The sequence below is a fragment of the Rutidosis leptorrhynchoides genome, chromosome 11 (genome assembly GCF_046630445.1).
Source record: "Rutidosis leptorrhynchoides isolate AG116_Rl617_1_P2 chromosome 11, CSIRO_AGI_Rlap_v1, whole genome shotgun sequence".
NCBI classification, from domain to species: Eukaryota; Viridiplantae; Streptophyta; class Magnoliopsida; order Asterales; family Asteraceae; genus Rutidosis; species Rutidosis leptorrhynchoides.
In genome coordinates, this window is record NC_092343.1 from 334522555 (window position 1) to 334594643 (window position 72089).

General features: G+C 33.1%; 2 protein-coding genes and 1 pseudogene across 2 annotated transcripts; 2 read left to right on the top strand and 1 right to left on the bottom strand.

Moving 5' to 3' along the window:
• The first annotated feature begins 27052 nt into the window (after window positions 1-27052).
• LOC139875790 (uncharacterized) lies at window positions 27053-29287 on the top strand. The gene is made up of 5 exons (XM_071863086.1): window positions 27053-27106; window positions 27969-28127; window positions 28200-28556; window positions 28623-28821; window positions 28950-29287. Exons 1-5 carry the CDS (start codon window positions 27053-27055, stop codon window positions 29285-29287), a joined length of 1107 nt encoding a protein of 368 aa, XP_071719187.1.
• Window positions 29288-35448: 6161 nt separating this feature from the next.
• LOC139875791 (protein SOSEKI 3-like) lies at window positions 35449-37878 on the top strand. The gene is made up of 5 exons (XM_071863087.1): window positions 35449-35569; window positions 35685-35754; window positions 36082-36212; window positions 36799-37706; window positions 37810-37878. The coding sequence occupies exons 1-5, from the start codon at window positions 35449-35451 to the stop codon at window positions 37876-37878; spliced, it is 1299 nt and encodes a 432-aa protein (XP_071719188.1).
• Window positions 37879-37980: 102 nt separating this feature from the next.
• On the bottom strand, window positions 37981-42069 carry LOC139875792 (E3 ubiquitin-protein ligase RZFP34-like; annotated as a pseudogene).
• Window positions 42070-72089: the final 30020 nt, after the last annotated feature.

Below are 72089 nucleotides of genomic sequence, written 5' to 3' on the forward strand. Positions count from 1 at the left end.
AAGGAGGGAAGACGGGTTTCGGTGTAGGAATATAGTTTCTACCTATATGTTGGCAATGCGCTATGATCTGGTTCTGATGAACTTGCCAATCTTCAAATGCTCTCTGTCTAGCATTTTCGTATTCCTGAGAAGCTATAAACCTATGCATTTCTTGCATCTCATTCCCCCCTCCTACATTACCTTGTTCCTGGTTTCTCTCCACCTGTGGATGTCTACCATGGTATCGTACTGCGGCGTTATTTCGCCTCTTCAAAACTTTCGCACCATGGTATACATTTAAACCTATAGTGTCGCGGGGTTCCGGCTCTTCTAGTAATAATCCCCCCCGACTTATATCCACACCGAGATATTCACCAATCAAAGTAATAAAAATACCACCTCCTATTATGCTATGTGGACGCATCCCCCGAACCATAGCTGATAAATAATAACCCACACAATATGGTATACTTACAGCGCTTTGTGGGTCTCGAATACACATATGGTAAAACAAATCTTGTTCATTTACTTTTTCTTTGTTCTTACCCCTTTGTGTAATCGAATTAGCTAAAAACCTATGTATCACTCTTAATTCGGCTCTATCTATATCCAAATAAGAGTAGTTTTCCCCTTTGAAACGGTGATGGCTTGTCATTTGACTCCACACACCGTGTGTATCAAAATTTTCATCTATCTTTCTACCGTTTAGTATCAATCCTCTACAATCGGCAGATGCTAACTCCTCAGGCGTATATATACGTAAAGCCTGAGCCATGTCCAGTAAAGACATGTGGCGCATCGAACCGCCTAACAAAAATCTAATAAAAGAACGATCGGTTAAACTAGCTACCCGATCATTCAACTCTATACTACATAACAACTCTTCACACCATACTTTATATACAGGTCTGCGTATGGTGAATAAACATATCCAGTCATTAAAAGAAGAATTACCATACCTCTGTACTAGTAATTCCCTAATTGGCCCGGCCAATTCTACAGCTTCTAAGGGTCCCCATTCTATGACCCTCGGTACCTCAACAACCTTGGAATGAAGAGTATGCAAACCCCATTGATATTTTGGATAATCTATCCAAAGTCTGTCAAATCTCAGGTTCGGGTGCAACTCTTCCAAATGCATATCGGAAAAGGTCATGACTGGATGAGGTACATCCTGCTTGTAGTAGTTATCTACCTCCTGTTGTTCCAAATTCTCGGCAGGAGCATTGCGGGCTTGGGATGAAGATTCACCCCTTTCATTCTGCAAAACACATCAAACACAAATTTTGTGCATCCAAATATGCATTAGTGTCAGCAAAATCATCAATCAAAATAATTACAATGACATTATCAATTTATATCAAACTTAAGCTTATTTTCACATTTTTATCAAATCTACACTTTTTCAAATAAGCATATACGAAAATGTTCGCCAAGTTCATAAGCATTCAACTCAAATAACATGTCAAAATAATCATTACTAGCAATTAAACAAGTCTCAAATGGCATTATCTTTCAAAAATCAAGTTCATGAATTTTAGACTTTGAAAAAGTCCACTTTAATTCTCAAAATCATGTTTAGGCTCAAAGTTTGGATCATTTAACTACCTAGACATGTTACACTACTCAATTTAGCAACAATTCATGACAAAAATCGGCCATAACCTGTTTATATCAAAAAGCCCCAAATTGCTCAAGAACACAAACCCTAGATTATTCAAAATTTGAAGTTTAAGGCTTCTAATCATGTTAAACAGCATCAATCTAGGTTATACAAGCATAATACATAAACAATTTAAGCTTAATTACACTAAAAAGCATCAAAATCAAATTGGGGAAAAAATAGCTCAAGAACACCTAATTTCGAATTAATGGTGTTTAGGTGTAGAAATTTACCGTTTTTCTTGAGTAATTCTTAGATAGCATCCTTCTCAACATGATTTTAGCAAAAAATTTGGTGATTAACGGTTAAAAATTGGGATTTTTTGGGGTGATTTTCGGGTTTTTTCGGGTGCAGTTTCGCAGTATTTTTCTGTGTTTTTGTTTGTGGGAGTGAACTGATCGTGCAGTTCTTTATATTTTTTTTTCTGATTTTTGATCCCTCCGCGAGTCGCGGAGGTTAACTCCGCGAGTCGCGGAGTTTACTCTTTTTTTTTTTTTTTTTTTTTTTTTTTTATAATCTTTAACTTCTTAAAACAATTTAGTAATTAATTTTTAAAATTTTGTTTCCCTTGTTATTTAGGATGAGGTCGTTTCGGATCGATGTCCTAGTCCGTCCCTCGACAAAATTTTAAAATTTGTCTTTTTGTAGCGATTGTTTTAAAAGCTAAGATTTTTGGGTTTTTTCAATGTTTTTGGCATACTCTAATTCAGTAAGATTAAAAATAATGATAATAAAAGTTCTCGTCCCTCCCTCTGGTAAAGCAATTTCGGTTCAAAGACCTAGTCTTCAACTTACGACGAATTTTAAAAATCATATTTTTAACTTAATGAGATAAAGTAAATTTTTGTTTTTAAATTCACACAACTTAAATATAAAATTCAAATTTAAAAATTCACACCAAACTTAAAATTTTGAAATGCATAAAATTAAAAATTCATATTTTAAAAATTAAAAGTTCACACCAAACTTAATTTAAAAATTCAAATTATAAATTCATACCAAACTTATATTAATTTTTCAAATATTTTCAATTTTAAATATATTGTTTTTACAAAATTTACAATATTAATTTAAGATTTAAATATTAATTTTAAAAATATGGTAAAAATAAAATTAAAAATCTTTTTGTCTTTTTATCCCACTTTAATCAATCAAATATTATCAAAAATATGCGCCCCTCTTTTCGGTAAAGTAATTTCGGTTCCAAGACCTAATTTAACTCATGACGAATTTTTGAAATATTTTGGGTTGATTGATTAAAGATATTTATACCTTAAGAATAAACGTTAAATTTCGCAGTGATGTAATAAATTTTTGAATGATATCAATAATTTCGGTCGCCAAACCTAATTTTATTCAATACCAATTTAATACTTTTTAGCGAACAAATTAGCGTTTATTATCAAAAGGTTAAAAATAAAAATAAAATAAAAACTGTACAGACATACCTGTGAAATAGATTTCTTAGTTATATGATCTATTATATTCATAAGATAGTCGGTTTAATTGATTTTCCATGGCTGCATAGGCGTAACCTCGAGCATTCATTGTCTTTTCTTCTAAACATATGAACGGTCCGTCTCTGCATAAAGTAACAAATTCGGTATTTGAATAGGTTTGATTATTTGAACATTTACCTCCATGTGACCATTTTCCGCATTTGTGACATCTTTCTAGGTGTCGTGCTCTTCTTTTCGCTGCGGATTTTGATTTTCCTTTACCAAATTGTAACTTATTATCTTCGCATCTGGATCCTTTTCTAACTCCGTCCATTCTTTCTCTGATTACTGATACTAATTCGCTCGGTAGTATGTCATTATTTCTTTTAGTGATCAAAGCGTGTAGCATTAGACCATGGTTTAGTTCACAGGCAGTCTTCATATCGTAAAAACCTAAAAAAAATAAAAATTCAGAATGGGGGGAGAAGACTAGTTCTTTAGGGTCTGCTAGGGAAAGACCATACGTGTTCCATTTCCGAGAACTACACGAAAACAGACAATCTAACTCTAACAGAAATACATATTATCCTTTAAAGACTTGATTCTCCCCACACTTAGTTAGCTGTGGTGTCGAAATTGTGATTAACTTCGTTGTCGACTTCCATCGGACCATGTATGTAATGTTTAACTCTGTGACCATTAACTTTAAATTCAATCCCATTTGAATTTATCAATTCTATCGTTCCGTATGGGAAAACTCTTTTGACTATGAATGGTCCAGACCATCTTGATTTCAATTTTCCAGGAAATAGCTTGAATCGTGAATTGAAAAGAAGAACTCTGTCTCCTTCTTTAAATTCTTTTGAACTTCTGATTCTTTTATCATGCCATTTCTTCGTTCTTTCTTTATAGATTAACGAATTTTCGTATGCTTCATGTCTTAATTCTTCTAATTCATTTAGTTGACTTAATCGTAGACGTCCGGCTTCATGTAAATCAAGATTACATGTCTTCAAAGCCCAAAATGCTTTGTGTTCAATTTCTACTGGAAGATGACATGCTTTTCCATAAACAAGTCTAAAAGGTGTGGTTCCAATTGGAGTTTTGTAGGCTGTTCTAAAAGCCCAGAGTGCATCCTCCAATTTAATGGACCATTCCTTCGGATTTGATCCTACGGTTTTCTCTAGAATACGTTTTAAAGCTCGGTTGGTATTTTCAACTTGTCCACTTGTTTGTGGATGATATGCGGTGGAGATTTTATGAGTTACTCCATATCTTTTAAGAACTTTCTCAAGTTGATTATTACAGAAATGAGTACCCCGATCACTTATTAAAGCTTTCGGTGTTCCAAACCTTGCAAAAAGACGTTTTAAAAAGTTGACTACAACTCGTGCATCGTTAGTTGGGAGAGCTTGTGCTTCCGCCCATTTAGATACATAATCAATGGCTACGAGTATATATAGATTATTATGAGATTTTGGAAATGGACCCATAAAGTCAATACCCCAAATGTCAAATACTTCACATACTTGGATGACATTTTGTGGCATTTCATCACGTTGACTTATTTTTCCGGTCCTTTGACATGCATCACAGGATTTGCAAAGAAGGTGTGCGTCTTTGTAAATTGTAGGCCAATAGAATCCAGCTTCATAAACTTTTCTTGCTGTTAGTTGAGGCCCATAATGCCCTCCTGTTGGTCCTGTGTGACAATGGTTTAATATTTTACTAGCTTCATCTCCAAATACACATCGGCGTATTATTCCATCGGGACAACTTTTAAACAGATGTGGATCTTCCCAGAAATAGTGTTTTATATCACTGAAAAATTTCTTTCGTCTTTGGTACGATAATCCTTTTTCAAGGAATCCACAAACTAAGTAGTTTGCATAGTCTGCAAACCATGGGATTTCTTTATAATCTATCTTCAATAGATATTCATCAGGAAAGTTGTCTTGTATGGCCGATTCATTTAGAACTTCTAATTCGGGATTTTCAAGACGAGAAAGATGATCAGCGGCGAGATTTTCTGCTCCTCTTTTATCTCGGATTTCAATATCAAGCTCTTGTAAGAGTAAGATCCAACGGATTAATCTTGGTTTAGCATCTTGTTTTGAAAATAGGTATCTAAGAGCAGAATGGTCGGTATAGACCACCGTTTTTGCTAGAACGAGATATGATCGAAATTTGTCAAAAGCAAAGACAATAGCAAGGAGTTCTTTTTCAGTAGTTGTATAGTTCGTTTGTGCTCCTTGTAATGTCTTACTAGCATAATATATAGGTTGAAATCGTTTTTCAATCCTTTGTCCTAAAACGGCTCCCATTGCAAAATCACTTGCATCGCACATTAGTTCAAATGGTAGATTCCAATTTGGTGTTATCATGATCGGTGCATTAGTGAGTTTCTCTTTAAGAATATTAAAAGATTTGATACACTCATCTAAAAAGATGAATGGCGCATCCTTTTCTAGGAGTTTATTCATAGGAGTGGCAATTTTAGAAAAATCTTTTATGAAACGTCGGTAAAAACCGGCATGCCCTAGAAAACTCCTAACTCCTCTAACATTTGTGGGATGTGGAAGTTTAGCAATTACATCTACTTTAGCTCTATCCACTTCAATTCCTTCTTTTGAAATTTTATGTCCAAGAACGATGCCTTCTTTAACCATGAAATGGCATTTCTCCCAATTAAGTACTAGATTTGATTTTTCGCATCTAATTAGCATTCGTTCCAGATTAACTAGACATGATTTAAATGTATCACCGAAGACTGAAAAGTCATCCATGAAAACTTCCATGCATTCTTCTATCATGTCATGAAAAATCGCCATCATACACCTTTGAAAGGTTGCAGGGGCGTTACAAAGTCCAAATGGCATGCGTTTGTAAGCAAAAGTACCATAAGGGCACGTGAATGTGGTTTTCTCTTGATCTTCGGGTGCTATTGGAATTTGAAAATATCCGGAAAATCCATCTAGAAAACAATAGTAACTATTTCCGGCTAATCTTTCCAACATTTGATCTATGAAAGGTAAGGGAAAGTGATCTTTTCTGGTGGCGTCATTTAATTTTCTATAATCAATACATACACGCCATCCTGTTACAGTCCTAGTAGGAATAAGCTCATTTTTCTCATTTGTAATGACAGTCATGCCACCCTTCTTAGGCACGCATTGAACTGGGCTTACCCATGGACTATCAGAGATTGGATAAATTAAACCTGCATCTAGCAGTTTAATAATCTCTTTCTTAACTACATCTTGCATATTAGGATTTAGTCTTCGTTGGCGTTGCACATATGTTTTATGACCTTCTTCCATAAGGATTTTATGTGTGCAATACGAAGGACTTATTCCTTTAATATCATTAATCTTCCATGCAATGGCTGGTTTATGAGCTTTCAACACAGAAATGAGTTGTGATTTCTCATTTTCAGTAAGAGAAGACGATATTATTACAGGTAATTCAGATTCACCATGTAAATAAGCGTATTCCAAATGGTTTGGAAGTGGCTTTAACTCTAATTTCGGAGGTTCTTCTATCGATGATTTATATCGATATCTGTCTTCTTCTTTTAGCATTTGAATTTCTTCTGTTGTTGGTTCATATCCATTAGCTATAAGTGTAACTAACATTTCAGCTTCATCAATTGGTTCATTACCTTCTCCTAAAGAACATTCTCCTGTTCCTTGTAATTCTGGAAATTCTTCTAACAATTCTGCATGTGCATCTATAGTTTGAATATAATAACATGTATCATCTGCAGATTGCGTTTGTTGCATTGCTCTATCAACTGAAAAGGTAACACTCTCATCCTCTATACTTAGGGTCAGTTTCTTACCGAACACGTCTATCATTGCTTTAGCCGTGTTTAAGAATGGTCTTCCTAATATGAGAGGAACTTGAGAATCTTCTTCCATGTCCAGAACAACAAAGTCTACTGGAAATACTAAAGTACCAACTTTAACTAGCATGTTCTCCATTATCCCTCTAGGATATTTTATTGATCTATCGGCTAGTTGTATGCTTATTCTGGTTGGTTTCAATTCTCCAAGGTCTAGTTTAGCGTATAGTGAATACGGCATTAGATTTATACTAGCACCTAAGTCTGCCAATGCTTCTATTGAACTAAGACTACCCAGAAAACATGGAATTGTGAAACTTCCTGGATCAGATAATTTTTCTGGTATCTTATTCAACAGCACTGCTGAACAATTAGCATTCATAGTAACAGCCGAGAGTTCTTCCATTTTCTTTCTATTCGTGATTAGATCTTTCAAGAATTTAGCATATCTTGGCATTCCTGAAATCACATCAATGAAAGGAAGATTTACATTTATCTGTTTAAACATATCCAAGAATTTGGATTGCTCGGCTTCAAGTTTTTCTTTCTTCATTTTACTCGGGTAAGGAAGTGGTGGTTGATATGGTTTAACATAAGGTTTATCCTTAACCGTGTTATCTTCATTAACCTTTTCAACTACCGGTTCTTTTTCCTTATCTTGATCAGGTTGTGGTTCTTGTGGAGTAGGAATAGTTTCATCAGAAGTTACAGGTATTTCAGGTGATTTAAGTGTTGTACCACTTCTTGTGGTAATAGCTTTAGCTGTTTCATTCCGGGGGTTAGCATTTGTATCACTAGGTAAACTTCCCGGTTTTCTTTCACCTATTAACCTTGCTAGGTTACTTACTTCTTGTTCCAGATTTTGAATAGAAGCTTGTTGATTTCTAAATGCTTGAGCATTTTGTTCATTGGTTTGTTTTTGAGATGTGAAAAACTGTGTTTGAGTTTCGACTAGCTTTGTCATCATATCTTCTAAATTCGGCTTTTTATCATCGGTTTGTTGTGGTGGTTTGTTTTGAAAATTTGGTCTTTGCTGATTGTAAGTATTATTGGATACTTGTTGATTGCTAGGACCTTGTTGGTTATTGTATGGAATATTTCGGTTATAATTCTGGTTTTGATTGTAAATCGGTCTTGGCGGTTGATAATTATTCTGATAATTATTTCCAGGCCTTTGGTTTATGTATGAAATATTCTCTCTTTGTTCCATTGTTAATTCAATACTTAGACAATCTTTTGTCAAATGTGGTCCTCCACACTGCTCACAACTAATTCGTATTGAGTGAATATCCTTAGTCATCTTTTCCATTCGTCTCTCGAAAGCATCTATCTTTGCCGAAATGGAATCTAAGTCATGGCTAGAATCGGCTCTAGCCGCTTTAGATGATCTAATGATGTCTTTTTCTTGGTGCCACTCATGTGAGTGGGAAGCAGTATTATCAATAATTTTGTAAGCATCAGTTTCGGTTTTCTTCATAATAGAACCACCAGCTGCTATATCTATATCTTTCCTTGTAGTGATGTCGCATCCTTGGTAGAATATTTGTACTATTTGACAGGTGTCTAAACCATGTTGCGGACATCCTCTTAACAACTTTCCATATCTTGTCCACGCCTCATATAGAGTTTCATTTGGCTTCTGTGTGAACGTAACAATTTCTGCTTGAAGTCTTACGGCTTTAGATGCAGGAAAGAATTGTTTAAGAAATTTGTCAATTAAAACGTCCCATGTATCGATCGCCCCTTCAGGTAACGATTCCAACCAATCTTTGGCTTCTCCCTTTAAAGTCCAGGGAAATAACATGAGATATATCTGTTCATCCTCCACTTCTCGGATTTTAAATAGTGTGCAGATCCTATTAAAGGTACGTAGATGTTCATTTGGATCTTCCTTCGGCGCACCACTAAACTGGCATTGATTAGTCACCATGTGTAGAATTTGTCCTTTGATTTCATAATCTGGCGCATTTATGTCTGGATGAGTAATTGCGTGACCTTGGCCAGTGCGTTTAGCTCTCATTCGGTCTTCCATACTTAAAGGTTCCAGATTCTCCATAATTGAATTTGTTGAATCGGTATCACTAGATGCTTCAGATTTAATGGTTCGTTCCTCAACAATCTCTGTTTGAATGATTGGTGGTTCCGGAGGAAAGTTTAGTGGTTCAGGATCTATGAACCGTTCCTGAATATTTTCCGGATTCTCAATTGTGAGGTCGGGTTCAAAAAATGGATTATCGGAAATTTTAACTGAAGTACTTGGTCGACTGGATGACGATTCTAAAGAAAAATCAACGGCGGTTATATTTGTTAAACGATGTCTTGATCGAGTTACAGGTGGTGAACGTACAAAAGGTGATGAACGTCTTGCTCGGTGCATTCACTGAATATCCTATTAGTTTTTAAAAAGGAAAGAAAAATTATAATAAGTTATCCAATCAATAGACTTTTCTGATTTTGCCCACGTTTCGAATAGCCAAAAGATGCAGCAGAGGGGCAGGATTCGTTTGGTCTCAATATAATTGAGGACTGTTTGGCTCCAATAACCCGGTCCACGTACAAATCCAACTATTACTACGAACCAGAAAATTTTGATGTCTATCAATTTAACCACTTAAAATAAATTTTCGTAATTTTAAGAAATTTAGATAAGAAGTAGAATAAAAATCTATGTCCTAAAACTAGAATAGCGAGAAATAAGAGAGAAAAAGAGTTCGTCGAAAAAGGTCGAAAAAGAAAAAAAATGGTTGAAAAATAAAAGGTGACGGAAAAATAAAAGAAACTTATAAAAACTTAAAAATACTTGACTAACCTAACCTTATTACTACAACTAACTTAAAATTATAATCGCAAATTGAAATTACTAATTGGAATGATAATTGGTACATAGTAAAAAGGTCTAAAAATATTAAAGCTTACAGGAAAAACTAAATCCCAAATGGAAATAACTTAAAAAGAAAATAAAACTTAAAAAGGCGTCGCAAAATTCTAAAGCACCTAAATCTTAGTCTAAAGAAAAAGCACTTAAGGAATTCTACGGCAAAGCCTAAAAATCTAGGAGTAAAAATAACTATAGCAAAAACTAAGTTTAAAATTAAATATGAGCTAAAAAATACAAATTTTACGCTACAACGATTAAAAAGGGACAAAATATAAAAATATATAAAAAGTTGTAAAAAGTACAATTTTTATAAAAATATTATTTTTATATTATTTATTTTATAAAACTATTAATTTTATAATTTAATAAAACTAATTTAACTAAAATATATAAATAAAAAGTAAAAAGTAAAAATAAAACTAAAACTAATAATAATAATAATAATAATTAGGTTAAATAATAATAATAATAATTAATAACCCGTAATTAATGCAGTTTTAGGGCTTCTGTTCGCGTGTCAGAGTGGCTCCGCGAGTTGCGGTGATTAATGAGGAAAACCCCGCGAGTCGCGGGGTTCAGAAATTCTGTTGACAGTTTTCAATTTTTACGCGTTTTTCTTTGTTTTTTTTTTTTTTTTATTTTATGTTTTCTGTTTTTTAAATAAATAAAAGATTTTAAAATAAAACTTATATTTTTATAAACTAAAATAGAAATAAAGAAACTTATAAAACTTAAATATTTAACAAAATCTTAAAAATGCTTATATTTTTGTTTTTTCTTTTTTTTATATTTTTGAATAATTAAAACGTATTTTTACAAAAGCGAATTTTAATAAAAGTAAACCAAAAATTTTTTATTTTTTTTTATTATTAGCGTTGCGCTTCCGGCTTTTAAGAATGTTCCCCGGCAGCGGCGCCAAAAATACTTGATGTCAAAGCAGAGGGGTATAAAATACTATTAAATTTTAGCAGAAAACACTATTAAATACGATACAATTTTACACAAGATATTTATTTATTTATAGAATGGATATACTTAAACCTTGCTACAACACTTATAGGCAGTGTACCTAATCGTACAGTAGTGTAGTTTTTAGTAAGTCCGGTTCGTTCCACAGGGAAATCTTTAAACAAAGCTCAACGCTATATTAGTTTACTTTTATAAAAATACAAATATATATGTATAAGTAATATTATTATTATAAAGGGGGGTTTTTACCGTTTAATGACCGGTTTGTCGATTTTAAGATTTTAGTCGCAGTTAAAACCTAATGTAAAATATAAAATAAATACAAGACTTAAATTAAAGCGTAAAGTAAATAACGATAATGAAATTGCGAATAATAAAAGTGCGATAAAATAAAATTGCGATAATTAAAAAGTACGATAATTAAAAGTGCGATTAAATAACAATAAATAAAAGTGCGATAATTAGAAGTGCAATTAAATATAAAATAAAGGAAATTAAATATGAAATAAAAGAATTATGCTTATTTAAACTTCCGTAATCATGATGTTTGACGTGTTGATTTTAGTTTTATGCCCATGGGTTAATTGTCCTTTGTCCTGGATTATTCAATATGTCCGTCTGGTTTTTGTCCATAACAGTCCATCAGTCATAAATATAAATTGCAAGTGTCCTTGTCAAATTATTATTATACCCGAAGTTAAATATTCCAACTAATTGGGGATTCGAATTGTAACAAGGTTTTAATACTTTGTTTAATGAATACACCAGGTTATCGACTGCGTGTAAACCAAGGTTTTACTACTTTGTTAACAATTACACCAATTACCCTTGAATGTAATTTCACCCCTGTTTTAATTATTCTAGTGGCTATTAATTCATTCCCGTGTCCGGTTAAATGAACGATTATTCATACATATAAATACCCCGCCCATCGTGTCCGATTGAGTGTATATGGTAATTTATAGGGACGCCCAATTGTAAATCTTTACATTAACATTAACAAACTTTCATTTAGTTAAACAAATATAAAGCCCATTAATAGCCCATAGTCTAATTTCCACAAGTGTCGTTCTTTTGTCCAAACCCCAATTATGGTACAAAGCCCAATTACCCAATTTTAGTAATTAGCCCAACATCATGATTACTTCGTTTTAAATAAGCATAATAATAACTTAGCTACGAGACATTAATGTAAAAAGGTTGAACATAACTTACAATGATTAAAAATAGCGTAGCGTTACACGGACAGAATTTCGACTTACACCCTTACAACATTCGCTAACATACCCTTATTATTAGAATTATAATTAAAATTAAAATATAAATTATAAATATAAATATAAATTTTACGTATGAAGAGGAAGAAAAAGATGATGAATTTTGATCAGAATTCGGGTTGCTTTATAGCCAGAGTCGAATTTTGGGGCTCCGCGACTCGCGGCAAAATGCTCTTCAAACTCCGCGAGTCGCGGAGATAGTATTTACAGCTCAGTCCTTGGAGTTTTCTCTGCCGACGGTTTTTAATATATATATATAATATATATATAATTAATATAATTAATTATATATTATATTATATTTATATACATAGTTAACTTGTAATTTTTAGTCCGTTGCGTCGAGCGTTAAGAGTTGACTCTGGTCCCGGTTCCGGATTTTCGAACGTCCTCGCGTACAATTTTATATTTTGTACTTTGCGTTTTGAATCTTGTACTCTTGTAATTTCGAGACGTTTCTTATCAATAATTGGAACCTTTTTGATTGTCTTTTGTTCTTTTGAGCTTTTTGGTCGTTTGCGTCTTCAATTCGTCGAATCTGTCTTTTGTCTTCACCTTTTATTATTTAAACGAATATCACTTGTAAATAGAACAATTGCAACTAAAAGCTTGTCTTTCTTGAGGAATAATGCTATGAAATATATGTTCGTTTTTAGCATTATCAATATGGTCCACACACTCGATTCATAAGGTCCATGAACACAGCTGGTACGTTAGTTAAACCAAATGGCATAACCATAAACTCGTAATGACTGTAACGCGTCCTAAAAGTTGTTTTCGGAATATCATCCTCCTTCACCCGCATTTGATGATATCCATAACATAAATCGATCTTCGAATAAACCGACGAGCCTTGTAGTTAATCAAATAAGTCGTCGATTCTCGATAGTGGATAACGGTTCTTGATGGTAAGTTTGTTCAACTCTCGGTAGTCGATACACAACCTGAATGTACCGTCCTTCTTTTTGACAAACAAAACAGGAGCTCCCCATGGTGATGTGCTTGGTCGAATGAAACCACGCTCTAAAAGTTCTTGTAATTAGCTTTGGAGTTCCTTCATTTCGCTGGGTGCAATTCTGTATGGAGCACGAGCTATTGGTGCAGCTCCTGGTACAAGATCTATTTGAAATTCAACGGATCGATGTGGAGGAAGTCCCGGTAATTCTTTCGGAAATACATCGGGAAATTCTTTTGCGACGGGAACATCATTGATGTTCTTTTTTCGGTTTGTACTTTCTCGACATGTGCTAAAACAGTATAGCAACCTTTTCTTATTAGCTTTTGCGCCTTCAAATTCCTAATAAGATTTAGCTTAGCATTGCTCTTTTCTCCGTACACCATTAAGGGTTTTCCTTTTTCCCGTACAATGCGAATTGCATTTTTGTAACATACGATCTCTTCTCTCTCCTTTTTCAACCAGTCCATGCCAATTATCACATCAAAACTTCCTAACTCTACTGGTATCAAATCAATCTTAAATGTTTCACTAACCAGCTTAATTTCTCGATTCCGACATATATTATCTGCTGTAATTAATTTACCGTTTGCTATTTCGAGTAAAAATTTATTATCCAAAGGCGTCAGTGAACAACTTAATTTAGCACAAAAATCTCTACTCATATAGCTTCTATCCGCACCCGAATCAAATAAAACATAAGCAGATGTATTGTCAATAAGAAACGTACCCGTAACAAGCTCCGGGTCTTCCTGCGCTTCTGCCGCATTAATATTGAAAACTCTTTCGCGGCCTTACCCATTAGTATTCCCTTGGTTTGGGCAATTTCTAATAATGTGGCCCGGTTTTCCACATTTATAACAAACTACGTCGGCATTATTTGTTCCGACATTATTTGTTTCTTTATATTTGTTGTTCTTTCATCCGTAAACCTCACATTTTTCCGCGCCATGACCACTTCTCTTAATCTTGGTGCAAAATGTTGTTCAGAACACAATCGGATGATACTCTGCACACCTGAAGCATGGTTGTTTCTGTTGTTTGTTGTTATTGAAATGGTTGTTGTTGCGATTGTTATTATTGTTGGGACGGTGGTTGTAATGGTTATTGTTGTTGGGATGGTTGTTGTTGCGGTTGTTGTTGCGAAATTTGGTGCGATTGAAGTTGTGATTGCTGTGTTGATTGTTAAAATTGTGACCCTTGTCACTGGTTTCTTCCCACTTTCTCTTGATTTGTTTCGTGTTGGCTTCTTCGGCCGCCTGCTCTTTAATTCTTACCTCAATCTGATTTATGAGTTTATGAGCCATTCGACTCGCCTTTTGTATGGAGGCGGGCTCGTGTGAATTTATATCTTCTTGGATCCTTTCCGGTAACCCTTTTACAAATGCGTCGATTTTCTCCTCTTCATCTTCGAACGCTCTTGGGCACAATAAACACAACTCCGTGAATCATCGTTCGTATGTGGTAATATCGAATCCTTGTGTTTGTAATCCCTTAAGCTCTACTTTGAGCTTATTGACCTCGTTTCTAGGACGATACTGCTCAGTCATCAGATGTTTGAATGCTGACCACGGTAGTGCGTACGCTGCATCTTGTCACACTTGCTCTAGATAGGTATTCCACCATGTTAACGCAGTACCTGTGAAGGTATGCGTAGCGTACTTTACTTTGTCTTCTTCAGTACACTTACTTATGGCAAACACCGATTCAACCTTTTCGGTCCACCGTTTCAATCCGATTGGACTCTCGGTTCCATCGAATTCCAAAGGTTTACAGGCAATGAATTCTTTGTAGGAGCATCCTACACGATTTCTTGTGGCATTATATGCATTGCTAGATTCAGAGTTATTGTTGTTGTTTTGCATTGCAGCTTGTACTGCGGCTATGTTTGCTGCAAGGAAAACACGGAAGTCTTCCTCGCTCATATTCAAATTCTGACGAGTCGTCGGTGCCTTTTCCTTCAAAAATAGCCCCAAATAATTAAGTTAATCATATAGAATATTAAGAGTAGTCAATAGTATTTCGTAGCATAATATGAACTCATTTATAAAAGCTTTTTCTTCATATTAGCATTTTATAGTTTTAATTCGGGTAGTACCTACTCGTTAAGTTCATACTTAGTAGCTAATATACAATTCAACTACTACAATTCTATATGAAAAAACTGATTATAATAATATTTCGCGTTCAAACTTTTATACAATATTTTACAAACTTACAATACCGCTATTATACATATAGCATGAAATATAGCACACAATAACTTTGATACAAAACAGTTGTGACAACAATCCTAATTAATACGCAAGTCGTTCAGCAAAGGCAATAAAAACACGTAATTCATAAGTCCAGAAACAAGTCATGCATTCTGGTTTTACTAAGACTACTTCCCATCGTTGGTCTTGTGGAACATCACCGTTGTGGCCGTTGACAAGACAGCACGTTGTAACGTCGTCAAAGGGACGAGGGTTTCGTAATGCCCAACAGCCCCGTAATAATCTAAAAACCTTGTTTCTCACCCTAATTACTGAATCTGTCACTTGTGGGGAGGTTTTATTTAAAAGTTGTAATCCGATGTTCTTTTTCTCACTTTGGTGAAAAGCGAACATCACTAACCCGTAAGCATCACATGCTTCTTTATGCTACATGTTAGAAGCTCTTTCTAAATCACGAAGTCCTACGTTTGGATATGTTGAGTCAAAATAGGTTCTTAACCCGGAGCGTAAAAATGCATTTGGGTTCTCCGCATTTAACACTTTAAAGAAAACACGGCGTAACTTACGGTGTCCCCAATGTGATATACCCCATCTTTCAAATGAAAGCCTTTTATAAACTAAGGCATGCTTGGAACGTTCTTCAAATGTTCTACAAACTAATTTTGCCGTAAATAATTGTGCCGACGAATTCTGACCGACTTTAGACAAGATTTCATCAATCATGTCCCCGGGTAGGTCTTCTAAAATTTTTTGTTGTCTATCCTTAACGTCCATTGTGTTTTTATACTATAAAACAGACGAGAATTACATTCGTAAAAGATAATTATCAAATAATACAAACAATTTTTACATACAACATGAAAGTACAAGCACACTTATATTACATATATTACACCGCATGATTACAACTCTTTATTCCGACTCACTTGTTTCTTCTTCTTCGGACTTGGTTTGTTTCGCTAATTTTCTAGGGATATATGGTGCTCCCCTAATATGAGCCTTTCTTTTCAAAAATGGTCTAGAAGGACCCGGTGGCTTAGATTTTCCCGGGTTATAGCTAAAACTTAAGAAATACGGGTGTTGACGGTATTTTTCATCGGGACATTTCATGTTAACATAGAGGTCATCGGGGTTGGACTCGGGTTTTTCTATTTTTTTTGTCTTTTCCCTTATTATTTTCTTTTGCCTTTTCAAATTGTGTTGGGGTAATTTCTATAACATCATCGGAATCCTCATCGGGATCCGATTCATCGGAAAATTGGTAATCTTCCCAATATTTTGCTTCCTCGGCGGAAACACCATTGACCATTATTAATTTTGGTCCATTGGTTGAGGATTTTCTTTTATTTATCTATTTTTTAGTGGTTTCTAATATTTCCTCCCTCGAAACTCTTCTTCTTCGGGTTCCTCTTCTTCCGGTTCCTCTTCTTCCAGTTCCTCTTCTTCCGGTTCTTCTTCGGAAATTTGTGAATCTTCCCAATATATATTCGACTCTTCATTATTATTAGGTGAGTCGATGGGATTTGTATTAGAGGTAGGCATCTATCACACAATATCAAACACGTTAAGAGATTAATATATCACATAATATTTACATGTTAATAATATATAGTTTCAAAAACAAAATGTTAAGCAATCGTTTTTAAAGAAAACACGGTCGAACTCCAGACTCACCAATGCATCCTAACAAATTCGGTAAGACACACTAATACAAATTTCTGGTTCTCTAAGACCAACGCTCGGCTACCAACTGAAATGTCCCGTTCATATTGATTATAAACGTTCCATATTAATTGATTTCGTTGCGAGGTTTTGACCTCTATATGAGACGTTTTTCAAAGGCTGCATTCGATTTTAAAACAAACTATAACTTTTAAAATATTACGATGATTATAAAATAATGATAATCTAAAATATAGCATTTTCACAAGACCATTACATAATGGTTTACAATAATATTACACATCAATATATGCCTTCGAATGCAGTTTTTAAACAATATTATACAAGCATGGACTCCAAATCATGTCCTTAATATAGTATGCAACAGCGGAAGCTCTTAACAATCACCTGAGAATAAACATGCTTAAAACGTCAACATAAAAATGTTGGTGAGTTATAGGTTTAACCTATATATTTATCAAATTGTAATAATAGACCACAAGATTTCATTTCTCATAAATACACATCTCGTATCAGGTATTTTGCAAACTGCATAGAGATAAAAATCATTCATATGGTGAACACCTGGTAATCGACCTTAACAAGATGCATATAGAATATCCCCTATCATTCCGGGACTCCCTTCGGACATGATAAATTCGAAGTACTAAAGCATCCGGTGCTTTGAATGGGGTTTGTTGAGCCCAATAGATCTATCTTTAGAATTCGCGTCAATTAGGGGCCATTTCCCTAATTCTTAGGTTACCAGACTTGAAGAGCGATATTCGGTTTAATAATCCAACCATAGAATGTAGTTTCGCATACTTGTGTCTATTTTGTAAAACATTTATAAAACTGCATGTATTCTCATCCCAAAAATATTAGATTTTAAAAATGGGACTATAACTCACTTTCAAAGATTTTTTTCTTCGTTGAAAATAAGACTTGGCCACTGGTCGATTCACGAACCTATAACAAATGTGTACATATATATCAAAGTATGATTGAAATATATTCACAACATTTTTTATTACATTTTTATGATTTAAGTTTGTTAAGTTAGCAGTCCTCGTTAGTAACCTACAACTAGTTTTTCACAGTTAGATGTACAGAAATAAATTAATATATTATCTTGAATCAATTCACGACCCAGTGTATACACGTCTCAGGCTAGATCACAACTTAAAGTATATATATTTTTAGAATCAACCTCAACTCTGTATAGCGAACTCGAACATTACAGCATATAGAGTGTCTATGGTTGTTTCAAATAATATATATAGATGGGTCGATGTGATATGTCAAAATATTATATACGTGTCTATGGTATCCAAAGATTACATAATATATGTTAGAATACATGTATAATACAATATAAGTTAGCTAGGATATGATTAGTGTAGATTTGTTATAAAATTTTCGTAGCTACAACAAGTAAAATTTTTTCAATTTTGTTTTACCCATAATTTCTTCGTTTTAAATCTGTTTTGAGTGATTCAAGTTGCTATGGTTTCATAATGAACTGTAATTTATGAAACTAAACAGAAAAAGTATAAGTTTATAGTCGAAAATACAGGTTACAAGTCATTTACTAAAGAGGTAGTCATTTCCATTGAAAGAACGACATCTTGATGACCATTTTGAAAAACATACTTCCACTTTGTGTTTAACCATGATTTTTGGATATAGTATCATGTTCATATGTAATATAATTTTTCCAGAAAACAAACTTCCAATTCAAATATTAAGATAGTTTTTATTTTTCTAACCCAAAACAGCCCCCGGTTTCACTACGACGGCGTATGTCCGGTTTTACGGTGTTCTTTGTGTTTTCAGAGTTTAAATCATTAAGTTAGCATATCATATAGATATAGAACATGTGTTTAGTTGATTTTAAAAGTCAAGTTAGAAGGATTAACTTTGTTTGCAAACAAGTTTAGAATTAACTAAACTATGTTCTAGTGATTACATGTTCAAATCTTCGAATAAGATAGTTTATATATATATGAATCGAATGATGTTATGAACATCATTAATACCTCAAGTTTAGTAGGTAAACCTACTGGAAGTGACAAAAATTGATCTAGCTTCAAAGGATTCTTGGATGGCTTGAAAGTTCTTGAAGTAGAATCATGACACGAAAACAAGTTCAAGTAAGATTTTCACTCGAAATAAGATAGTTATAGTTATAGAAATTGAATCAAAGTTTGAATATGAGTATTACCTTGTATTAGAAAGATATATTACTGTAAATAAGAAAGATTTTCTTGAGCTTAAATGATTACTTGGAATGGATTAGAAAGCTTGGAAGTAGACTTGCAAACATGAAAGTGTTCTTGAGTAGTTGTTTTATAAGTTGATATAGGTTAGGATTTATGAGCTAGATTGATGTAGATTATGAAGGAAATGATGAAGAACACTTAGAACAATATGAGAGAACAAGAGAGAGATTAATTTGATGCATGAAAGTTGAAAAATGAAAGTGATAATGGTGATGTTGAAAACATGATCATGCATGTCCATTTAAGGTCACATTAGTTTGTAATTTTGTGAGATATTTCATTTTAGTTGCCAAATGATGGTTCCCACATGGCTAGGTGACTCACAAGGGCTTCTAAGAGCTGAATTATTATATGTATATACCAATAGTATATACGTCTAGGAGCTGGGTATTGTAAGAGTACGAATACGGGTGCATACGAGTAGAATTGTTGATGAAAATGAATGAGAATGCAATTGTAAGTATTTTTGTTAAGTAGAAGTACTTTGATATGTATCATGAAATCTTTCAAAAGTGTACTAATACATATTAATATACTATATGTATATACATTTTAACTGAGTCGTTAAGTCATCGTTAGTCGTTACATGTAAGTGTTGTTTCGGAACCTTTAAGTTAACGATCTTGTTAAATGTAATTGATCCATTGTTATTACACTTAAATGAGATGTTAAATTGTTATGTTAACATGTTAACATGGTGTATTAATATATCTTAATATCATATATATATATATATATATATATATATATAATACTATTACAACGATAATCGTTACATATATATATTGTTTCGAAATCCTTAAGTTAGTAGTCTCATCTTACTCGTGTAGTTCATTGTTAATACGCTTAATGATATATGTAATTATCATTTCATGATGTTAAACATAGTGTATTAATATCTTAATATGATACATATGTATTTAGTAAGACGTTGTTATAACGATAATCGTTATATATATCGTTTCGAGTTTTCTTAATTCAATAGCCACATTTTATGTATATAACTCATTGTTAATATACCTAGTGAGATACTTTCTTATCATAATATCATGTTAACTATATATATATATATATATATATATATATATATATATATATATATATATATATATATATATATATATATATCATATAATTTTTACAAGTTTTAACGTTCGTGAATCGCCGGTCAACTTGGGTGGTCAATTGTCTACATGAAACTCATTTCAAATAATCAAGTCTTAACAAGTTTGATTGCTTAACATGTTGGAAACATTTAATCATGCAAATATAGTTTTCATTTAATATATAATCATAGAAAAATTCGGGTCACTACAATCTAATATCAAGAAACCTTTATTATTTACAGTAGGTTATCTTTCTAATACAAGATAATATTCATATTCAAACTTTGATTCGATTTCTATAACTATAAATATCTTAATTCAAGTAGTAATCTTACTTGAACTTGTTTTCGTGTCATGATTCTACTTCAAGAACTTCCAAGCCATCAAAGATCCTTTGAAGCTCAAGTTATTTTTTCATCATTTCCAGTAGGTTTACCTACTATACTTGAGGTAGTAATGGTGTTCATAACCTTGTTCGATTCCTATATATATAACTATCTTATTCGAAGATTATAACTTGTAATCACTAGAACATAGTTTAGTTAATTCTAAACTTGTTCGCAAACAAAGTTAATCCTTCTAACTTAACTTTTAAAATCAACTGAACAGATGTTCTATATCTATATTATATGCTAACTTAATGATTTAAAACCTGAAAACACGAAGAACGCCGTAAAACCGGACATACGCCGTCGTAGTAAAACCGGGGGCTGTTTTGGGTTAGCTAATTAAAAACTATGATAAACTTTGATTTAAAAGTTGTTCTTCTGGAAAAATGATTTTTCTTATGAACATGAAACTGTATCCAAAAATCATGGTTAAACTCAAAGTGGAAGTATGTTTTTCAAAATGGTCATCAAGACGTCGTTCTTTCGATTGAAATGACTATCTCTTACAAAAATGACTTGTAACCTGTAACTCCAACTATAAATCACCACTTTTTTTGTTTAGTTTCATAAAGTCAAGTTCGATACAAAACCATAGCAACTGGATTCACTCAAAATGGATTTAAAACGAAGAAATGATGGGTAAAACAAAATTGGTAAAAATTACTAGTTTTAACTACGTGAAACTTTGTAACAAATCCATACTAACCATAGCTTAACTAACTTATATTGTATTGTACATGTATTCTAACATATATTATGTAATCTTGATAGACCATAGACACGTATACAATGTTTTGACATATCATATCGACGTCATCTATATATATTATTTGGAACAACCATAGACACTCTATATGCGGTAATGATCGAGCTAGCTATACAGGGTTGAGGTTGATTCCAAAATAATATATATACTTTGAGTTGTGATCGAGTCTGAGACTTGTATACACTGGGTCGTGGATTGATTCGAGATATTATATTGATTTATTTTATGTGCTACTAACTGTGGACTACTAATTGTGGACTACTAACGTTGGACTGCTAATTTAAAAAACTTAAATCATCAACGCGTAATAAAAAATGCTATGAATATATTTCAATCATACTTTGATATGTATGTATATATTTGTTATAGGTTCGTGAATCGACCAGTGGCCAAGTATTATTTTCCGACGAAGGAAAAATCTGTGAAAGTGAGTTATAGTCCCATTTTTACTATCGAATATTTTTGGAATGAGAATACATGCAGTTTTTTATAAATGATTTACAAAATAGACACAAGTACTTGAAAATCACATTCTATAATTGAATTATCTTATTGAATATCACCCCTTTTGCTTGGTAACCTAAGAATTAGTGAACGCCATTAATTGACGCGAATCCTGAAGATAGATCTATTGGGCCTAACAGACCCCATCCAGGTTATGGAAGCTTTAGTACTTCGATTTCTATATACAGATGAGTGTTCCTATATATTTGGGGATATTCTATATGCATTTTGTTAATGTCGGTTACCAGGTGTTCTTCATATGAATGATTTTTATACAGATGAGTGTTCCTGTATGTATTATGAAAAATGAAATCTTGTGGTCTATTAATATAACTTGATATATAGGTTAAACCTATAACTCACCAACATTTTTGTTGACGTTTTAAGCATGTTTATTCTCAGGTGATTATTAAGAGCTTCCGCTGTTGCGTGCTAAATTAAGGACACGAATTGAAGTCAAGCATGCTTGTAACATATTGTTTAAAAACTGTATTCGGAAATTTAAATCGATGTGTAATATTATTGTAAACCATTATGTAATGGTCGAGTGTAAAACTGATATATTTGAGATTATCATTATTTGATGTTCTACGTAATGCTTTTTAAACCTTTATCGATAAAATAAAGGTTATGGTTTGTTTTAAAAACGAATACAGTCTTTGAAAAACGTCTCATATAGAGGTCAAAACCTCGCAAAGAAACCAATTAATATGAAACGTTTATAATAAATATGAACGGGACATTTCACATGGTTCGAGAATGCCATTAAGCACCTAAGGTGCACGTAAGGTGTTTGATGAAATGTCCGAAAGAAAACATTGATTATGGTATGCAGGCAGGAGCAAGAGGCACCTTGCTCCTTGCTCCCAGGTGGAAGCAAGGTCGCAAGAGGTACCTTGCTCCTAGGTGGAAGCAAGGTCGCAAGACGCACCTTGCATCCCTGCTTCCACCAGGGAGCAAGGAGTAAGATGGCACTATGCGCGGATACATTGATAAAAAAAATATGGGTTCAGTGGCAAAAAAATTAAGACAAAATGGGCATTTAAGTGATAATATCTAAAAAGCATAAATGAATAGTACATTATGGTGGTTAGACCATTTGTAACGGTAGATGCATTTCTTGCTCGTGTTTCTAGCCTTTTTGCACTTTTTTGATGATTAGGATGTGTTTCTTTTTTGAGTGGAGTAGTGGTGGTGTTTCTTTTTGGTATTGGATAGGAGTATTGTGATGATGTGTTAAAATATAATTGGGTTAAGTATTAGATTGAGATAAAAATAATATTTTTAAATTAATAAAAAAACAAGTGACACAAGTTTCTTATTCCGTCACTTTCTAACTAACGCCTAAGAAACACCACAAGTGACACACAGACACCTCAATTTTTGGCGTTTCTTTTCCTCCACCTAGGCAAGTTACACCGTCACTTGCGACCATTACAAATAGTAATGTTATTTTCATAAAGTGATTAACTATTTTCAATGTAGAAGCAATAAAAGCATGTCTGAATTTTTTAATTACAACTTTAAAAGCTCTCTTTAAAAAAAGTTCATCTTTTTAACTTAAATTAAAAACGCAACGTTCCTTTTTAGCTAATTGTGAAAATACTATTCCTTTTACTTGTAATTTCGATGTTAACATTGGCCAAGCATCCACAATCCACAAAACAAGTTAAACAAGAGTTAAAAAGACACACACACACACACATATATATATATATATATATATATATATATATATATATATATATATATATATATATATATATATATATATATATATTGAATAAAAAGGATTTCATATACTCACCACTTTACTCATATTACTCATATTTTTTTTTTGGCATCCATCTATATAGAAAAAAGAGGAATATACAATGAGAGTACAAATGGAGGACACGAAAGCTAGGCTATAAACAAATAACAACAAACACGCAAAGCAAAGAGAGCACTACGAATCAGCCAACACCCATTCGATTTTGAGGATCCGAGATGTAGTGCCCGAGATTCATAAGCCATTGATGCTATTCCAAAGACGCGTTCTTAAATTGCTTTGAGATCCAAGCGAAAGTTGAGTATTGAATGTTAATGATTAACAATGCGATCGACAAGTATTATTCCGGAACACTTTTTCGTTTCTACTTTTCCACAAGAAGTAGCTAGATACCCATTTGGTAGCTAACCAAATATGCGGAGACAGGGGATGCATGTGGATATTTTGTCACTATCAACTCCTCAAATAGGCTAATTATAGTGTATTAAAAATTGTGAATTAATTGTCAGCATCCTAATTGTAAATACTAGCCTCCTCAGATGAATTTTTATTTAAAATAGTTACAATCTGATATGAAAATTTTATATTGATATTCAATTTTCGTGATTAGTCTCCCCTATCTATAAATTCTAGTTTCGCCTCTGCATATATGCATTACAGAAATAGAGGATTATGGGTATGTTTGGCAAAATTAGCTAATAGATGGTAGTTTTTAGCTTGTAGCTGCTAGCTTTTAGCTGTTAGCTGGTAGCTTTTAAAATTTTAAATATATTTTAGTGTTTGGCAGAGTAGATGAATCTGTTAAATAAAGAGTTAAATGGCAAAAAACTAGAAGCTAAAAGCTAAACGGTACTTCAAGTAGGTTTTAGCTTTTTCTCTATGTCTAAAAGTTTTAAGCTCCTCTAAGCAAACAAAACTTTTTAGTAAATATGAACTTTTTCATAAAGCTAAAAGCTGGAAGCTTCAAAAAGTTTCAATAAACTCGGCGCCAAACATAGCCTATATAAGCTATCAACATACGAAGGTGCATAAGAGAGAGTAATCAAAATTTTATGTTTTCATTCTACTTTATTTTACAAGAGCATAATGGTTTGGTGGTATTGAGATGTCCCTCTGATTATGAAGTCGTGAGTTCAAGTCATGTGGTGAACATTATATATATATATATATATATATATATATATATATATATATATATATATATATATATATATATATATATATATGTGTGTGTGTGTGTGTGTGTGTGTGTGTGTGTGTGTGTGTGTGTGTGTGGATATGTGCGTTTCCAATAGTAAAAAAAACTACTTTATTTTTCCTTTAAACATAATTAACTCCTTGACAATTTTACAAAATGATATGTTGATATTATAGTAGTAAATATTTAATCGATTTATTAAATATATGGTTTCATTCTAAATAGGAAAAAAAATCCGATCGACCATAAACTTAATCTATTTAGAAAAAAAAATTTCTTGTTATTTTATATTGGTTCGAAAGAATAGTTTATCGTTTGTTTCGTGGTAGTGTGGTGTGTAGTTGTTTGTTGCGTTCGGCGTGTCTCGATTTTAGATATCTTTTAAGTTGTTTGTTTTTAGGTTTTAGTTGTGAGGCTTGTCTGTATTCCGTTGTAATTTCTTGGTTTTGAGGCGCTTTCATTTTTCAATAAAGTGTCATCGTTAAAAAAGCCTTCGTTATTTTTGCAAAATAAATAAATAAAATAATAAATAAGTCATCAATAATAATAGCGATTCAAAGTTTTCCACATGACCATTAAATATAGGTAGATTTAACCTAAAATCACATAAATCACAAGCTTGCGCATAGTAAGGAATGATAAATACATGATATATTCATCACAAAATATGTATCAATAAATTTTAAGCTACACAACGTCGTATATTTGTGATAATTTATCAAAAATATTGACGTATTTATTGCTCTTGTATTTTTTATTTTTCTTTTCAGATTTAGAAATCACAATTTAAAAGATAGCCTAGCCGAGTTGTAATTTTTTTTCAATTTTTTTTTTCAATCATATGTGTGATTGGATTTGACATGCAGAATCACATGTGATTGAGTTTTACAATCACATGTGATTGGCATGCAAAATCACATGTGATTTACTGTATGTCAAATCCAATCACATGTGATTGAAAAAAAGTTGAAAATTTTTTTTCCCTGAAAAAAAAAATAAATTTTTTTTTTCAATTACATGTGATTGTCGCGTCACATGTCGCACTCTGATTGGTCCTTTGAATCTCAACTTAAAAGTTGGATTCATAAAAATATTCATCTAGCCTAGTAATAAAAGTTCTCATACATTTATAAGAAGTCTCAAATTCAAACGTTACTAAATAATACACGGAAGGAGTATCTTATTGTGGCCAGAAAAAAGTCAAAAATGAGGGGTTATCACCAAAATGCCCAAATATTTTTTACCCCTTGCACCAGAGCCAAAAAAAAAAAATTTTTGACAAAATGCCCTCGCAAGGCGCAAGGTACCTTGCGACCTTGCCTTCTTGCGTCCTTGCGTATTCTTTTAATTTTTATCACGGTTAAATGACATGTTTAAACGCCCGCGCAAGGTACCTTGCGTACACACTGGCGCAAGTACGCAATCCTCCTTGCGTCCTTGCGTCCTTGCGCCTTTATCTTATCAGGAAAGGATTTTCAGGATAAGATTTCATTAGATTTTCTAGATTTTCATGGATAGAATTTCGATCCTATATAAAGAATGTCCCGGGAACTTGAAATTTATCATTTTCTAACAACTCATTCTAAAAGAATTTCAGTGATTATTGGCTACACAAGGTACATTTTCAAGCATTTTTTCACTACCTAAATATTTATGAATTGTGTTAATGAAGATAAATTTGTTGTTCATATATGTTGTGGGGGTTCTTTTGAGTATATTAACAACATTCCCAAGTATTTACCCGAAGATTGTTTTAGAATTCTGCTAAAACTACCTGTTGCACCTGTAAAACTAATGAATCAGAGAATATTATTAAAAAATGTTCTTAAAAAAATACAAATGCCACCCAATTCACCTGTTTCAATGAGATACATTTATAATAACCATGTTTTTGATATTACGGATGATTATAAAGACTTTCAAGAGTTCTTACAATATGCAATTGTAAATGCTCCGATTGATATTTATGTTGTTGAGAAAGTACGAATGAATCTACCACAACGAAACCCAGAAACACACGTACCACAACGAAACTACGAAAAACACCAACCACAACGAAACCCAGAAACACTCCAACCACAACCAAACCCAGAAACACACTCAACACAAGTCACTGAACCAAACCTTCATAATTTAGAAGCGGGAGAGCCTGAAATGCCACCTCCAAACACTGAAGAGTTTGATATGTTTAACTATGGTGTTGAAAACGTATGTAAAATTAAAGAAGGAGACCACCCGTTTGAGATATCTGTTGTCGCATCTAGTGATTCAGATGGAGAAAAAGACGGAGACGAAGACGAAGACGAAGAAGATCAATATGAAGAAGAAAAGCAAGATTTATTCTGGAATATGCCACCTCTATTGAGTCAGCAAGAGCAAGAGCCTGAATTTACGACACAAACACCAACCATGTATAGGGTATCAGATTTAATTAAAGTTCGTCAAACTTTTTTGAACAAGGCCGAGTTCATAAACACTCTATTTACAAAATGTCTTGAAGAAAACTTCCAAATTAAGCCTGTAAAGACGGACAAATCTCGATACACCGCTAATTGTGTGTTGCCAAATTGTGACTGGAAAATTAGTGCTTACAAAATACGGAACACTGAAAACTTTATGGTAAAGAAATTGCATGACGTACACACATGCTCACGCACACTAATTATGGGAAACAATAAACATGCTACCAAAAAGGTGTTGGGTAGTATGCTTGTGGATTCTTTCAAGTCTGCAAACCGGGAATACAAAGCAAATGATATACGTGCGGATATAGGACAACGGTTCGGTGTCAGCATATCTTACAACCAAGCATGGAGGGCCAAATGTCATACATTACAGATGCTTCGTGGCAGTGCTGAGGACTCGTTCCGAATGCTTCCCCTTTACCTATATAACATTAGGATCCACAACCCGGGAAGCGTAAGTAATTTGGTCACCGACAAAGAAGATAGATTTTTGATGTGTTACTATTCCCTTGGCGTAGTTGTAAGTATCGATAATCTCTCTCATTTTTAACTTATAATTGACCTTATTATAATTGAACACTTTTGACCTGCTAAAATCTATGTAGGTTCGATCATTTGTTCAACATTGTCGCCCGGTAATCATCGTCGATGGTGCGCATTTGAAGGCAGGGTACTCGGGGACAAATTTAGTTGCCGTTGCGATGGATGGCAATAATGGAATTCTGCCATTGGCCTACGGAATTGGTGGCGGCGAGACAAACGAGGTTTGGTCATGGTTCTTAGGCAACCTAAGAGATCATTTAATGAGTTGTGGTATGAGTGATCGTATTTCAGAGCTTACTTTTATTTCTGATCGTGCTGCTTCAATAGCACATGGTGTTTCAACTGTGTTTCCTGAAGCCTTTCACTGTTTTTGCGCACGTCATTTGTTTGGAAGCATCAAGACTAAATCTAACAAATTCAAATATTTTGAATGGCATTATTGGAAAATGGTGAAAGCTTACCGTGGGTCGGATTTTGAGGATCATCTTAGTGTATTTCGAAGAAGATTGAGAGCGTCTTACAATTATTTAGAACAAGTTGGTTTCCACAAATGGTCCAGAAGTAGAGCTGAACATGTTAGGTATTCATACCTTACTAGCAACAATGTAGAGTCTGTTAACGCACTATCCAAACATGCTCGAAAACTACCTGTTTGCATGTTGTTTGAGTTTTTTAGCGCTTCAGTACAAGATTGGTATTTCAAACATCGCAACCAGTCGGTTAGTCTTACTTCAACGGTTACCCCATATGCTGAACGTAAACTAGGCAAGAGGACGAGAAAATCTAGAAGATGGCAAGCAATTCCATCGACAAACAATCTAATAGAAGTGCGAGATGGCAGAAAAAATGGAATGGTTAATCTCGACGATAAAGTATGTTCATGTGGGCAGTGGCAGTTATCGGGGATACCTTGCGGTCATGTTATTGCTCAGCACGACTTTTCGGCGTGGAGGATGTTACTCAATTTGTATCACACTGGTTCACAACTCAAACTTATATAAATACGTATTTTGAACACATCCTTCCTTTGCCCCATCGGTCAGAATGGTCGTATCCGTCGCCCGGCATTTTACAAATTGTAAACCCTCCCATTAAGGAGAAAAGAGCCCCTGGACGCCCTAAAAGTACAAAACGTATTCCGTCGAAGGGTGAAGATACTGAAAAAATCGTAAGAACTTGCACTCGTTGCAAAGAACCAGGTCACGGTAGGGATACGTGCACAGCTTCTTATGACCGAACAGGTGAATCAACTTCTAAAAGAGTAGTAAAAACATCGGCCCCAAAATCGAAGAAGGGTAAGGAGAAGGCCACAGATGCTGAAGCTTTTAAGGCATATCAGTCTCAGTTTTATGCAACGTGCAATTTAGGGAGCGATAATTAGTAACACTATCGCATTTGGAATGTCAATTTTATTTTTAACTTATTGTTGGATTTCGTTTGTTGTAATGTATTGTTGTATTTCCCTTGTATTCTAGGTACCTACTGTGTTATTTTATGTAATAAATGTAATTTGTTTTACAAAACACGCAAGTCTTTGCTTTCCTACGCAAGGCTTTTGCTTGCGTACGCAAGGCTTTGCTTGCGTACGCAAGGCTTCGCTTGCGTACGCAAGGCTTCGCTTGCGTACGCATGATGACGAAAGTATACACACGCAAGGACGCAAAGCATTCCTTGCGTACGAAAAATATATACACGCAAGGACGCAAATCTAAGCTTGCGTACGCAAGCATAAGCTTGCGTCCTTGCGTGTGGTGTCAAATACAACTGTTGCAAAAGTGAATTTACCAGCAACCTATTTACACCAAATTTGCATACAAGACCTGCTATCTATTAGCTACAATGTATCAATCAACCTGAATCTCTACTGGTGGAGTTGGTGGCGGCGGTTCTTGTGTATCAAAACGTGCACGAAAAAACGTTCTTGCCATTCTGTTTCTATACTGCTCTGCAGCCTTTTTAGCATCTCCAATGTTGTCAATCTCCTCCCTTCCATAAATAATCCTCTCCATATGTATGCACACCCAAACCCCACAATCACCATGACCACCAGTCTGCATTGGCACAACGGGACCAGGTTCAATCATCAACTCCACACTCTCTTTATTTTCATAGTATCCAACAATTTGGGAGTCTTGCGTCTTGTTAAAATAGTCAATCGCCTTCAAGTACACTGGCAAGTTGTCACCCAAAATCTTGAAAACTTCGTCAAGTTTTTTTTCACTGACATGTCCGGGTAAACTTTCGTACACAAAAACCTTCATTTCTTCTAACTTCAACTGAAGCAGCAGGAAATGTTCTTCTTTCTAAAAATGTAATGGGATCAAGACCTGTAACAGACAGGCAGAAAGGTTAAAACAAAACAAGGACGCAAGGACGCAAGATAAACCTTGCGAAAACCCAAAACTTACGCAAGGACGCAAGGTTAACCTTGCGACAATGGGACGCAAGGACGCAAGATAAACCTTGCGTTTCCAAAACACACGCAAGCCGCAAGGTTGAACAAGGACGCAAGGACGCAAGATAAACCTTGCGAAAACCCAAAACTTAAGCAAGGACGCAAGTTGAACCTTGCGACAACGGGACGCAAGGACGCAAGATAAACCTTGTGTTTCCAAAACACACGCAAGCCGCAAGGTTGACCTTGCGACATTGACACGCAAGGACGCAAGGGAGAACTTGCGTCCAGTAACAAAGACGCAAGCTCGCAAGAATGTCCTTGCGTCTGCTCCAGAACAAAAATTTCTGTAAAAATTCTTGTGTTTACCTGATCACAGTCAGCCCAAGATGGATATAGGTCAACACTGCCGTCTCCAAGTCCAATTAAGTACATGTAATCTAGAGGATTTTGGCCAATAATTCCCTCTCCATCTGTTGTAGATTCCTCCTGTGTGCCCACCTCCTTCTGAGTATTGTCAAAATAAGTTTTGAACCTCTCAAACATGTTCATGAATCCCAGCGGCATAATAGTCCATCTAGAACTAGCCTTAAGCACCTCAGCTGGAAACTCAGGAGTGGCATAAACTTGACTGGCTCGGGGGAAAAATCTCTGACGATATCTCAACAGAAATGTAGCCCAGCCGTCAATGTGCTATAAATATAACAAGTTAACATATACAGTGTAACCTTAGTAAAATTTATAAATTGTATAAAATTATATAAAATTAACAAAAGAATAACAAAATAACAAACTTACAAACTTACCAAGTTATCCAAATAACCAGAATGCCCTAATGCCAGTAATCGAAGCCAAAAGTCTTGATTTATAAAAATGAATTGCTCATTTTGAAAGATGAACATGCAACGCGTCTCTTGCTTGCTCTCAATCATTGTCTTTGGATCTTTTGCTGGACCTGCATGCTTTCTACCATCTCTCCAGGCATTAGGTGGCGGTGGTTGGAGAGTTCCTTGATCATTTATAAACCTGTCAATCATCCCCCAAATTTCTTCCTCAGTAGCCCAGTCTTGTTCCTTTCTTTTTCTCTTACTCACTTTAACAGGCTGCTTATCAACACTAACCTACAATAATTATGGGAAACAAGGTTAATATAAATTAATTCAAACAGACGCAAGGACGCAAACATAATCTTGTGTGTGTGGAATAGACCACACGCAAGGACGCAAGCACAACCTTGCGCCTAAAAGATAACGGACGCAAGGACGCAAATGATGGTTTACGCCAGCCAAACTCACCTCTGCTGCTGCATCTGTGTCCATGGGTACCACATCCTCATTAATTTGTTGTTGACCTTGATCTTCTTCAGTCCCTAACTTTACAGCATTCATGCTTTCCACTTTCTCAATCACATCTTTTGACAACTGAGTAAAATACATAAACAACAAAGTAAACAAACATACGCAAGGACGCAAACTCAACCTTGCGACAAACCCACGCAAGGACGCAAGTACAACCTTGCGTGCCTAGAAGATAAGACGCAAGAACACTCTTGCGACACGCAAGGACGCAAGGCATGTCTTGCGTCCGTGACAGTAACAGAAAACAACCTTAAATAGCCATTGTTTATTGCAATAATTTAACATACAACTATTTTAATTTGCTGGGCTGTACCTTCTCAATGGGTTTTCTGTACCCAGGTGTTGTGAATGGGGACCTTAATACACCAGTTGGCTTTCTTTCTCTGATTCCACGTCGAATGTGCATTGGAGACGGCCTTACAGTCTCATTATCAGACAAAGATCGATTGAAACACATATCATCATCCTAAACACAATAAATAACATAAGTAATAAATAAATCAATAAATCAATTCAATTAATACCAAAATAATAATAAATAAATCAACATAAATCAATTCAATTCAATGTACCTGATATTGTTGTTGTTGTTGCGATAAAAGTTCTTCGTGTTGCATAACAAGTTTTTTGCAATCAATTAAGTCTTTCTCTTGTTTGTCCACCCGCTTTGTCAACAACTCTAACATACGATGTAAATTGTGTACATCGTGAAGGCCCTCTGTATGAACATCTCCTGTTGAATGCTTGTGGTGTGTCTGCTCAGACCCATCAACAACTGGATCATCTGTATCAACTTCATCATCCTGGACCTCAATCTCGATCTTATCTTCTGGTACCTTTCCTCCTCTAAAGTACACGTCACTCTGAATCCACCATTGACAACTCTGCTCTGTTTCAGTTGGCTGCAGACCACGAAAAGGTCTCTTTTTCTTGGGACACTCATCCTACAATTAATTATTCATATTAAATAATTATCAAATAAGAATATTAGCAGAAACCAATAATCAAAGACGCAAAGAAAAGCTTGCGTCCGTGTACGCAAGGACGCAAACAACTCTTGCGTTGCAGAACAAAAACACACGCAAGGACGCAAGGTCCACCTTGCGTCTACCTTAAAACACACGCATGGACGCAAGTGATACCTTGCGCCCATACCAGAACCTGACTGTAAACAGATAACAGTTTACATGTACGCAAGGACGCAAACAACTCTTGCGTTGAAGAACAAAACCACACGCAAGGACGCAAGGTAGACCTTGCGTCTACCTAAAAACCCACGCAAAGACGCAAGTTATATCTTGCGCCCATACCAGAACCTGTATGTAAACAGATAAAAGTTTACCGCGTACGCAAGGACGCAAACAACTCTTGCGTTGAAGAACAAAAAAACACGCAAGGACGCAAGGTATACCTTGCGTCTACATAAAAACACACGCAAGGACGCAAGGGATACCTTGCGCCCATAACAGAACCTGTCTGTTAACAGATAACAGATAAACTATGCAACAATTTAGGATAGGCTAACATTTTAAAAATGTAACTAACCTGAATATGTAGGAGTTTAAGGTATTCAGACATTCCAAATGACTCGGCAGATGAACGCTTCCAAAAAAGAGCCCTCGGTACTCCATTCTTGTCAGTCTTTTTTGCAAACGTTTTAATGGTACGACGGTAAGACTCGAGAATCCAAATCTACAAATAAAAAAACAATTAATTTAATTTATGTTACATCTTAAATATTAACATTAAATAACAAATGTTCAACCATTTACCTTGAAAGCCCACATAAATCCCGCCAAAGTGTACGCCTTTCCACTCTCTAATTGGCTTTCACGAATAACAAAACCTTCACTAACCGCTTCGTAAGTTGGCTCCCAAATACGAGACCCCCATGGGTACTGATTAACACGCGATAACTCTTCGACTAGCCATAAAAACTTTTTATTCACAACATGGATCCCTTGTTTACCCATAAAACCTCTCTCTACAATCAAGATAATTGCTAATCGCACCACATCATCGTCACTAATACGGCTGTGATCAGATTTTAAAAGCATCTTTTCAACATCACTAATCAAAACATTTTGAGAATCTTTAAAACCCTTAAATAAACGTCGTCTAATAGGTGCGGTCTGGACGTCATAATTCTTCGGGATGTAATGTGCCATGTCCGTCCGGCTACTAAACAAAAAACCCGTAACAAGACAAAATTCACGGCGACCAAATCTAATCGAAAAATTGTTCTGGAAATGAAACCATATATCCTCATGCTCATCGGGGTACTTAACATTATCTAGTCTATCCGGCCGCACACTCTTCCGTTGGAGCATGCAATGTACAAGCCCGGGATCATTACCAAAGTATTCTAGATCTAACCATGGACCGAAACACGTTTCTTTAAACTTTTTAATTTGATTCTCAGTCATGACCTTCTTCACATCCCCTATAACGCTCAACTTATTCTTCATCGTTAACTTTCCTTCCACAAATCCCTGCATAAGTAACAATAAAATCAGCAGAAAGTAACAGGACGCAAGAACGCAAAATAAAACTTGCGTCCGTTTAATTGACCATCGCAAGGACGCAAAGACAAGCTTCTGGGACACGCAAGGACGCAAAGACAACCTTGCGTCCAGTAGCTTTGCGTACGCAAGCACGCAAACTAGGTCTTGCGTCTGGTCAATTTCCCTAATTCTACGAGCAGTTAATGTATGTTTCACTCGAACATATAACCCAAAATACAGTTGCATGTCATAAAACAACGGTTGTACTTCGTTAAACACAAATACACCTCGAACAGACATTTCATCGAGCAGTTGGTGTGCACATTTATACAATTCGCATCGAAGATAAAATAAACAGATAACACACACATAAACAACAAAGTAATCACTAACCTGGGTGCTTGCCATCGTTGCAAATTTGATTCCTTGATTATTTGCTTGATTACTTCGTGAAAACCCGATTTCTTTTGCGTGAAAACCCTAATACTTCGTGAAAACCCTTGTAGGCTAGTATAAGAAGTCACGGTGGTAGCAAGAGGGGTTAGGTGGTGGTGGAGATGATGAAGGAGGAGAATCTGGTAGTAGTAATTGAAGAGGGTTTGCGTTTGTGCTTGCGTTGTTGCGAATCGCTTGTGTGACTTTATTTGCGTGTTTGCGAATCGGATGAAAGTGTAGAGTGACAGGTTGAAAAATGTCATTTGACCGTAGTTTTTTTAGAAAAGACGCAAACACGCAAGGTCGCAAGGTCGCAAGGTGCCTTGCGCCTTGCGAGGGCATTTTGTCAAATTTTTTTTTTTTTTGGGCTCTGGTGCAAGGGGTAAAAAATATTTGGGCATTTTGGTGATAACCCCAAAAATGATTTATGAAATAATCCCGTTTAAGAACATACATCTAAGTAAAAATAATTTATGTTCCCAAATAATCCAAACAAAAATCTTAGTTTATCCATATTTTTTGTTACATTTACTCATTTAGTACGGAGTACTTGTCATGATAATTTTAACTCTATAAATTTGCTTGAAATTCACTCATGATTCGTCACAGTATATTCATTCTATCTTTCTTGTACACTTCATCTTGATTTGATGTTTTGACTCGTCTATTCAATCAAAATAAACCTAACAACTCATTGGCGCTTTTTTTCTTGTTGACAAAATCATATCATTTTGAACCAAAAGATTCACTCAGTACCAACCTTTTTTTGACAATTCAATATTTTTACATACATCTTTTTACAAATATTAACATATTATTACAACACAACATTTGCTATCTTGAACCGGATATGGAGCAAAACCGGAGTCGAAAAGTGCCTGTGGTTTATTATCTTTATCGAAATCGACAACTCGAACACCCGCATTTTATCGAAGTCTCGCCCGTTTCACCGGATGGTTTATACTTAAAAGGTATGTTGACATGCATATAAAGAATGTTGATAATTAAATTTAGCTAGCATTGTGTTCTTTATATGTTTATATATATGTTACGGAGTATTATTTATAAAAAGATTTATTTTTGTAGATGTGATTGAAAAGTTTGATGCTTTGAGAGGAAGAGGCATGGCTTCAATGTATTCATGGTCTTGCAAGAGGTTACATTCCTTCACGTTCATATTATCATAATTCTTGTACAGTAGTATTATTAAAAAAATAAAAATTTAATTTGATAATAAACCACCCAATGGCGTAACATCAAGCATATCAATTATTAATTTAATTATAATATTAATATCTATATCTACAATATTTATAGGTAAGAAATCTTTATTTACCTTAATCGCCCATAAAATTGCCGTCAAATTTTATTCTTAAAAAAATAACTTATAGTTCTGCCATTTGAACAACCTAAACTAATCAACTAAAAAACTAATAATTTTTCTAAAAAATAATATGTTGTTGATTATTTGATTGATGTACAGAAGCTACAAGAATGCCTTTGTATGGAATGATCTTGGTGAAGATGACTTAATTATTCCTGTTCATGAGAATGAATATGTTCTAAAAGGCTCTGAGCTACTTGGATTACAAAACAATATGTTCTCGTATGTATGTATGCGTATGCAGGTATGTTGGTATGTAGTGTAGCATTTCCCGTCATCCCTTGAGCTTCGCACGGCAGTCTAAGGTACGTTCCCATATATATATATATATATATATATATATATATATATATATATATATATATATATATATATATATATATATATATATATTTATATTTTATGGCTCTACTAAGTGAGTCAACGGCAAGCATCGATTTATTGGCGACTTTACCGCCACTTAGAGCCTAAATTAAACCCCAGGCATGATGTAAAACCCATGAAGATTTGATCTCACCATTTTCATGGCGTCTCGTTTGTATCGTTTTTTTTTTTTTTTTTTTTTTTTTTTACTTTCTGGCCGGAGGTCCCTGGAAGCAATCTCTCTATCTGACGAATATAGAGAGAAAGGAATTTCTCTACTCTTGGGAGTGTTACACTCGGGGTGGAGAAATGATCGCTCTTTATTCTAGGATAGAGGAAGGATTGTCTACGATCAACCTCCCCCATACCCCACATTGGTGGGATTGGGTATTGTTGTTGTTGTTGTTGTATGTTAAGAACACTAAAACTTCATACATGACATATTGTTTATAGGTCTTCTTGCTCCTCCTAGAAACATAAATTTGCACAACATGAAACAATTAGCCGAATTACATTCATCGATAACTCGAGATTGTAGAGAGACTAAAAACTTAAATGATGATGATAAAGACGCTTGTCAAAGTTTGACAAAATACACAATCTACAAGACTAATTCCCTTGTTGATTCTTCAACACAAACCGAAGAATATGTAGAAGTTAAAAAAACTCGAGAAGCATGTACAACAAGTGTTTTGGTTGATAATGTCGATGTAGAATCAATAACTAACGAATCCCGTTCGTCATGTTCATCTTTGGGCAAAACCGACACATTAGAATCCCTGATGAATGCTGATGGTAGCAAGTTGACGACTTCTATAAAATGGGAAGATGCAAAAAGTGAAAATGAAGAAGAAAAACGTCAAAAGTTAAGTAACGCGAAGCTTAGTGCTTCGAATAAGCTATTGAAATTGATCTCATGTGGGTCATTTTCGACTCAAGATTATGACTTTGGTCGAACTTCGTCTTGTAGAATTAGATCGTTAGATTCAAACTTTTCGGGGGCACTAAATTGCTTGTCGGAAGATAAACAATACTTTAGTGGAAGTTTAGTGGATACGAAATTGGTCAACAAAGAAGATTTTGGTAGTTTAAAACGATCTTCTTCTTATAGTACTAGTAGAAGCAATAAGTGTGATTCAGTGTTGAACCGAACAAAGTGCATATCAAGATCAATCAAGGGTTCGTTGATAAAGAATTCAAGAAGTACGTCGTTGAGATTCTTTGAACATTCTAATAATTCATGCATTGTATCACCTTGTCCATCAAATAACGGTAGCAACAGGATCACTGTTACCAAACAACCATCCAATGAAACTGAATCGTCTAACAACGATAAAGAAAACGTGATCAAAATCGAAGAAAGTTAAGGTTTTTAAAGTTTTATTTTTTATTACTATTAAATCTTTAGTTTAGCAATTTATAGTCTTCAAGTTGGTTAAAATTTTATTTTTATTTCTATAAAACAGACTTTCTTCAGGAGCTAGAGTCATCATCCACTTTGAAGAGAATAATGCCGTAAATCATGCTCATTGAGATAGTTTTAGATCGCGACTTATGTTCTATTGGTTCGGTTTACATGTATAAGCCTTTACGTAATTGGTTATCTATGACTCTATGAGTACTTTAGTAACGACGTTATCTAATGACATGTGCAAGATCATTTAACTGATCGTTTTTGCAGTGAAGTCATATGTCATAATACAAATAGAACTTGTAGAATTAATCCCAAATTTCTCACCTGTTTTAAAGTTCTATGACCAAAAAAAGTCAAACTACAAAAAAGTTTGCTTTTGGCTTTTGAATTTCAGCACATACTAATTCTCCCATTCCCATTGTTTTTTGCAATATGACCACTGAAAACATGAATACCATTTAAAGGTATGTGAAATGTGAATCAAAATCATTTTTGAAATTTGAAATTTGGGACAACTTGGATTTAATGCAAGTGGTACTATTGACTAGATAAATGCTTACTTTGATATTGCACGGATCTTAGTACCTTCTCTTTGTCTTGGAAGTTTATGTTATTTTCATTTGTAAATTCATCTTGTACAATGATCAAACATAAAACCGTCGAGTCTTATTTTGATTGCTGATTTGGGGAAAATATGATTGATCTATTGTTTAATCTCCAATAATTGTGCAAACCCCGTTCGAAATTTGGATTCCGAGGGCGTTAAACAATGGATGGACTAATCTACTCAATTGGATTGAGTAATTAGTATATGTAGTGAGAGATATTGAATCTCTTCTTTGATTATGGCCTGATTGTAGTCGGCCAATCCTAGACGGAAATTCCTAGACGGATTTTCCGTGGAAAATCCTAGACGGATTTCCCTAGACGAAAAATCCTAGACAGATGCTTTCTAGCCTGCTCCTTTCTAGCCTGCTCCCGTCTAGCATGCTCCTTTCTAGCATGCTAAAATTTGTTTTTACTTGTTAAGTATATAATTCTTATGAGAATAAGAGTTATTTGATACGGATTCGTTATGCGTATCATCATACAATTATAGCCTCAACACTTGAAAAAATATACTAACAAAAAAATAACATACTGAGAAAACTACTAACATACTAACCTTATTAAATTGATGCCTTCTTTGTATTTACAAGATGGTAATATTTTCACAATAAAATTTGATAAATCCACCTTAAGTGTGTAGTTTACACTTGTACAGTACAAGTTAATAATGCACATTTGTGATGGATTAATCAAATTTAATATTGAAAATATCAATACCTATTTACATATGCAAAGAAGGTGTTTGACTTAGCTTATTAGGTTGAGCTTAAGTTTTTTAGCTCATCTCAAAAAGCTTCATCTCATTGAGTTCACAAAAAGGGGCTTATCACTATATATAAGCTATAAAATTCTAGAAAATATTTGGCAAAAATGGCTTATTGCATTTGGATGATGCAATTAGGTAAAAAAAAACAAAAACCCTATAAACTAATCAAACACCCTATTTTACAATATAATTTGATAAATAGCAGCTTAAGAATCCTAATTTAAAAAGCAAATTGTTCAAACTGATTGAACTTTAACTGTTAAAAAAGCTCGTACCTAGTAAGCCCACATGAAAATCGAGTAAACTGACGTATAAATTGTTCAACTGAATGACGAACAAATGGTTTAAACTCCAATTGGTAAAGTAAGTTTTAGTATCATACATTACTTCTATATATTGGTTGAACTTACTACGAAATTAGCATTAGATTAAGTAGAATTATATATAATTACCATATAACATAAATACTTCGATTTTCTTCAATTAATACCAGCCACTACAGATTAAGTAGAAGGACCTCCTCTTATTTGTCTTGTATTATAAGACTTGCATTTCGAACATTTGTGTCCGACTATATGAAACTGGACACTTGATATCGTTTCACAGTCGTTGCATAATATCCAAACCTAATGCATTAACAAATACAAAACCACATTTCAGTTTCTTGTAATATGCGCAACTAATTTGGTACTTATTAGGCAACATATATTTCTAATTGTAAACGAAAACTTACCATTTTGTTTTGATATGTTCGAGGCATCGGAGTTACTTCAACCTATCATGTTACAACAAATTTTAAGAGAGTTCATAAAAAGACAAGATTGTAAAAGTCGCGAGTCAGGGACGAGTCGGTCGGGACCTTGGAGGGACGAATCGGGGACAAGTAAGGCGTTGACCAACATTGACTTTTAGTAATATATAAATTTGACATATATATTAGACATGAATATATACCAAACATAAAACATAAATACTTCAAACATAGACATGTGGCACAAAATTTAATTTTTATATAAAGATTTTTTTTTTCCCTAACTTTGACTTTGACCGAATTTGACCGACTCCGACTTTTAAGGCGTTTTTGGGCGAGTCTGGACGGACTAGTCCCCAAACCAACGCGCAAGCCAACTCACCCGACTTTTACAACAGATTAAAAAGGAGAACCCTGAATAATATAATTTCAAGAAAAATGGGAAAAAAGATAAGGCTATGATCAACACACCTCATGATCAAGCTTTTCCCATACATCCGACAAATCACAAATAGATTTCGAGCAAACGGGGCAAGAATACCTGTGACATCATTTGAATCTTGAGATTCTTTTTTGTTATAAATTATATAATTTTTTTTAGTTCTAAATTCGGACGACTATTATAGTCACAATTTGGTAACGTGGTTAAGTTGAGTTTTACCTTAGATTTTGTTCCATCTCTTTAAGGCAATCCAAATGCATTGTATGTCCACACCGTAAGATAGTGAGATCCTTCAATGTATCAAACAAGAACTGCAAAACATTTCACTCTCAAAATCAAGACACTTTAAAAAAAAAATAAAAAAAAATCAAGAATTATGTTTTGAAATGCGAATACGATGAAGTACGTGTCATGTTACCTCGGAGCAAATAGGACAATCATGGTGCATTGCTCTTTCCACACATACATGTGTGTCTTTTATCGCTTTCGAATAGCAACATCCTACAACAATTATAATGGGAATCCCCAAAAGTTGAGTTTCTTTTTATACAAAAATTATGTTTATCATTCGGTTAATGATTATTTATAAAAACATAACATAATCATTTTTCGGTTAGATATTTACCACATTTGTCACAATGAAAGAAATTTTCCTTGCCACCGGTTCTACATATACCACATCCCTCACAATGGTACTGATTCTTCTTAACCTGATAAATAATAAATAAATTTAGAATGTTAAAAAAAAAAAAAAAAAAAAAAAAAATTCTTAACTATAAGTTTAACGTATAAGATTATGAGGGAGAAACTGTATCACAACCCTAATACGTATACGGGTTGATGCAACCCATAACAAAAACTATAAACAGCAATACAAAAAGTATAAAACTGTGGAACTTACATCATCATCAAAGAATTTGCATTTGTAGCAGAAATAATTTCCCATACACACACCACAATTGATACAATTTTGTTGAACCTGAAAAAAAAAAGGTTAGTAACATTAAACCATGCAAACTTAATGATTTTTTTTTTCAAATATATAAAGTTTAGCTTAAAGACTCACATCTTGCTCTGTGTCACAAAGAGAACAAATGACCTGAAAAAATAAAATTTATCGATCAATTAGAAAAAGGAACCAACAATGAAATTTCAATCTGGAGCATAATTGTCACGTGAAAACGTTAGATGAAAGAAAATATATATAAGACGCACGAATCGATCACCTTTTTAATTTCATGCCGAGGAATATCATGTCGATGAAGCGGGTTAGCAATGTCAAGAGAATTCTGATATATTGAATTAAATAGACAATTAACAACTAATTAAATACATAATCTTTACATATGCATTTGAGACACAAAAAAGTATATGATCAAAGCGTTAAACTTTTCCACCTTGGCTTCGTTATGGCAATGGCGACAACCAAAAATTTCATCACAACATGGTGCCCTGATCTTGCATCTTCTCTTATAATGTGTGCAACTATAAACAACAACAACAAAAAAACACTTCAATTACTTGATTTTGATTCTTAAAGTTCTACTGTATTAACCAATCAAAAACAGACATACATAGTACAAACACTTCAATTAGAAAGTGATCATAATTCAATAAACAGTCTAGTACTTCAAAGCATCATGACTGAAAACAAAAGCAAAAACATACCCAAAATTGCCTTCATCCACCATCAAGGAAGAATCGTCTGCATTAGCTACTTGTACATTAAGATTATGATCCATTACTCTTCTTAGCTTCAATTAGATCTATACATACATACACATTCATATTAGTATCAAATTTCAATAACCCAAAATCAATTAAATACCAACAATTACACTAATCAACAAAACTAACCAAAAAATTAAATAAAGATTCAAACTTTAACGACAATTTAACACACCCAGTCACCCACATGTAATAAGATTATATATGAATCGTATATATGTTTTTAAACATGTAACATCGTTACAGGTAAGCTGAATCAAGGGATACAGCCCAGAATTAGATGTTTAAATGTTCTTACATACTGCACATAAATAAATAAATAAAATCTGGAAACTAACCATGAATTGTACGCGATTACACACCTGATAAGTGGGTTAGAAGAGTAATTGGGTGTTTAGCGAATAGCAATTAGAACCAGATAAAATATATAATAAGGGGAGATTATGTTGATTGATATTTTAAGTGAATTATTGGTTTGATAGAGACGTATAATCGATAATCGATACTAGCCGCCGCAGTTGGCCGCACCTAGTTTTAGTAATGTTTCTCCTTTCTTTTTTTTTTTTTTACCCTTTGCTTCTTTTAGTTTTCTTTTCTTTTCGTTTCATTCCTTGGCAAAAAAGTAAACAAAAAAGAAAATTATATCATTGGTACATCGGGTTTTATCTGAAATCAAACATATACCCTCTTTCGTTTTAAATCTATTGTTCCTATATAAAAAATACACAGTTTAAGAGAAAGTATCTGATACATATATTTTTCTGTTAACTTTCTTATCCCTTACTTTTTACATATCTTTTTATCTTACATGTAAGTGGACAATTAACTTGAGACATCCAAAAAAGGAATAATGTACAATAGATAGGTTGAACAAAAACCCGCATTAATCGAACCGCATCCGTATTAACCAATAAAACCGAACCAAATTAACTGCGCCCAATGTATAACCGTGGGTATGGTTAACATATTTGAATTAACCGCACTTTGTGGGTTGGTTATGAAAATGAAAGATACATGCAACATTTTAACTACAACCGCACCGTTTCGTACTCTACATATGATTTTTTTTTCTTTAAGAAGAGGGTCAATGTGTCAAAATAAAATAAAGCTCATCGGCTTATGTGTTACATCAAATTTTTAAATATGAAAAAGATAACTACAATCAATTGTAGTCCCCAATATGTCGTGAAATTCTTTTCAATTTGCTATAAATAAATAATCCGTATAACACAACATTATCAAATTACTCATTTACGCCATGCCTTCTTGAAGTACAACCCTAAATATGTAATTTTATTATCGAGTTTCACTTTATTAGAGTAGTTACCGATTTCGAGATATCTTCTATATTACGTGTTAGAGGTTAATATATTATTACAACTATTTTTGTTATTTTTATTTTGATTCGTTTGTAATTGGTTGAGTTTGGTGTAAGAGTATGTTATCCTTAAATAAACTAACATAATAGTATTGTATGTGTGTTTGGTCTTTGACTTATCCGATAATTCTTTTGAAAAGCACCTATAAACTATCTTAATCACATTCTCTTAATGAACAATAAAATAATGGACTATATACTAATCATATATTTAAATGTTCGTTTTTATATATTAGGCACAAATACATGATTCTTTTCTTCTCGTATCGTTAACCAAATTAACCATTTTATAACCAATGGTTAACCAATTTAACCGAAATAATTAATCAAACTGTTTTAACCAAACCCAGCGATTAAAATTATTGATTAATCGCAATGTTGGTTATGGCCTATGGGTGTGATATTCGTACCTACCTGTCCCAAACCGCCCCATGCTCACCCCTAGTAGATGTGGAACGGAAGGAGTACAACAGAAGGAGTACTTCTTTTCTTTTACAAGGATCGTCCCTCACCTTTGATAAAGTGCACGACACTAGTATTTTGGCTATGGGTGTGATTTTCGTACCTACATGCCCCAAACCGCTCCATGCTCACCCTTAATAGATGCGTAACTGAAGGAGCACTTGTTTACTATTTTTCGGGGTCTGATCAGACACCTGGGACTTCTGGAAAGTTGATTTTCAGATAGTTCGTTTTGAGTAGATGACTTTTCGTTTAAGACTCACCTAAATCCGATATACGGTTTAGGATTTATAGCCTTTCGAAAATCACTACGCCTTTGTAACGACGTGCTGAAAATTCTGACCTACTCGTGCTTGAACCGTCGCTACGATCAAACGACATCGAGTTAGGATCTGAAAATTGGACAGCGGTTAGAGGACTCACATACGGAGCCTTGGCCACTGACCACGAGTATTTTCGGTTTGTATAGAGGTTATAGCAGCTGTTCGAAGTCAGCCTTTTGTTTCGATCTCTATTCTTGTTGAAAACTTACTTTATCTTTTACGAATGATGATGATGATACTTAAGACTTAATTTATTCACTTTAAACTTTTGGGGACAATATATTGACTTAGTGACCTTTGACTTAGGTTGACGACCTTTCGGACCGACTTACTACTTGCATACTTTTCATATCGACTTTTACTGCTTATTCACTGTGAGTTATAGCTCCCTTTCTACTTTACTATTTTTGAGACTGAGAATACATGCGCTTTTTATGTTTTACATACTAGACACGAGTACTTAAACTTTATATATGTGTGGGTGACATAACGGCACAAAGATTCCCCTTAGCTCGGTAACGTTTAACTATTGGTTTATGAACTGGTAGATGCGAATCTTAGATATGGATCCATAGGGTTTGACATCCCCACTAGGGCTAGCGCGCTAGCATTCAATGGGTGTTTAATACTTCGTAAACATACGCACTCGCCAAGTGTACTTTTAGGGGGTAATATTACGTTAAGTTAGTTACCGGGTGCCCACGGATAAGCATATACTTTATCATACTGATTTGAAATACTGATTTGAAATGCTGATTTGAAGCACCGAAATCTCGTGGTCTACATTACATTACTGATTACAAATAAACTATAGCTCACCAACATTCGTGTTGACTTTTTAAGCATGTATTTCTCAGGTGCTTAGACGTTGTTGCTTCCGCTGTTAGACTTACTATTATAGTCTTGGTGTTATAGATTTGCCGTTACAGACTCGTTGTGCTAAGACTTCCGCTGCATTGTTTAGAGATGTCTCAAGCATGGAACTTTTCATTTTGCATTCACAACTTATGTTACATTTGAACAATGGCTTTGTAATGACCTTTGTGTCACGTACTTATGTTAATACTTCCTATTCGTAGAAGCACGTTATCTTTTGTAAAACAATTGACGCTGGTAAAAATGTTGTCTTTTCATGAATGCAAAACTTGTTTTTAAATAGCATATAACATTGTAAACATGTAATGATCCTGTTGTTGATGATCCGTATACGTTGATTTTGTACGGGGCGTCACACTTTACATACTTGAAACCACACCAAAAATACCATGTTCGTTGGTATGCTCTAAGTCATCTTTTCCTCTTGTGATGCATTGTCGGTTAGGTCATTGATATCGGCTAAAAAGTCACGTTTTCACCCCGGTATTAAGGCCCAAAAACAAGAAAGATTCGAACTTTGTTGGCAAAATACCCACTTCGTTGGTTAGAATTGAAGAACAAGTAATTACGAAGGCGGTGAAAAAAGAATCAAGAGAATCGGAGCTAAAACAAAGATTCTAGAGCGAAAACGGTGAAAGACAAGAAATCAAGTTACGATCCAGGGAATCAAGGCTGACCAGCACCAAAAACGGCTTGCCATACGGCCTGCCAGTATGGGAAATGGCCTGCCAAACGGCCTAGCAAATGGCCCCAAGAAACGGCCTGCCTGGCAAACGGCCTGCCAAATACGGCCTGCCAAACGGCATGCCAGCCGTTTTCAGGCAAATTTCTTGTTTATTTAAAGGGTCTTTGTCATTCATTCCAACACACACTTCAATTCACTTCTTTCTCTCTCTTGTACAATATTAGTCATACTCTCAAGGCCTTTAACTCCGTGCGGGAAATCTAGTAACCGGAGAAGAACGCTGAAGATTGTATTAGGAGCGGTCTGGAGTCTTGAAGTTGTCACTTTTGTATTCAGAACTCGTTTAATCTACTGGTACTTCTATCCCTTATCTTTAAATAATGATTTATGATATTGTTGCCATGATTAGCGAGTAGTTATCTTTAATGTATGCTATAATATAAGCAGTTATAATGCCGAAATAATATTATGGTTTGTGTATGCTGTCAAAATACTTTCCGATTATGCTTTAAACTCAATCGCTTTTCCAACTAATAGAACGTAGTTATAGACTCTGTTATTGGAAAGTCTCGAACCCCGATTCAGAGTACACTATCTGTGTCACCCCTTGGTAAGAGAAGTTTATCGGATACAACGTAAGATCGACTGAGGCACACCGATTGTAGTAAGTCTATCAAGCTTTGATTCTGACTGAGGACTCTTTCGTAGTGAAACATCTGACTAAACCCTTAGTACATTGTCGGTCTTAGACCATGCTAGTGTAGTCACCAAGCATATAAACTTCGTACGTGCATGCTGAAGCACAGCGGTTGTTGTAAGTTGTACCTCTGCTAAGTAATGCCATGAAACCCGGTTAGTGTTGACTAGTACACTGCACCATAACGCGGTCTAAAGCATTGCACCCCGCTTGAGGGATTCTTAGTTAATTAAGGAACTGTTTGTTTAGACACATAAAGGATTGGACCGTTAGGATAACCAAACGTGTTCATGGGAGTCAGTTTGACTTGGCCATGGTGTTCTTTATGGTTGAACTCTTTTTAAGGGCCTAACTATCTTTTACCAATCATTAACGAAAGCATTGAAACACATCACGTCTCTAGGATATGGTAAACCATGTATTCTATTTTGCTTAAGAAAGTTTAGACCATTTTGGAATGTTAATACGTCACCCAACCGAGTCGCTCAATTGAATGAGCCGTCTGAACGTGTATGCCTGTAGTCAGACTGCACGGGCGTCGAGGGTAAGGGACATTGCTGTCTATTCAGAATCTTCAAGCCTAACACAGTACCCAGTGACATGTCTTATGACAGGGGCGTTTAGGACCAGTGTAATGAATACAAGGCCTCTGCCTATTCATGAGCCAGCATTCCATAATCTCGGCAGAATAACTGATGAAGTCATAGTATGCACTCACTTTAACCTTATCTGAATTACGAATTTTATCGCATTTACTTTATCTATCTTATAAATTAGAAAATCCCAAAATAAATAACTACTACTCCCTAACTATCTTAGGCTTAAATATATGTTCGATTCTACTGATATCTCAAAAATACGACTTTAGGTCATACTTCCCTTACTTATAAGGAGTAGTAAGATTTAAGCCCCGCTAAATATAAATTTCAAACAGTACCCTCTCCCACGAGTGGTTGATCCTGGCGAGCCGCGGCCCGACGACACCGCGCAAATAAAAACCGTCCGTTTCAGCCATATCACGGAGAACTACTAGTTTTTGGCGCCGCTACCGGGGAACTGGTATCAGGCAATACTGCTCTCTATCAAACTTATTCACAAGCATTTAGTGGTGTCTAAGAAAGACAATTATACACGGACTTGGTTGTTGGATTTTCCGAACAGTCGCCAATTATATTGGGACCAAAAGGATCCTGCCTCTCCGTAGTCGGCCTAGCCACTTGGTTTGTTGAATAGTTTATGCGGAGCTCTGTTACCGAAATACCAGGGAATCAGTAGCCAGAACCAAAAACATATTCAACCGTAGGATAGTTAGTCAATTAATTTAGATTACCTTAGATTACTTTAGACTACCTTAGATTAAAATAGATTAAATTACCTTAGAATTAGATTACCTTTGACTAGTTTAGCTTACTTTAAATTATCTTAGTTTATTTGCTAAAAATTAAAAACAAAAAGGCATACCCAGTGTATGACCCAAACCCTATCTAGACCAGGGCCGTTGTTATTCGTACCTGATCCAGACGCAATAATCTTTAAAGCACGCAAGGAAGCACGAATCAGAAATCAAATGGCGTTACACGTTACTTTAGCAGAAAATACCAAACCCTCGATTGAAGGTCGAGGAGGACCAATCAGATTTCCAGAGATTCAAGGACACTCGTTCAAGTTAAAATATCACATCATCCAGCTCATCCAGAATAGCTGTCAGTTTCATGGATTACTGAATGACGATCCTAATTCTCACCTTGATAAATTCATTTCTCTTTCGAACTCCTACAAACAGCTAGGGATTGGACAAGATATAGTCCGGCTATACTTGTTCCCCTATTCTCTCACTCATCGTGCTCAAACTTGTTTTGAAGGATTGGAAAAAGATTCCATCACGTCATGGACGGAAATGGCTACTAAATTCCTAACCAAATATTTCTCTCCTTCTAAACAAACCAAACTGAAGAATGACATCATTAACTTCAAACAAAGTTATGATGAATCTCTTTACACTGCTGAAGAAATGCCCTAATCACCAGCTAGAACGGTCAGCCCAAATCTGGACCTTCTATAATGGTCTTACGGTAAATCATAGAACGACGATCGATGCAGCAGCTCAAGGGAATCTGATGAACCAAACCGCAGACGAAGCATGAGAATTGCTCGAGAACATGACGATGCATCATCATGACTGGAACAGTAGTGAAACAAATTCATCATCTGCCCCACTCTCTGCACTTAAAAATCAAATGGAGGTGATAATGCTAAAAACGAACACATATTTCATAGCATTATCTTTCAAGAAAGACAAGCTTTTGGTTGTAATTGTTCTATTTACAAGTTATATTCGTTTAAATAATAAAAGGTGAAGACAAAAGACAGATTCGACGAATTGAAGACGCAAATGACCAAAAAGCTAAAAAGTACAAAGTACAATCCAAGTGGTTCAAATTATTGATGAGAAACGTCTAAAAATTACAAGAGTACAAGCCGTGAAACACAAAGTACAAGATATTAAATCGTACGAAAAGGCGTTCGAAAATCCAGAACCGAGACATGAAACAACTTTCAGCGTGCGACGCAATGGACCAAAAATCACAAGTCAACTATGCACAAGAATATAATATAATATATAATTAATTATATATATTATTATATATTATAATTATACGCAGCCCACGTTTTGGATTTAATCTATGAGCTGGATTCCAGACCTCCGCACTCGCGAAGGTGTAAAGCATAAAAGCTCAGTACTCGCGGAGCTCTGCAGTGTAATGTGGGCCTATAAAAGGCCACGCATTCTGATCGATTCCTTACTCCTTTTTCAATCTCTCTCACGATATATATATATATATATATATATATATATATATATATATATATATATATATATATATATATATATATATATATATATATATATATATATATATATATATATATATATATATATATATATATATATATTTTATAATTTTAATTTTAATTTAAGATTAATAATAATAAGGTTATGTTAGCGAATGTTGTAAGTGTGCAAGTCGAAATTCTGTCCGTGTAACGCTACGCTATTATTAATCATTGTAAGTTACGTTCAACCATTTTAAATTAATGTCTCGTAGCTAAGTTATTATTATGCTTATTTAAGCCGAAGTAATCGTGATGTTGGGCTAAATATTAAGATTGGGTAATTGGGCTATGGACCATAATTGGGGTTTGGACAAAAGACCGACACTTGTGGAAATTAGACTATGGGCTATTAATGGGCTTTATATTTGTTTAATTGAATGATAGTTCGTTAATTTAATATAAAGATTTACAATTGGACGTAATTATAAATAACCATATACACTCGATCGGACACGATGGGCGGGATATTTATAAGTACTAATAATCGTTCATTTGACCGAACACGGGAATGGATTAATAGTCAATGGACTCATTAAAATAGGGGTGAATTATGTACAAGGACACTTGGCGTAATTGTTGACAAAGTATTAAAACCTTGGGTTACACGCAGTCGATATCCTGGTGTAACTATTAAACAAAGTATTAAGACCTTGTTACAGTTTAAGTCCCCAATTAGTTGGAATATTTGACTTCGGGTATAAGGATAATTTGACGAGGACACTCGCACTTTATATTTATGACTGATGGACTGTTATGGACAAAAACCAGATAGACATATCGAATAATCCAGGACAAAAGACAATTAACCCATGGTAATAAATTAAAATCAACACGTCAAACATCATGATTATGGAAGTTTAAATAAGTATAATTCCTTTATTTTATATCTTATCGCAATTTTATTTATCGTCAATTTATTTATCGCACTTTTAATTATCGTACTTTTTAATTATCGCACTTTAAATTAATGCACTTTTATTAACGTTATTTACTTTACGCTTTAAATTAAGTTATATTTATTTTTAATATTTTACATTAGGTTTTAACTGCGACTTAAGACATAAAATCGACAAACCGGTCATTAAACGGTATATATATATATATATATACAAATATAGTTTTAAAAATATAGCATTAAACTTGGCTAGCTCCCTACTGAACGAACCGGACTTACTAAAAACTACACTACTGTACGATTAGGTACACTGCCTATAGTGTTGTAGCAAGGTTTAGGTATATCCACTCTATAAATAAATAAATAACTTGTGTAAAATTGTATCGTATTTAATAGTATTTCATAATAAATATATAACTATTTCGTATACACCTTGCATAACATCAAGTATTTTTGGCGCCGCTGCCGGGGAACTCTTAAACACCGAAGCGAAACGCTATAAAAAAAGATTTTCTTTATTAAGTTTTAATTTATTTTTGTAAAAATACGTTTTAAATACAAAAATATAAAAACAAGAAAAAGAAAAATATATATCTATATTTTTAAGTTTAGTTAAAAATAAAAAAAAAATTATATTTTATAAAAACTATTAAGTAAATTTTTCTTATTTATAAGTTTTATATAAATATTTTATAAAAAAAAATCAAATATAAAAAAAAAACTGAACTGGGCCGAACTGTTTAAGCCCAACCAGCGAACCCAATATTATTAAATTCCGCACTCGCGGAGATATTAGGCAGCAGACATCCGCACTCGTGGAGCCTACTGTGGCAGCAAACCTAGTACGTAATTAATGCTAATTAGGGTTTTTAATTAATTATTATTATTATTAACCTAATTAAGGTTAATTATTTTATTAATTAGTTTTAGTTTATTTTATTTTGTATTTTTAAGTATCAATTAGTTTTATTATATATAAAATTTATACTTTTATAAAATAAGTAATATAAAAATAATATTTTTATAAAAATTGTATTTTTATAACTTTAAGTTTTATCTTTATATTTTGTATCTTTTTATTCGTATTTATATATTTATCGTTCGTAATTAGCTTTAAGATTAGTATTTTGCCGTAGTTATTTTATATTTCTAGATTTTTAGGTTTTTCCGTAAAATCCGTTAAGTACTTTTTCTTTAGATTAAGATTTTGACGCTTTAGAATTTTACGACGTTGTTTATCGCTTTAGTTTTATAGATTTTAGTGCCTAATTAAGTTATTGCCGTTTTGGATATAGAATTCCTTTTAAGCTTTAGATCCTTTGGACGCAACTTTTAATTTTTAATTTTTAGACTTTTTAAGTTTCGACGCGCTATTTTCTTATTATTTTTCGACGCTTATTTTTCGCCGTTTTCCGATGCGCTCTTTTTCTTTCTTATTTCTCGACGCTCTAGTTTTTAGGACATAGAATTTTCTAAAATTTCAAAACGAAAAATTATTTTAAGTGGTTAAATTAATAGACATCCCAAATTTTCTGGTTCGTAGTAATAGTTGGATTTGTTAGTGGCGAGTTGTGGGCTTCCGATTTAAAGGGTCCTGGCTACCTGCTGCATCTATTGGCTATTCGAAACGTGGGCAAAATCAGAAAAGTCTATTAATTTGATAACTTATATAATTTTTATTTTTATAACTAATAGGATATTCAGTGAATGCACCGAGCAAAACGTTCACCACCTTTCATACGTTCACCACCTGTAACTCAATCAAGATATCTAGCCAATATTGTCGCCGTTGATTTTTCTTTAGAATCGTCATCTAGTCGACCAAGTACTCCAATTCAAATTTCCGATAATCCATTTTTTGAACCCGACCTCACAATTGAGAATCCGGAGGATATTCAGGGACAATTCAGAGATCCTGAACCACTAATCATTCCTCCTGAACCACAAATCACTCATCCAGAGATTGTCGAGGAAGAAACCATTAAATCAGAATCCTCTAGTGATTCAGATTCAACAAATTCAATCATGGAGAATCTGGAACCTCTAAGTATGAAAGACTGAATGAGGGCTAAACGCACTGGCCAAGGTCATGTAATTACTCAACCAGACATTAATGCACCAGATTATGAAATCAAAGGACAAATCCTACACATGGTAACTAATCAATGCCAATTTAGCGGTGCGCCGAAGGAAGATCCAAACGAACATCTGCGTACCTTTAATAGGATTTGTACTCTATTTAAAATTAGAGAAGTGGAGGATGAACAGATATATCTCATGTTATTTCCCTGGACTTTAAAGGGAGAAGCCAAAGATTGGTTAGAATCGTTGCCTGAAGGGGCGATTGATACATGGGATGTTTTAGTTGAAAAATTTCTTAAACAATTCTTTCCGGCATCTAAAGCCGTGAGACTTCAAGGAGAAATAGTTACGTTCACACAAAAGCCAAATGAAACTATATATGAGGCGTGGACAAGATTTGGAAAGTTTTTAAGAGAATGTCCGCAACATGGTTTAGACACTTATCAAATAGTACAAATATTCTACCAAGGATGTGACATCACTACACGAAAAGACATCGATATAGCAGCTGGTGGTTCCATTATTAAGAAAACCGCAACTGAAGATTACAAAATTATTGATAACACTGCTTCCCACTCACATGAGTGGCATCAAGAAAAAGATATCGTTAGATCATCTAAAGCAGCTAGAGCCGATTCTAGCCATGACTTTGATTCCATTTCCGCAAAGATAGATGTTGTCGAAAGATGAATGGAAAAGATGACTAAAGATATTCACTCAATACGAATTAGTTGTGAGCAGTGTGGAGGACCACATTTGACAAAAGATTGTCTCAGTATTGAACAAACAATGGAACAAAGAGAGAATGTTTCATACATGAACCAAAGGCCTGGAAATAATTATCAAAATAATTATCAACCGCCAAGACCAATCTACAATCAAAATCAGAATTATAACCGAAATGTTCCATACAACAACCAACAAGGTCCTAGCAATCAACAAGTATCCAACAATCCTTACAATCAGCAAATACCTATTTTTCAAAATAAACCACCACAAACCGATGATAAAAAGCCAAATTTAGAAGATATGATGTCGAAGCTAGTTGAATCTCAAACTCAATTTTTCACATCTCAGAACCAAACCAATGAACAAAATGCTCAAGCATTTAGAAATCAACAAGCTTCTATCCAAAATCTGGAACAAGAAGTAAGCAACCTAGCAAGGTTGATAGGTGAAAGAAAACTGGGAAGTCTACCTAGTGATACAAATGCTAACCCCCGGAATGAAACAGCTAAAGCCATTACCACGAGAAGTGGTATTACACTTAAACCACCTGAAATGCCTGTAATTTCTGATGAAGCTATTCCCACTACACAGACACCACAGCCTGAGCAAGATAAGGAAACAGAACCGGTAGTTGAAAAGGTTAATGAAGATAACACAGTTAAGGCGAAACCTTATGTTGAACCATACCAACCACCGCTTCCTTACCCAAGTAAAAGGAGAAAAGAAAGACTTGAAGCCAAGCAATCCAAATTCTTGGATATGTTTAAACAAATAAATATAAATCTTCCTTTCATTGATGTGATTTCAGGAATGCCAAGATATGCTAAATTCTTGAAAGATCTAATCACAAATAAAAAGAAAATGGAAGAACTCTCGGCTGTTACAATGAATGCTAATTGTTCTGCAGTGTTGTTGAATAAGATACCAGAAAAATTATCAGATCCAGGAAGTTTCACAATTCCATGTTTTCTGGGTAGTCTTAGTTCAATAGAAGCATTGGCAGATTTAGGTGCTAGTATAAATTTAATGCCGTATTCATTATACGCTAAACTAGACCTTGGAGAATTGAAATCAACACGAATAAGCATACAACTAGCCGATCGTTCAGTAAAATATCCTAGAGGGATAATGGAAAACATGGTAGTTAAAGTTGGTACTTTAGTATTTCCAGTAGACTTTGTTATTCTGGACATGGAAGAAGATTCTCGAGTTCCTCTCATATTAGGAAGACCATTCTTAAACACGGCTAAAGCAATAATAGACGCGTTCGGTAAGAAACTGACCCTAAGTATAGAGGATGAGAGTGTTACATTTTCTGTGGATAGAGCCATGCAATAACCGCAATCTGCAGATGATACATGTTATTATATTCAAACTATAGATTCACATGCAGAATTGTTAGAAGAATTTTCAGAATTACAAGGAACAGGAGAACGTTCTTTAGGAGAAGGAACTGAACCAATTGATGAAGCTAAAATGTTAGCCGTACTCATGGCTAATGAATATGAACCAACACCAGAAGAAATTCAAAAGTTAAAAGAAGAAGACAAATATCTATATAAATCATCGATAGAAGAACCACCGACATTAGAGTTAAAGCCACTTCCAAACCATTTGGAATATGCTTATTTACATGGTGAATCTGAATTACCTGTAATAATATCGTCTTCCCTTACGGAAAATGAAAAATCTCAACTCATTTCTGTGCTGAAAGCTCATAAACCAGCTATTGCATGGAAGATTCATGACATTAAAGGCATAAGTCCTTCGTATTGCACACATAAAATTCTTATGGAAGAAGGTCATAAAACATATGTGCAACGCCAACGAAGACTAAATCCTAATATGCAATATGTTGTTAAAAAAGAAATTATTAAACTGCTTGATGCAGGTTTAATTTATCCAATTTCTGATTGTCCATGGGTAAGCCCGGTTCAATGCGTACCTAAGAAGGGTGGCATGACTGTCATCACAAATGAAAAAAATGAGCTTATTCCTACTAGGACTGTAACAGGATGGCGTGTTTGTATTGATTATAGAAAATTAAATGACGCCACCAGAAAAGATCACTTTCCCTTACCTTTCATTGATCAAATGTTGGAAAAATTAGCAGGAAATATTACTATTGTTTTCTTGACGGTTTTTCCGGATATTTTCAAATTCCAATAGCACCCGAGGATCAGGAGAAAACCACGTTCACGTGCCCTTATGGTACTTTTGCTTACAAACGCATGCCATTTGAACTTTGCAACGCCCCTGCAACCTTTCAAAGGTGCATGATGGCGATTTTTTACGACATGATAGAAGAATGCATGGAAGTTTTCATGGATGACTTTTCAGTCTTCGGTGATACATTTGAATCATGTCTAGTTAATCTTGAACGAATGCTTATTAGATGCGAAAAATCAAATCTAGTACTTAATTGGGAGAAATGCCATTTCATGGTTAAAGAAGGCATCGTTCTTGGACACAAAATTTCAAAGGAAAGAATTGAAGTGGATAGAGCTAAAGTAGATGTAATTGCTAAACTTCCACATCCCACCAATGTTAGAGGAGTTAGGAGTTTTCTAGGGCATGCCGGTTTTTACCGATGTTTCATAAAAGATTTTTCTAAAATTGCCACTCCTATGAATAAACTCCTAGAAAAGGATGCTCCATTCATCTTTTCAGATGAATGCATCAAATCTTTTAATATTCTTAAAGAAAAACTCACTAATGTGCTGATCATGATAACTCCAAATTGGAATCTACCATTTGAACTTATGTGCGATGCAAGTGATTTTGCAATGGGAGCCGTTTTAGGACAAAGGATTGAAAAACGATTTCAACCTATTTATTACGCTAGTAAGATGTTACAAGGAGCACAAACGAATTACACAACTACTGAAAAATAACTCCTTGCTATTGTCTTTGCTTTTGAAAAATTTTGGTTCATATCTAGTTCTAGCTAAAACGGTGGTCTATACCGACCATTCTGCTTTTAGATACCTATTTTCAAAACAAGATGCCAAACCACGATTAATCCGTTAGATCTTACTCTTACAAGAGTTCTATATTGAAATCCGAGACAAAAAGGGAGCAGAAAATCTCGCCGCTGATCATCTTTCTCGTCTTGAAAATCCCGAATTAGAAGTTCTAAATGAATCGGCTATACAAGATAACTTTCATGATGAATATCTATTGAAGATAGATTATAATGAAATTCCATGGTTTGCAGACTATGCAAACTATTTAGTATGTGGATTTCTTGAAAAAGGATTGTCGTACCAAAAATGAAAGAAATTCTTTAGTGATATAAAACACTATTTTTGGGAAGATCCACATTTGTTTAAAAGTTGTCCCGATGGAATAATACGTCGATGTGTATTCGGGGATGAAGGCAGTCAAATCTTAAACCATTGTCACACCGGACCAACAGGAGGGCATTATGGGCCTCAGCTCACAGCAAGAAAAGTCTACGACGCTGGATTCTATTGGCCTACAATTTTCAAAGACGCACACCTTCTTTGCAAATCCTGTGATGCTTGTCAAAGGGCCAAAAAAATAAGTCAACGTGATGAAATGCCACAAAATGTCATTCAAGTATGTGAAGTATTTGAAGTTTGGGGTATTGACTTTATGGGTCCATTTTCAAAATCTCATAATAATCTCTACATTCTCGTTGCCATTGATTATGTATCTAAATGGGCGGAAGCACAAGCTCTCCCAACTAACGATGCACGAGTTGTAGTCAACTTCTTAAAACATCTTTTTGCAAGGTTTGGAACACCGAAAGCTTTAATAAGTGATCGGGGTACTCATTTTTGTAACAATTAACTTGAGAAAGTTCTCAAAAGATATGGAGTAACTCATAAAATCTCAACCGCATATCATCCACAAACAAGTGGACAAGTTGAAAATACCAACCGAGCTTTAAAACGTATTCTAGAGAAAACTGTAGGATCAAATCCGAAGGAATGGTCCATAAAATTGGAGGATGCACTATGGGCTTTTAGAATAGCCTACAAAACTCCAATTGGAACCACACCTTTTAAACTCGTTTACGGAAAAGCATGTCACCTTCCAGTAGAAATTGAACACAAAGCATTTTGGGCTTTGAAGACATGTAATCTTGATTTACATGAAGCCGGACGTCTACGGTTAAGTCAGCTAAACGAATTAGAAGAATTAAGACATGAAGCATATGAAAATTCGTTAATCTATAAGGAAAGAATGAAGAAATGGCATGATAAAAGAATCAGAAGTTCAAAAGAATTTAAAGAAGGAGACGGAGTTCTTCTTTTCAATTCACGATTCAAGCTATTTCCTGGAAAATTGAAATCAAGATGGTCTGGACCATTCATAGTCAAAAGAGTTTTTCCATATGGAACAATAGAGTTAATAAATTCAAATGGGATTGAATTTAAAGTTAATGGTCACAGAGTTAAACATTGCATAGATAATCCAATGGAAGTTGAAGATGAAGTTAATCACAATTTCGACACCACAGCTAACTAAGTGTGAGAAGGTTCGAATCTTTTAAGGGTAATATGTATTTCTGTTAGAGTTAGATATTCTGTTTTCGTGTAGTTCTCAAGAATGGGATCCGCATGGTCTTTCCCTAGCAGACCCTAAAGAACTAGTCTTCTCCCTCCATTCTGAATTTTTATTTTTTTTAGGTTTTACGAGATGAATAATTCCTTTGATCTGAACCATGGTCTACTACTACATGCTATGATTACTAAACGTAATAATAACATCTTACCGAGTGAACTGGTATCATTCATAAGAGGCAAAATGGACGAAGTGAAAAAAGAACTTAGGAAAGATCATCATAAGATACATTTTGGTAAAGAAAAATCAAAATCCGCAACAAAAAAAAGAGCACGACACCTTGAAAGATGTCATAAATGCGGAAAATGGTCACACGAAGGTAAATGTTTGAACAATCAAACATATTCAAATACCGAATTTGTTACTCTATGCAGAGAAGGACCATTCATATGTTTAGAAGAAAAGTTATTGAAGAATCTAGGTTATGCCCACGTAGCTATGGAAAACCAAGTCACACGACTCTCCTATGAGTCGACTAAAGCAGGTCTCTGAGAATTCTTTCTCACAGGTAAGTATGTACAGTTTTTATTTTTATTTATTGCTTTTAACCTTTTGATAATAAACGTTGAATTGTTCGCTATAAAGTATTAATTTGGTAATCAATAAAATTAGGTATGCGAAATCGAAATTATTGATATCATACAAAAATTTATTACATCACTGCGAAATTTACCGTTTATTCTTAAGGTATAAATATCTTTAATCAATCAATCCAAAATATTTCAGAAATTCGTCAGGAGTAAAACTAAGTAAAATAGCCGAAATTACTTTACCCAAAAGAGGGGCGTATATTTTTGATAATATTTGATTGATTAAAGTGGGATAAAGGACCAAAAAGATTTTTAATCATATTTTTACCTTGTTTTTAAAATTAATATATAAATACTAAATTATTATTGTAAACCTGTAAAATCAATATATTTAAGTTTTTAAATATTTTTTTAAAAAAAATTATATTTTTAAAATAAGTTTGTAAAATTAATGTATAAAAATATTAATGATATTAATATGAATTTTTAATTTTATGCATTTTAAATTTGGTGTGAATTTAAAAAACAAAAATTTACTTTATTTCATTAAATTAAAATTTTGATATTTAAAATTCGTCGTGAGTTGAAGACTAGGTCGTTGAACCGAAATTGCTTTACCCGAGGGCGGGACGAGAAATTTTGTTATCATTATTTTTAATCTTATTGATTTTAAGTATGCCAAAAACATTTAAAAAACCTAAAAATATTTGCTTTTAAAACAAACGCTTTAAAATGACAAATTTTAAAATTTTGTCGAGGGACGGACTAGGTAAACGTACCGAAACAACCTCGTCCTAAATAGAAAGGAAAACAAAATTTTAAATTTAATTAATTATTTTATTATTAAAGATTTAAAAAAAATGCACTCGCGGAACTTGAAAGGGACCCAAATCCGCACTCGAGAAGATATCAAAATCCAGATGGGGTTAACTGGTCGAACAGACCAGTCCCCAACACACTACACCCATATTTTTTTGCGAAAAAACCCACAAAAACGCTCTCAAATTCGAAATTTTTCACCGTTAAACATCAAATTTTTTGCTAAAATCATGTTGAGAAGGATCCTACCAAGAAGTTACTCAAGGAGATCGGTAATTTCTACATCTAAACACTCTTTAATTCGGATTTTTAGTGTTCTTGAATAAATTTATACCTAATTTGATTTTGATGATTTCTAGTTTAATTATGCTTAAATTGTTTGTGTATTATTCTTGTATAACCTTGATTGATGCTATTTAACATGATTAGAAGCCTTAAACTTCAAATTTTGAGTAATCTAGGGTTTGTGTTCTTGAGCAAAATTGGGGCTTTTTGATATAAACGGGTTATGGCCGAATTTTATTGTTAGTTTATACTAAATTGAGTAGTGTAACATGTTTAGGTTGCTAAATGATCAAAACTTTGATCCTAAACATGATTTTTAAGTATTAAAGTGGACTTTTTTGAGTCAAAAATGCATGAACTCGATTTAATTGATATGAATGCCATTTGGAACTTGTTTAATTGCTAGTAATGATTATTTTGACATGTTATTTGAGATAAAAGCTAAAGAACATTGTATACATTTTCATATATGTTTATTTGTAAAAGTGTAAAATTGTTAATATTGTGAAAATGCGTATAAAGTTTAATATGGATTAAACATGTCATTATGATTGTTTTGATTTATGATTTTGCTAACACTAATGCATATTTAGATACACAAAAATTGTGTTTAATGTGTTTTGCAGACTGAAAAGGGTGAATCTTCATCCGCATCTCAGGCTCACAATGCTCCTCCTGAGAATGCAGAACAACAGGAGATTAACGACCAATATAGACAAAATCTACCACATCAATTCATTTCATATTCAAATATAGAATTGGCAGATTTACACCCTAATTTAAGGTTTGACCGACATTTTATAGATTATCCAAAATATCATATGTGACAACCTGAAAAATTTCCAATTAAATTTAAACTAAAATTTCAAAAAATTCCGACAATTCACGAACAATCATTCGTAAATAATTATGCATTAGCATCAATTCGTTATATTAATATTATTATTAATATCATTTTTTTTATATCACTCATCATTATCAAATATTATTATTACAACTATTACTAATGTTATTATTAATAATTATTAATAACATTAATATTGTTAGAATTATCACTTTTACTAAAAGTGAAGGATTATTAGTAATATCATTAACATAATATATATCATTAACATTATTATTATTAGTACTATCATTACTAATACTATTATTAGTAGTATTATTATTATTTTTACTAATATTATTATTATTAACATTATATAGTTATCATTATTATTAGTGATAATTTAACATTTTTATTAAAATTATTATTGTTATTGATATTAACATGTTACTATTAATATCATTATTAAACTTGATATTAATTATTATATTCATCATTACAATTATTATGATTAATATTTATTATTAATTCTATTATATTATTATTAGTATTTTTATTACTCTTAATAATATTAAAAGTATTATTATTATTATAATTATTATTAATAGTATTATTATTATTAATATTAATTATTAATATCAATTAAAAAAAATAAAAGTCAAAAATCATGTACGAATCAGATTAAATAGTTATCAGATCCGCTTTTTAATTTTAATATAATAGTGATCAGCTTTTATTTTTTTATTCCATCGTGATTAGTTTTTTTATTTTATCTGCTATATTTTTATTCTTCTGAGCATCCTCATCGATCCATTATCACTAAACAATGATAAAATTTCTGCTTTACACATCTAAATAACACCATCATTATCGTTATATATAGGGTGTATTTGTAGTAATTGAAAAAATCAAAAACAAAAAAGATACATAAATAAAAATCGAAGCATCTCTGTTCATGTTCATTTTTTTGAAAAGCTTGATTTCATATTTAAATTCAAAATCTATAATTGCAGTCTTGTTAGGAATTAATTTCTTAAACTATCTGTAAAATATCAAGTCTCAATTCTTTCTATCTAGCTTTAATTTCGAAGTCAAAGTTTGGATTTTAAAAGTCAACAGTTTTGTTCTTGGGGAAATTCGAAATCGTGTTAATGTTTCTGGTCAAATAGATGATTGATAAAGATTATACGAGTGATTTGAAACTTATTTCGTGTTATAATCTTGGGCTAAAACGTTATCAAAAGTAAAAATAATTTTTTTTTAAAGAACCACGAACAGCAGCAGTAGCTGTGTTGTTATTCTTATTATTTTTTTTTCGCGTTTAATAATTTATAACTATTATGTAAATCGTTTTAATTTTGTCTATGTTCAAAATTCAACTTGTTAATTGTTGTTGGGAAGTTTCCCTGTCGACCCAGTTAATGTATTGAAGAAGAAAAAGGAAGTGAAACAGAAATAAAAGGTTTAATTAAAAACGGGTGTGGGTTAAAACAGAAAAGCAGTGGACAGTGCAATGGTTTGGGATATTTACGGGTGAACGAGAGGTCGTGGGTTCGAGTCCCGGCCATGACATAATTTTTTTTGGAACCTTTTTAAGGTAGTTTTTCAATTCTAATATTAATATTATGATTATTATTATTATTGTTGTTATTATTATTATCATTCATTTATTATTAATATAATTATTAACATAAGTATTAGTTATTATTATTATTATTTATTATGCTAATACTAAACTTCATATTATAATTATCATTATCATTAATATGATTATTATTATCATTACCATTTATTATTATTTTCATAACTATAATTATCATTATGATTATTATTATTATTATAAGCATTATTATTATTTCATTATTATTATCGTTATTAATACGTATCATATTTTTAAATCTATCGATGTATCTAATATTATCACTAAGAATATTATTAGTAGTATCATTATTATAAAAATTAACATTTTTATTAAAACTATCATTTCTAAGTATTTTTATTACTACTACTACAATTATTATTATGGATATTACAAAAATTATAAATATCATTACTATTGTAAACATATAACATTTTAATTATTATAAGAACTTTCATTTCTACTATTATTATTATTATTAAACATTATTATGATTATTATCATTTTACTACTAGTATTATTATTGATGTTACAAAACAATACAACTCATTATTCATTATCATTATTAATATCATTTTATCAAATAAATACTTATATATAGAATATATATATAAGTATATATATACAGAAATATATAACAAGTGAAATAATATATAAACTTATTCGATTACGAGTATATGTGTTAATATATATACTTGATATAGGTTCGTGAATTCGAGGACAACTCTGCACTTGTTCAGTGCCATCATATGTGTAATTACTACGAAATACGAAATACAGTATTGTGAGTTTTCATAGCTCCCTTTTTATATATTTTTGGGCTGAGAATACATGCGCAACTTTTATAACTGTTTTACATTTAGACACAAGTACTCAAACTTTTATGCTATATACGTGCTTTGTCATGCTAAATCCCTACCGTAATATCGTTAATTGCTGAAGTATAAGATGCAAACTTAGTTATTGTGAGTAGCGCTACTGAGAGTGACGTCTCTAGTCAGTTGACCGTTGGTCTTTGACTACATAATAATGATTCAACTACACGAATAACAAGTGTCACGGGGTAACTTTTGTTTAGTCGCGATATTACAAACTCAGCATTACTTTTAGATTGGTATTTCTATATCAATCAACATTATATATTGATATTTCTATATCAACTTTATTAAATCTTGTGATCTAACAATATTATTGAAATCATTATTTGTGATAAACCTATGAACTCACCAACCTTTTGATTGACACTATTTAGCATGTTTATTCTCAGGTTCTACATAATGCTTTCGCTGTGTATTTGCTAATTGAAAGCAACATTTCAACGAGTCATTCATGGATAATTTGAAGGACTTGCATTTGCTAATTTGATGATGATTGCTTGCTATGCTTAGAGTCTTCAGTACATATCATATCAGTTAAAGACATTTAATGTGTTGTTTATTAAATACAATGTAATCTATTTATCTTCCGCTGCAAAACTCAATATAACGTCTCATATAGAGTCGTTCTCGTTTATACAATTGTGATTTGATGTAATTAGTCACAAATACCCCAGGCCCTATTTGGGGGTGTGACAGATTGGTATCAGAGCAGTGTTGTTGTAGAGAACCAGGATTGCATTTTAAGTCTGCCTTATTCAATTAGGTACCTTAGCAATGTAGGACTACAACTTTCCTTGACCATAGTGCCTTTACTTGTTGCCTTTAACTGTTAAATGCTAAACTATACTTTAGAAACTTTACTTATCTTAGAATGACAAGCCAATCTAAGAACTCTGCTCACTTTTCTAAGTACTATCCAATTACGCCATCGCATTTAAATGCGATACCAAGATTTCTGAAATTCTTGACATTCTTAAGTCATCTATCATGGTTTGTGTATTACATATGTATTACATGAAATATTATCTATGAATTTTGAAACTCCTATATTTGTTACTATTCATACTAAAACGTATATAACTCCCTGTTATATCACGTACCTATATGCCTTATGCCTTTATGCATCGGTTTGCGAACCAGAAAATGTCATTGAGTTATCGAGAATCTCAAAGACATTATAATGTCATCACTATTCATATTCATTACTTTCCTTGCTTTCTTGTTGTTTTGATCATTGAATTTTCCCGACGGATGACGTATATGAAACTATAGAATAGAAAGCGTTTGGATTACTGATTTAAAGGATCCTATAGCTCAAGCCCTGGACCTGAATAGGTCATTACGAATTAAAAATCTTTAATCAAAAGATTATTAGATTACATACTTATCATCTAGACACGTCATACTGCCATTATTAGAGTATAGACACATCATATCTTATTATATCTTATCGTATCTATCCCAATAATCTTTGGCTAACACTTTTCCTAAATTTCCTCCGTAAATTACAGAAATCTTTTTGCTACATATACATATTCAAGGAGATGAATATATCATCCAGTATTCAACACTAATCTCATATCAAACCCTAATTCAAATCACATAATATGGATTTCTCAACTGATTCCTTGAGCTCCAATGGCAGCGTAACCGGAACAAACGAACCAATCAGCCATCATCTATTTTGGATGAATTGGGGATGTGTTCGTAGTAAACTAAATCAGTGGAGACAAGAAAAAGGTAATCCCTTCCATCAACCGAATTCACCTCTTGGTGAAGAACCTGAAGCACTTACCGACGAACCCGTTCGGAACACTATTTTCACCCTCATTTCCAGGATATCCAGTCACGAATATATAATATCGAAAATTCTAGATCTTATTCATCCGCTTGTCCGAACCTCCAATCATCCCGGTATAATAGAAGAAGTCAACGAGCTTCGCGCTCGAGTAGTGGCTCTGGAGAATATGGTGCAGAACCTACGAACACCAGCAGCAGCACCAGCAGCATAACCAGTACCACCAGTACCATCAGCATCACCACCAACATCATCAGCTTCACCAACAACAACATCCGCATCCAACGCCTCAACACCACAATCTGTACCTCAAACATCAACATCATATGCCCTTAGATATCAAGGAATATTAGTAATAATGAGTTAAGATGTATTGACTCATTCTTCTTAAAGAATTATATATGTATACTTTATATATATATATATATATATATATATATATATATATATATATATATATATATATATATATATATATATATATATATATATGCTTTAAAATAATAATAAATCTTTTCGTACTAAGCTATTACATGTGAATCTTAACTAGTATATACTACTTAGTTAATTCATATCACTAATACGCTATAACGTACATCCTTCGTTAATAACTTAACAGTCATTAATCACTGCTTCAGCACAATAAACTTCAGTTCATAATAAACCAAGTGTATTACTCAAATACATGATTGATTGTATACTTTCATTTTCGATGTACTCGAAACTTTCTAGAAAACATTATTCGTGCCTTGTGAATTTCACAAGAATTCCACGAACACCAACATCATATACCAAGGTATATCTATAATAATGAACGATGAACTACTGAATCATAACTTCATTAGCGAAATATATCGCAACAATTTTGAAATCTCTAAGGTTTTGGAGATTATTTATTCTTGTTTCAACCTTAAATCAAATGAGTTTAATATTATATTAACTCATTAAATCTATATTATATCTGAAGAATACATATATGAACGTATATCTTCTCTTTTGTACAAACTGTTAATTGTGAAAATATTTTAACGGGTAGGTAAAACTCGAGAGATATTCATATCTCATATAAATATGTTACATTGTACATTCTTCCATTCTGATTCAGCAGTTGTTACCTATACTACTTACATTCACATGATATATGTATACGTTTACTAAGGAACAACCATTTTCATACAAATTCAATTACATATTCTGATTTTGACATATCGGAATTTAAGTAAAGCTTTAGCAAGTGTTATCTTCCTAAAGATCACTACATTCATGAATTATATTCATTCGTATTCTATGATGAATTATCACATCAAACCACCGAACTTACCATTCCTTACTTTTGAAATTTACAACATGTCTTCGTCAATCGTTATATCCATTGATGGATACATCTTACGCTTAAACATTACAAATTCAGAATTCTTGAAAACATCTTTTGTATCTTGACAATCACAGTAAGCGTTTAATCATCTAAAAATAAAATTTCTTAAAACCATCTCGGATTGATAATCGATAATTCAAATATGGCTGCATTAAATGCAGAGGAAACAGCAAAATTATAGATGGTCTCAATGGCCAAAAGTTTGATGATAAAGAATGGTATAAGCTCAGATTTGGAACTGGAAAATGGATTGAGCAAACTATGAAGGAGGCTGTGGACAAATCACAAGAACTAAACATATACTCAAGGAATCCAGATGATTCGATTTCTGATGGAAATTACAGAAGACATATAATCTCCTTACGCATTCTAAATCCTTACAGAAGAATTTTCCTCATTATCATTCGATCTTATAAATTCTAAGATATCATCGTATCCTTCGTTATAAATATCCTCTATATTTCTGAAGATATCTTCATAACGATTCTTGTCCGCAATTAATTATCTCTTTGCGATATCTTTATTACATATTAAAGGAAACTGTTTTAGTTTCTATATTCTGTAAAATTCAAGTTTAAATTATAAATATTTTGAAGAACTGTTGGAAATTGAAGCATGAGTTAGTATAATATAATGACGGCAAGCCAACGTGATTATATTACAGTAAGTCATGCTAAGTTTTTAATGGAAGACAATGATTCATAGATTTTATAATCATCATTTGTCATGTAACACGACTCTTACATTCTACTTAATCTTTGAACATATCAAGAAAATATATTCTTGATAGTTCCATCCTCAGTAATTCTGGTAATTTACCAAATCAAATCGTGATATTACGCTTAGAACAGTAGGTCCATTCGAAACTCCATACCTACAAATTCTGGACCATTACCCGCTTAACTTAGAGTCGAGAGGAGAATAAAAAGGCAAAGAGCTCTGACATATAAGGGAAAATACAAAGCCCGATAACAACACGGAAATTACAAACCGTGTATATCAATGCGTATAGCAACATAAAGACACGTGAGAATTAAAAACACTATAACCCCAAGAGCATAGTAGAAGTAAACAGATTCCCCTGGTGGTAAAAGAAAAAGAAGAATGACAGCATATATGGTCAATATAATAACAAGTATCAATACGGGATTGAGCATATTAACAAAACTTTTGGAAATATGAATTGAGAAAAGAAAGTATAGAAGTGGTGAATATAATGAAATGGAAGAAGCTAATTTATAACAAAATTCTAAACACAGCAATCGAGGCAATTCACTGCATTTAATCAAAGAAATCTCAAAATTCCTTAATTACCGGAGAATCAAATCTTATAAAGATTATGAAGATATCTTTAAATCCCTTGAATTCCGGAAATCAACTTTAGCTATGTCAAAAGTTAAGACGAACATTTAATTTCCTCATTTCACTCTTTTGTGATAGCTTCACTTATACTCTTCCTATAATCGAATCGTTTTATCCATATTATTCAATTGTGATAAAACTTTATATTTTCAACTTATATTCATCATTACAATATTCTTGTTGTAAACAATGATAATCTCTATCAAATTTCATGACTATAATTTTCATGAACTACTCTCTGTTTTGTCTGCCCTGATATTGTGGCATAAACGCTCAAAGTTTTAAATGAGCTCAATACTATTCATAACACATTTCATGTGTTCAGTTTACTGAAATGCTCGTATAGCACCATCATCCCTTTTGAGGATAACCTAAATGACACTCTTGTTAATCCATTAGATAACCTCTGCATTAATAATAAAATGCACTTCATCGAAGAACCTGTAGAAATTATGGTTCGTATGATTTAAACTCTTGAAACAAAACAATATTCTATCGGTTGGAATTCACGCAAGGCCCCGAACATACCTGGGAACGTGAAGACCAAATAAAACGTAAATATCCTCGTCTATGTACGAACAACGCCGATTGATGGCAACAACTAAATTTCGGGACGAAATTTCTATTAACAGGGGGATACTGTGACAACCCGGAAAATTTACAATTAAATTTAAACTAAAACTTCAACAAATTCCGACGATTCACGAACAATCCTTCGTAAATAATTATGCATTATCTTCAATTCGTTATATTAATATTATTATTAATATCATTTTTTTATATCACTCATCATTATCAAATATTATTATTACAACTATTACTAATGTTATTATTAATAATTATTAATAACATTAATATTGTTAGAATTATCACTTTTACTAAAAGTGAAGGATTATTAGTAATATCATTAACATAATATATATCATTAACATTATTATTATTATTATTAGTACTATCATTACTAATACTATTATTAGTATTATTATTATTATTGTTACTAATATTATTATTATTAACATTATATAGTTATCATTATTATTAGTGATAATTTAATATTTTTATTAAAATTATTATTGTTATTGATATTAACATGTTACTATTAATATCATTATTAAACTTGATATTAATTATTATATTCATCATTACAATTATTATGATTAATATTTATTATTAATTATATTATATTATTATTAGTATTTTTATTACTCTTAATAATATTAAAAGTATTATTATTATTATAATTATTATTATTATTAATAGTATTATTATTATTAATATTAATTATTAATATCAATTAAAAAAATAAAAGTCAAAAATCATGTACGAATCAGATTAAATAGTTATCAGATCTGCTTTTTAATTTTTATATAATAGTGATCAGCTTTTAATTTTTTATTCCATCGTGATTAGTTTTTTTATTTTATCTGCTATATTTTTATTCTTCTGAGCATCCTCATCGATCCATTATCACTAAACAATGATAAAATTTTTGCTTTACACATCTAAATAACATCATCATTATCGTTATATATAGGGTGTATTTGAAGTAATTGAAAATCAAAAACAAAAAAAATAAATAAATAAAAAGCTCGAAGCATCTCTGTTCATGTTCATTTTTTTTGAAAAGCTTGATTTCATATTTAAATTCAAAATCTATAATTGCAGTCTTGTTAGGAATTAATTTCTTAAACTATCTGTAAAATATCAAGTCTCAATTCTTTCTATCTAGCTTTAATTTCGAAGTCAAAGCTTGGATTTTAAAAGTCAACAGTTTTGTTCTTGGAGAAATTCAAAATCGTGTTAATGTTTCTGGTCAAATAGATGATTGATAAAGATTATACGAGTGATTTGAAACTTATTTCGTGTTATAATCTTGGGCTAAAACGTTATCAAAAGTAAAAATAAATTTTTTTAAAGAACCACGAACAGCAGCAGTAGCTATGTTGTTGTTCTTATTATTTTTTTCGCGTTTAATAATTTATAACTATTATGTAAATCGTTTTAATTTTGTCTAAGTTCAAAATTCAACTTGTTAATTGTTGTTGGGAAGTTTCCCTGTCGACCGAGTTGATGTATTGAAGAAGAAGAAGGAAGTGAAACAGAAATAAAAGGTTTAATTAAAAACGGGTGTGGGTTAAAACAGAAAAGCAGTGGACAGTGCAATGGTTTGGGATATTTACGGGTGAGCGAGAGGTCGTGGGTTCGAGTCCCGGCCATGACATAATTTTTTTTTGGAACCTTTTTAAGGTAGTTTTTCAATTCTAATATTAATATTATGATTATTATTATTAAGAGTATTATTATTATTATTTTTGTTATTATTATTATCATTCATTTATTATTAATATAATTATTAACATAAGTATTAGTTATTATTATTATTATTATTATTATTATTATTATTATTTATTATGCTAATACTAAACTTCATATTATAATTATCATTATCATTAATATGATTATTATTCTCATTACCATTTATTATTATTTTCATAACTATAATTATCATTATGATTATTGTTATTATTATTATAAACATTATTATTATTTCATATTATTATCGTTATTAATACGTATCATATTTTTAAATCTATCGATGTATCTAATATTATCACTAAGAATATTATTAGTAGTATCATTATTATAAAAATTAACATTTTTATTAAAGCTATCATTTCTAAGTATTTTTATTACTACTACTACTACGATTATTATTATGGATATTACAAAAATTATAAATATCATTACTATTGTAAACATATAACATTTTAATTATTATAAGAACTTTCATTTCTACTATTATTATTATTATTAAACATTATTATGATTATTATCATTTTACTACTAGTATTATTATTGATGTTACAAAACAATACAACTCATTATTCATTATCATTATTAATATCATTTTATCAAATAAATACTTATATATAGAATATATATATAAGTATATATATACAGAAATATATAACAAGTGAAATAATTTATAAACTTATTCGATTACGAGTATATGTGTTAATATATATACTTGATATAGGTTCGTGAATCCGAGGACAACTCTGCACTTGTTCAGTGCCATCATATGCGTAATTACCATGAAATACGAAATACAGTATTGTGAGTTTTCATAGCTCCCTTTTTATATATTTTTGGGCTGAGAATACATGTGCAACTTTTATAACTGTTTTACATTTAGACACAAGTACTCAAACTTTTATGCTATATACGTGCTTTGTCATGCTAAATCCCTACCGTAATATCGTTAATTGCTGAAGTATAAGATGCAAACTTAGTTATTGTGAGTAGCGCTACTGAGAGTGACGTCTCTAGTCAGTTGACCGTTGGTCTTTGACTACATAATAATGATTCAACGACACGAATAACAAGTGTCACGGGGTAACTTTTGTTTAGTCGCGATATTACAAACTCATCATTACTTTTAGATTGGTATTTCTATATCAATCAACATTATATATTGATATTTCTATATCAACTTTATTAAATCTTGTGGTCTAACAATATTATTGAAATTATTATTTATGATAAACCTATGAACTCACCAACCTTTTGATTGACACTATTTAGCATGTTTATTCTCAGGTTCTACATAATGCTTCCACTGTGTATTTGCTAATTGAAAGCAACATTTCAATGAGTTATTCATGGATAATTTGAAGGACTTGCATTTGCTAATTTGATGATGATTGCTTACTATACTTGGAGTCTTCATTACATATCATATCAGTTAAAGAAATTTAATGTGTTGTTTATTAAATACAATGTAATCTATTTATCTTCCGCTGCAAAACTCAATATAACGTCTCATATAGAGTCGTTCTCGTTTATACAATTGTGATTTGATGTAATTAGTCACAAATACCCCAGGCCCTATTTGGGGGTGTAACATCAGAGGAACTTGCACACCCTTCAGTATAATGTTGTTGAAGTACCCAGGATAATAGATTGGGAACCGTTAGAAACAGTGGGATTGGCCGATCCAATCAGAGAATTACTTACACAAAGGTATGGTAATTCTACTTTTAATGATTGGGAATGTTTGTTTAATATACGTAGGCGTGTATATAGAGAATGGTGTGTGGAATTATTATGTAGTGTTGAAATAAATGATCGGGTAGCTACCTTAACCAATCGTAGTTTTATTAGATTTTTATTAGGAGGTGTGATGCGCCATATGTCTCTACTAGACATGGCTCAGGCTTTGTGTATATATACGCCTGAGGAACTAGCATCTACTGATTGTCAAAGGTTGATAGTTAATGGTAGGAGGGTTGATGAAAATTTTGATATGAATGGAATATGGAGTAGAATGACTAGGCATAACCAATTTCGTGGGGGGAATAACTCTTATACTGATATTGATAGAGCTGAGCTAAGAGTAATCCATAGGTTCTTAGCAAACTCGATTACACAGCGAGGTAGGAACAAAGAGAAAGTAAATGAGAATGATTTATTTTATCTCATGTGTATTCGAGACCCACAGAGCGCTGTGAGTATACCTTATTGTGTGGGTTATTATTTATCAGCTATGGTTAGGAGTATACGGCCTAATGGTATAATAGGAGGTTTTATCTTTGTTACTTTAATTGCTGAGCATCTCGGTGTCGATAGAAGTCGGGGGGATTAATAATTGCAGCACCAGAACCCCGTGATACAATTGGTTTGAAAGTATATCATGGTTCTAAGGTTTTAAAGAAACGACATAACGCTGCAGCACCATATGATGGCCGGCATCCACAGGTCGAAAGAGATCAGCAGCAAGGTAATGCGGGAGGGGGGAATCAGATGACAGAAATGCAAATTTTTATGGCTCAACATGAGTATGAAATGGCTAGACAAAGAGCATTTCAAGATTGGCAGTATCATCAAAACCAAATCATAAGTCATTGTGC

What these genes read in the sequence shown, in the direction of transcription:
- LOC139875790 (XM_071863086.1), top strand. Translation starts at nt 27,053, where the DNA reads ATGCCACCTCCAAACACTGAAGAGTTTGATATGTTTAACTATGGTGTT. An exon ending in GTGGCGGCGAGACAAACGAG is followed by an intron (nt 28,128 to 28,199) that starts GTTTGGTCATGG and finishes CGTATTTCAGAG; the next exon opens with CTTACTTTTATTTCTGATCG. An exon ending in GTTATCGGGGATACCTTGCG is followed by an intron (nt 28,822 to 28,949) that starts GTCATGTTATTG and finishes CCCATCGGTCAG; the next exon opens with AATGGTCGTATCCGTCGCCC.
- LOC139875791 (XM_071863087.1), top strand. Translation starts at nt 35,449, where the DNA reads ATGGAGCAAAACCGGAGTCGAAAAGTGCCTGTGGTTTATTATCTTTAT. An exon ending in GGATGGTTTATACTTAAAAG is followed by an intron (nt 35,570 to 35,684) that starts GTATGTTGACAT and finishes TTATTTTTGTAG; the next exon opens with ATGTGATTGAAAAGTTTGAT. An exon ending in ACGTGATCAAAATCGAAGAA is followed by an intron (nt 37,707 to 37,809) that starts AGTTAAGGTTTT and finishes TTTCTATAAAAC; the next exon opens with AGACTTTCTTCAGGAGCTAG.